The following is a 72089-nucleotide window of genomic DNA, read 5'->3' on the forward strand; positions in this document are numbered from 1 at the left end:
TGAAACAAGGAAGGAGGGTGTCAGTTTCTTTGATCTCTGCTGGGAACGTGAACACTGGGTGACTCACATTTCCCCTGCTCCGCGCATGCCTGTGAATGACCATGAACGTGCCATGAATATTGATTTTGGGGTTACAAATATATTTTAGCATGCAGCAGAATTCACAAATATACTCTGAGAATAATGAGCACTGACTGTACATAGAAAAGTCTTTCCATCTATTTCTTAAAAGTAAGTTTGTTTCTTAAAAACAAACATTGTTTGAACAACTCTTGGATGAAGTTAGGTGCTTTGTGATTCTAATAGCTATTCACAGGGGAGCCTTGACAACAACTCATATTTCAATTTGTCCAATGATCTCATTCCTACCTCAAGGACTTCTAGGCTGGGCGAGGGCAGGGAGGTGTAACCATCTTTAAATGATGGAGTAAAATGGCACTGGGGTTTAAACATGCCTCCACATATCAAATGTGTCTCATAGAACCTGGCAACAGAGAAGGTGGCAATATAGGTGCTTTCTTATTTTCTATCCTCTCCCCTAATTTGATCACCTCTTCTTTTTTCTTTTAAAAGTGATGAGGATAGTTGGTAATGACGAGGGTATGAGTGAACTCTCCAGCTTAGAAATTTCTAAATTTCCAAAGAAGAGTCATCCTGGATTTATTGTATAAGAGCAGATGCTGCGAAGTTCTACAGATGCAAGTCCTTGGCTTCTGACATGTTTTCTGACATTTTTATAGCCTGAAAGTTCTGACAAGTGTGTCCAGTGGGAGGGAATTCAAATAGTTCTGCTTTGACTTCAGTCTCATATAGGCCTTTGATCTCTTTCTGTGGCAAACAGTTCCACCCTGTTGACCTACAAATTAAAGACAGAGATGGAGCCATCACTTGTTGAATAGCTGAGCACATCAGTGCTGTTACTTGGGGTGGAGTTTGCTGTCTGACCGCCTGGGCTCTGCTTAATCCTCCTGCTTTTATTGCCCTCTCTAAACTTGACCACTAGGCTGCGCTGACTGGCAGTATTACTTGTCCCTTTCTGGACCACCTGTTATGTGCCTTCCAAATCAGCCTCAACTTACAGCTGTCCTCAGTAATACACAGGAGAGTAAATACCCAGCTGGAGTCAAGCAATTTGGGGAGTACCAAAGTGCTACTCATTCAGCCTTAAAGAGGGTGACAGAGTTGGTAACTGGGTGAATTAGTTTCCTATTATTGCTATAACAAATCAACACAAATATAATAGCTTAAAACAATACAAATTTATTCTCTCATAGTTCTGGAGGTCAGAAGTCCAAAAAGAGTTTGTGAGGCTAAAATCAAGGTGTCAATGGGATGCATTCCTTCTAGAGACTCTAGGGGCGAGTTTCTTTTGTTACCTTTTTCAGCTTTTACAAGATATCTACATTCTTTGGTTTGTGACTCCTTCCTCCATCGTCAAAGCACATTGTTCCAGTCTCTGCTTTTGTTGTTATACCTCCTTTTTTCTGACTTTGTCCTTGTTTTTCTCTTATAAGGATGCTTATGATTACTTTGGGCTTCCCCCAGACAATACAAATGTATCTCCTAGTCTCAAGATGCTTAATTTAATCACACAAAGTTCCTTTCCCCATAAGATTACATATTGACAGGCCTTAGGAATTAGGATGTGGACATATTTAGGGGGTCATTATTGAGCCTACCATATTGGGGAATACAAGATTCAGTCAGAAGTACTTCACTAGATTTGTAAACCCAAAGTTAAGAAATAAGTTCAGTTCAGTTGCTCAGTCGTGTCCAACTCTTTGCAAGCCCATGAACCGCAGCATGCCAGGCCTCCCTGTCCAACACCAACTGCCAGAGCCTACCCAAACTCATGTCCATTGAGTTGGTGCTGTCATCCAACCATCTCATCCTCTGTCATCCCCTTCTTCTCCTGCCCTCAATCTTTCCCAGCATCAGGGTCTTTTCCAATGAGTCAGCTCTTTGCATCAGGTGGCCAAAGTATTAGAGTTTCAGCTTCAACATCAGTCCTTCCAATGAACACTCAGGACTGATCTCCTTTAGGATGGACTGGTTGGATCCCCTTGCAGTCCAAGGGACTCTCAAGAGTCTTCTCCAACACCACAGTTCAAAAGCATCGATTCTTCGGTGCTCAGCTTTCTTCGTAGTCCAACTCTCACATCCATACATAACTACTGGAAAAACCATAGCTTGACTAGATGGACCTTTGTTGGCAAAGTAATGTCTCTGCTTTTGAATATGCTATCTAGGTTGGTCATAACTTTACTTCCAAGGAGTGTCTTTTAATTTCATGGCTGCAGTCACCATCTGCAGTGATTTTGGAACCCCCCCCCCAAAAATAAAGTCTCTCATTGTTTCCACTGTTTCCCCATCTATTTGCCATGAAGGGATGGGACCAGATGCTGTGATCTTAGTTTTCTGAATGTTGAGCTTTAAGCCAACTTTTTCACTCACCTCCTTCACTTTCATCAAGAGGCTCTTTAAATTCTTCTTCGCTTTCTGCCATAAGGGTGCTGTCATCTGCATATCTGAGGTTATTGTTATTTCTCCTGGCAATCTTGATTTCAGCTTGTGCTTCCTCCAGCCCAGCGTTTCTCATGATGTACTCTGCATATAAGTTAAACAAGCAGGGTGACAATATACAGCCTTGACGTACTCCTTTTCCTATTTGGAACCAGTCTGTTGTTCCATGTCCAGTTCTAACTGTTGCTTCCTGACCTGCATATAGGTTTCTCAAGAGGCAGGTCAGGTGGTCTGGTATTCCCATCTCTTTCAGAATTTTCCACAGTTTATTGTGATCCACACAGTCAAAGGCTTTGGCATAGTCAATAAAGCAGAAATAGATGTTTTTCTGGAACTCTCTTGCTTTTTCAATGATCCAGCGGATGTTGGCAATTTGATCTCTGGTTCCTCTGCCTTTTCTAAAAGCAGCTTGAACATCTAGAAGTTCATGGTTCTCGTATTGCTGAAGCCTGGCTTGGAGAATTTTGAGCATTATTTTACTTGAGTGTGAGATGCGTACAACTGTGCAGTAGTTTGAGCGTTCTTTGGAATTGCCTTTATTTGGTTAAGAGATAGTTTAGCTAAAATCTTGCTTGGAGCAAAGGAGTCAGGCTTAGCTGGAGTAATGTGAGAACCAGAAATATCAGCACTGTGTATTTCTATGATGCTATAATAAGAATAACTGTGGAGTAGAACCATGGGGTTATCCCTTCTTTAAATGAAGCTCAGAGATCAGGAAAGTGATGGCCTAATTGTAAAATAAAAATTCTGCAGTGAAAACTGGGTAGCTGTGGGTGGTAATACTTTTCTGAGTCAGCTATGGGCCCCTCAGTTTTCCCTTTCTCTTGATATTCATACAACTCTCTGCAGATGGTAGAGGGTGATGATATGATGAGGTGGCAGAGCAAGAGGAGAACTAATTCCCAGAGTTCACAGCTGTCTCTATATGATACAATAACCATTTGCTGAAATAAAATAAAAATGCAGAACTTCAGGCATACTGTCTGAGTAAGAATGTGAAATGATGCTTGAAGCCTTTTGTGAAAATTTCTGTTAGCTATTGTAGCTCAAACATCGAACATCAATGAGAAGGAATTCATCTAAGTATTTCCTGTCCATGGAATTCAGGGGTCCAAATCTTTAATAATCTTCCTTCTCTAGGTTCAGTCAAGTAATGGCTAAAATCTTTAGATTGACATAGATGTTTAACTAATCAAAATACCAAAGTATTGAAAGTTTAACTGAGATAAAGAAAATTTAGAGCCTTACCTTTGGAAATCCCTAATTATATCACTAGCATTATGGCATGTAATTTCTTCCTTAAAATACAATTTTTTTTTTTTGCCACAGGCTGCAGCATTTGTGGAAGTATTATGAATCACTTCTTATTTCTCTATAAAACTTATATTTGATTTACTTGTGCCGTGGATTGGAATAAGCAAACATATCACTATATTAATTTATCTGAACTTCTATTCTCTGGCTATGAACTATCATTTTCTTAAAGGATCCTTAACTTCTCACCTACTAATATTTTCATTATTTCTTAATTTTTAACATTAGCACCAGGTTCCATCACTGAAAAAGCTGCTGGCTTTTTTCTAGGGGCATACACATTTTTTAGACTAAGATATATAGTCATTCATTATTTCATAAGAGCAACTGGTTATACAATGTTGAATAAATAGCAAGGAAGCTCCACTGAAATGGACTGCCATGTGATTGGCTAGTCACTATTGACTAGTCAGTATTGACTAGTCACAATAGGTCTAGTCACTATTGTCCAAGATTGAAGCTTTCACCTCCAAAATGGCAAATGATTACATCATGAATTTTTTGATTGCTCATGAATTATGTCACAAATATCAAAGCTGCCATTATCAAGGGCTCCCATATTTGATATCAACTATATTTTCCTGCACTGTCAATGTTGAAGTCATACTGCCTTCTCCTTATTTATGTTTTTTTTGGAGGCATATATGTATTTTTAGTCTTTGAAAGAACCAATTTTTGGTTATATTGAATTTCTCTAACAATTTCCTATTTTTTATATCATTGATTTCTGCTTTAACTTTTTAAAAATTTATTTTTTAATTAAAGGATAATTGCTTTACAGAATTTTGTTGTTTTCTGTCAAACCTCAACATGAATCAGACATCAGTTCAGTTCAGTTGCTCAGTCGTGTCCGACTCTTTGCGACCCCATGAATCGCAGCACACCAGGCCTCCCTGTCCATCATCAACTCCCGGAGTCCACCCAGACTCACATCCATTGAGTCAGTGATGCCATCCAACTATTTCATTCCTCTGTCGTCCCCTTCTCCTCCTGCCCCCAATCCCTCCCAGCATCAGAGTCTTTTCCAATGAATCAACTCTTTGCATGAGGGGGCCAAAGTACTGGAGTTTCAGCTTTAGCATCATTCCTTCCAAAGAAATCCCAGGGCTGATCTCCATCAGAATGGACTGGTTGGATCTCCTTGCAGTCCAAGGGACTCTCAAGAGTCTTCTCCAATACCACAGTTCAAAAGCATCAATTCTTCGGCGTTCAGTTTTCTTCACAGTCCAACTCTCACACCCATACATGACCACAGGAAAAACCATAGCCTTGACTAGATGGACATTTGTTGGCAAAGTAATGTCTCTGCTTTTTAATATGCTATCTAGGTTGGTCATAACTTTCCTTCCAAGGAGTTAGCCTCTTTTAATTTCATGGCTGCAGTCACCATCCACAGTGATTTTGGAGCCCAGAAAAATAAAGTCTGACATAGGTATACATATATCCCCTCACTTTTGAACTTCCCCCCCATCTCCCTCCCCATCCCACCCCTCTAGGTTGATACAGAGCCCCTGTTTGAGTTTCCTGAGACATACAGCAAATTCCCATTGGCTATCTATTTTACATATGGTAACATAAGTTTCTATGTTACTCTCTCCATACATCTCACCCTCTCCTCCCCTCTCTCCATGTCCATAAGTTTATTCTCTGTTTGTTTCTCCATGCTACCTGGCAAATAAATTCTTCAGTACTATTTTTCTAGATTCCATATATATGCATTAGTATATGCTATTTATCTTTCTCTGACTTACTTCACTCTGTTTAATAAGGCTCTAGGTTCATCCACCTCATTAGAACTGACTCAAATGCAATCCTTTTTATGGCTGAGTAATATTCCATTGTGTGTATGTACCACAACTTCTTTATCCATTCATCTGTCTATGGACATCTAGGTTGCTTCCATGTTCTAGCTATTGTAAATAGTGCTGCAGTGAACAATGGGATACATCTATCTTTTTCAATTTTGGTTTCCTCAGGGTATGTGCCTAGGAGTGGGATTGCTGGGTTCTATGGTGGTTTTATTCCTAGTTTTTAAATGAATCTCCATACCATCTTCCATAGTGGCTGTACCAATTTACACCCCTGCAAACAGTGCAAGAGCATTCCCTTTTCTCCACACCCTGTCCAGCATTTACTGTTTGTAGACTTTTTGATGATGGCCATTCTAACCAGAGTGAGGTGATATCACATTGTAGTTTTGATTTGCATTTCTCTAATAATGAGCGATGTTGAGCATCTTTTCATGTGTTTGTTAGCCATCTGGATGTCTTCTTTGGAGAAATGTCTGTTTAGCTTTTTTCCCCACTTTTTGATTAGGTTATTTCTTTTTCTGGCATTGAGTTGTATGAGCTTCTTGTATATTTTGGAATTAATTCTTTGTTAGTTGTTTCATTTGCTATTATTTTCTCTCACTCTGAGGGTTGTCTTTTCACCTTGCTTATAGTTTCCTTTGCTGTGCAAAAGCTTTTAAGTTTAATCAGGTCCCACTTGTTCACTTGATTGAAGGCAGAAGGAGAAGGAAGGAGAAAATTGAAGGCAGGAGGAGAAGGGGACAACAGAGGATGAGATGGTTGGATGGCTTCACTGACTCAGTGGACATGAGTTTGGGTAAACTCCGGGAGTTGGTTGGTGATGGACAGGGAGGCCTGGCATGCTGCAGTCCATGGGGTTGCAAAGAGTTGGACATGACTGAGCAACTGAACTGAATTGAACTGACTTGTTTACTTTTGTTTTTATTTCCATTACTCTAGGAGGTAGGTCATAGAGGATCTTGCTTTGATTTATGTCATCGAGTGTTCTGCCTATGTTTTCATCTAAGAGTTTTGTAGTTTCTTGTCTTCCATTTAGGTCTTTAATCCATTTTAATTTGATCTTTGTGCGTGGTTTTAGGAAGTGTTCTAATTTCATTCTTTTACATGTAGCTGTCCAATTTTCCCAGCACCATTTATTGAAGAGGCTGTCTTTGCCCCATTGTATATGTTTGCCTCCTTTGTCAAAAATAAGGTACCCATAGGTGCATGGGTTTATTTCTGGGTTTTCTATCTTGTTCCATTGGTCTATATTTCTGTTTTGGTGCCAGTACTATATTGTCTTGATGACTGTAGCTTTGTTGTATAACCTGAAGTCAGAAAGGTTGATTCCTCCAGCTGCATTCTTTCTCATGACTGCTTTGGTTATTTGGAGTCTTTTGTGTTTCCATATGAATTGTGAGATTTTTTGTTCTAGTTCTGTGAAAAATGCCTTTGGTAATTTGATAGGGATCACATTGAATCTGGAGATTTTGTTTGTAGTGTAGATTTTCACAATATTGATTCTTCCTACCCAGGAACATGGGCTATCTCTCCATTTGTTTATGTTGCTTTTTATTTCTTTCATTAGTGTCTTATAATTTTCTGTGTACAGTTCTTTTGTCTCCCTAGTGAATTTATTCCTAGATATTTTATTCTTTTTGTTGCAATGGTGAATGTGATTGATTGCTTAATTTCTCTTTATCATTTTTCAGTTAGTAAATAGAAATGCAAGTAATTTCTGTGTATTGATTTAGTATCCTGCAACTTTGCTAAATTCACTGATAAACTCTAGTAATTTTCTGATACCATCTTTAGGGTTTTCTATGTACAGTAACATGTCATCTGCAAACAGTGAAAGATTTATGTCTTTTCCGATGTGAATTCCTTTTATTTCTTTTTCTTCTCTGATTGCTGTTGCTAGGACTTCCAAAACTATGTTTAATAATAGTGGTGAAAGTGGACACCCTTGTCTTGTTCCTGATCGTAGGGGGAATGCTTTCAGTTTTCACCATCAAGAATAATGTTTCCTGTAGGCTTATTATATATGGCCTTTACTATGTTGAGCTAGATTCCTTCTATGCCCATTTTTTGAAGAGTTTTAATCATAAAGTGGTGCTGAATTTTGTCAAAAGCTTTTTCTGCGTCTATTGAGATTATTATGTATTTTTTTCTTTCAATTTGTTAATATAGTGTATCACATTGATCGATTTGCATATACTGAAGAATCCTTGCATCCCTGGAATAAACCCTTATTGATCATGGTGTATGAGCTTTTTAATGTGTTGCTGAATTCTATTTGCTAAAATTTTGTTGAGGATTTTTGCATCTATGTTCATCAGTGATATTTGTCTGTAGTTTTCTTTTTTTGTGTTGTCTTTGTCTGGTTTTGGTATCAGGTGATGGTAGTCTCATAGAATGAATTTAGAAGTGTTTTTTGCAGTTTTTTGAAAGAGTTTTAGAAGGATAGGCATTAGCTCTTCTCTAAATGTTTGATAGAATTCTCCTGTGAAGCAGTCTGGCCCTGGGCTTTTGTTTTTTGGGAGATGTTTGATCACAGCTTCAATTTCAGTGCTTGTAATTGGGTTGTTCATAATTTCTATTTCTTCCCGGTTCAGTATTGGAAGATTGACCTTTTCTAAGCATCTGTCCATTTCTTCCAGGTTATCCATTTTATTGCCATATAGTTGTCCCTAATTGTCTCTTATAACCCTTTGCATTTCTGCCTTGTCAGTTGTAACCTCAACTTCTTCATTTCTAATTTTGTTGATTGGATTCTTCTCTCTTTTTTTTCTTGATGAGTTGGGCTAAGGGTTTGTCAATTTTGTTTATCTTCTCAAAGAACCAAATTTTAGTATTTTTAATCTTTACACTTGTTTCTTTAATTTTTTCCCCATTTATTTCTGCCTGAATTTTATGATTTATTTCCCTCTACTAATTTTGGGGTTTCTTTCTTCTCCTTTTTCCAGTTGTTTTAGGTGTAAAGTTAGGTTGTCTATTCGCTGGTTTTCTTGTTTCTTGAGGTAGGATTGTATTGCTATAAACTTCCCCCTTAGAACTGCTTTTGCTGCATCCCATAGGTTTTGAGTTATATTTTCATTGTCACTTGTTTCTAGATATTTTTTGATTTCCCATTTGATTTCTTCAGTAACCTGTTGGTTATTTAGAAATGAATTGTTTAAACTCCATGTGTTTATGTCAAATCTGTTGTTTACAGTTTTTGTTCTTGCAATTGATATCTAGTCTCATTGTGTTCTGGTCTGAGAAAATGCTTGATTTTATTTCAGTTTTCTTAAATTTACTGAAGCTTGATTTGTGACTCAAGATGTGGTCTATCCTGGATAATGTTCCATGTGCACTTGAGAAGTAGGTGTTTTCTTCTGTATTTGGATGGGATGTCATCGAGATATCAATGAGATCCATCTCATCTACTGTATCATTTAAGACTTGTGTTTCCTTATTGATTTTCTGTTTTGATGATCTGTCCATTGGTGTGAGTGGGGTGTTAAAATCTCCTACTATTATTGTGTCACTGTCAATTTCTCCTTTTATGTCTGTTAGTGTTTGTCTTATGTATTACAGTGCTCCTATTTTGGGTGCATAGATATTTACAATTGTTATGTCTGTCTCTTGGATTGGTCTCTTGATCATTAAGTGGTGTCCTTCCTTATCACTTGTAATCCTCTTTACTTTAAGGTCTATTTTGCCTGATATGAGGATTGCTACTCTAGCTTTCTTTTGCTAGACTATATTTGCATGAAATATATTTTTCCATCCTCTCACTTTCAGTCTATATGTGTCTTGAGGTCTGAAGTGGGTTTCTTGTAGACAGCATATATATGGATCTTTTTTTGTATCCATTCAGCCAGTCTGTGTCTTTTGGTTGGAGCATTTAATCTATTTACATTTAAAGTAATAATCAATATATATGTTCCTATTGCCATTTTCTTTATTGTTTGGGGTTTGCTTTTATAGATCTTTTTCTTCTCTTATATTTCCTGACTATGCTGCTAAGTCGCTTCAGTCGTGTCTGACTCTGTGCAACCCCATAGACGGCAGCCCATCAGGCTCCACTGTCCCTGGGATTCTCCAGGCAAGAACACTGGAGTGGGTTGCCATTTCCTTCTCCAATGCAGGAAAGTGAAAAGTAAAAGTGAAGTCGCTCAGTCGTGTCCAACTCTTAGCGATCCAATGGACTGCAGCCTACCTGGCTCCTTGGTCCATGGGATTTGCCAGGCAAGAGCACTGGAGTGGGTGGCCATTGCCTTCTCCTTCCTGACTATATAAGGCCCTTTAACATTTGTTGTAAAGCTGGTTTGGTGGTACTGAATTCTCTTAACTTTGGCTTGTCTGAAAAGCTTTTTATTTCTTCATCAATTTTGAATGAGATCCTTTCTGGGTACAGTAATCTTGGTTGTAGACTTTTCCCTTTCAGTACTTTAAATATATTCTGCCATTCCCTTCTGGCCTTCAGAGTTTCTGCTGAAATCGGCTTTTAAACGTATAGGGTTTCTCTTGTATGTTACTTGTTGCTTTTCCCTTGCTGCTTTTAATATTCTTTGTTTGTGTTTAATCTTTGCTAGTTTGATTAGTATGTGTCTTGTCATGTTTCTCCTTCGGTTTACCCTGTATGGAGTTCTTTGCACCTCTTGGACTGATTGACTATTTCCTTTTCCATGTTGGGAAATTTTCAACTATAACCTCTTCAAAAATTTTTTCATACCCTTTTTTTCTCTTCTGCATCTGGGACCCCTATAATTTGAATGTGCATTTGATATTGTCCCAGAGGTCCCTGAGACTATCCTCAGTTCTTTTCAATCTTTTCACTTTATTCTGCACTTCAGAAGTTATTTCCACCATTTTGTCTTCCAGCTCACTGATTCATTCTTCTGCTTCAGATATTCTGTTATTGATTCCTTCTAGAGTATTTTTAATTTCAGTAATTGTGTTGTTTGTCTCTGTATGTTTATTCTTTAATTCTTCTAGATCTTTGTTAACTGATTCTTACATTTTCTCCATTCTGCTTTCCAGGCTTTTGATCATCTTTTCTATCATTATTCTGAATTCTTTTTCAGGTAGTTTGCCCATTTCCTCTTCATTAGTTAGACTTGTGTTTTTCTAGTTTGTTCCTTCATTTGTGCAGTATTTCCCTGCCTTTTCATTATTCTTTTTTAAACTTATTGTGGTTGAGGTCTCCTTTTCTCAGGCTTAAAGGTTGAATTCTTTCTTCCTTTTGATTTCTACCCTCCTAAGATTGGTGCAGTGGTTTCTGTAAACTTTGTATAGGGTGAGATTTGTGCTGAGTTTTTGTTTGTTTGTTTTTTTGTTTTGTTTTGTTTTCTTCTGATGTGCAAGGCTGAGTGAGGTGGTACTCCTGTCTGCTGATGGTATGGTTTGTGTTTTTGTTTTATTTTTTTTGTTTGGATGAGGCATCCTGCACAGGGTGCTACTGCTGATGCTGGGTTTTGTATTCAAGTGATTTCCTTTGTGGGAGTTCTCACTATTTTATGGAGAAGGCAATGGCACCCCACTCCAATACTTTGCCTGGAAAATCCCATGGATGGAGGAGCCTGGTAGGCTGCAGTCCATGGGGTTGTGAAGAGTTGGACACGACTGAGCGACTTGACTTTCACTTTTCACTTTCATGCATTGGAGAAGGAAATGGCAACCCACTCCAGTGTTGTTGCCTGGAGAATCCCAGGGACGGGGGAGCCTGGTGGCTGCCATCTGTGGGGTCGCACAGAGTCGGACACGACTGAAGTGACTTAGCAAGGTTATTTCTCTGGTAGTCTAGAGTCTTGGAGTCAGTGCTCCCACTCCAAAGGCTCAGGGCTTGATCTCTCACCACAACAAAGCACATATATGACAAGTCCACAGCTGACATCACACCCAGTGGTGAACAGTTGGAAGTACTGCCTCTCCTTCAGCAGCAGCCACCGTTTCTCTCCACATATGCCTCCCTCATGATGACTCTGGCCTCCTGAGCTCCACTCCTTTCATCACCATCTGTCAAGCATCAGGTGCGAGTCTTTCCTGTCCCTTTTCAGTGCTTACACACTTCTATGCTGGTCCAAGTGAGAATACCATCATATCCTCCTTATTGTTTTGAACCCTATTCCATAAGATTTGGATCTGGATCCTATATAACAACTCCCATTTTTTATCATGTGTTTCCAGTGTGACACCTGCTTTTCCTCTTTTCTCCCCATGCCAGTCCTCAATCTTCTGTTGTTTTTTCATCATTGTTATATGTACAGTGTTGTCTGACACTACACTTGTATGATGGGGAAAACATAGCTTCTTGACTTTTCTATCATTGGTCAAAGCTTTATAAGTCCCTGTCTTACTGGGAGGTAGAGAACAAACTTAAACTTGGCTATTAATAACATATAGTCTTTTTGACTTAAGTATACTCCATTCAGTTTAAATCACCCACTTTCAGATAAATGAAATGTTTGGGATTTCAGCCCCTTCTTCTTACTCTTTCCCAATATGGTAGAGCTCCCATGAAAGCGTGCTGGGGAAGGGTAGAGGGAACACTCAGAATCACATGCTGTTATGTGCATTCTGGATCCTTGCTGGCTGTGCTGCAGAGTGGGTTGTTGAAAAATAATACATTTCAGCTGGTCTTTTGGAGTCTATAATCCTAGCTATTTGTGCTTGATTGCAAAGGCCCCATGTATAATGGCCTCTTTAACTCAACCCCAGGCTTTTGTTCATCCATCTGTGACCCCTAAGTGGGGCACATGGTAATTTATGGATCCCTATGCCTTACTGCTTTCTGTGAGGTGTCAAGGTACCAACCACATCAGACTCCTCTATCTTATAGCTTTTTCTTAGTGAGACTGCTGTCTCACTATCTCTGGGCCTTATGCATGACTTCTCTTAGAGGTCTAGGGCCTACCTCAGTGAACATGGGCAAGCATTTCATTGGTGCTTCCCTGCCCCAAGCATTTCTTAGGCTTCCCTATAACTTAGGTGCTTCTATTGCATCTTCACTTCACCACCTAGATTTATATTCTGAAAGAGAAAGCAGGGACAAATGCATCTGTCTTTAATCAGCTTGTTTTCTTCTTTCCCTTCACCATTGGGACTGGAAGGGGTATGCTCTGTTTCCTTCTTTCTGTATGGAAGGGATTTCCCCTACATTAATGCCAATTTTCTTAGAATCATTAATCTTTCTGGTTCAGCCTTAATGGTGGAAGAGCTTCTTCCTTATACTATGGAAGAAATCCTATGATTTGAGCTGGCCAGATTGAATTGGGAGTCCAAGATAGCTAGAGACTCGGGGCCACAGAAGATGAAAATACTCTGGTGAATAAATCCCAAATAGTATATCCATTATATGTGACACAATACTCTGGATTCCTCTAAGAGAAATTCTGTTCCCAGAATTAATCATTCTAAAAATAATAGCTAATATCTATTGACTGCTTATGATGTGCTACAGAAGAGGAAAGATATACCCATCTGAATGCAGAGTTTCAAAGAATAGCAAGGAGAGATAAAAAAGCCTTTCTCAGTGACCAGTGCAAAGAAATAGAGGAAAACAATAGAATGGGAAAGACTAGAGATTGCGTCAAGAAAATTGGAGATACCAAGGGAATATTTCATGCAAAGATGGGCACAATAAAGGACAGAAAAGGTATGGACCTAAAAGAAGCAGAAGATATTAAGAAAAAGTGGCAAGAACACACAGAAGAACTATACAAAAAAGATGTTCATGACCTAGATAACCATGATGGTGTGATCACTCACCTAGAACCAGACATCCTGGAATCCGAAGTCAAGTGGGCTTTAGGAACCATCACGATGAACAAACCTAGTGGAGGTGATGGAATTCCAGTTGAGCTATTTCAAATCCCAAAAGATGATGCTGTGAAAGTGCTGCTCTCAATATGCAAGCAATTTTGGAAAACTCAGCAGTGGCCAAAGGACTGGAAAAGGTCAGTTTTCGTTCCAATCCCAAAGAAAGGCAATGCCAAAGAATTCTCAAACTACCACACAATTGCACTCATCTCACATGCTAGTAAAGTAATGCTGAAAATTCTCCAAGATAGGCATCAACAGTATGCAAACTGACAACTTCCAGATGTTCAAGCTGTATTTAGAAAAGGCAGAGGAACCAGAGATCAAATTGCCAACATCCATTGGATCACAGAAAAAGAAAAAGAGTTCCAGAAAAGCATCTACTTCTGCTTTATTGACTACACCAAAGCCTTTGACTGTGTGGATCACAACAAACTGTGGAAAATTCTTCAAGAGATGGAAATACCTGACCACCTGACCTGCCTCTTGAGAAACCTGTATGCAGGTCAGGAAGCAACAGTTAGAACTGGACATGGAACAACAGACTGGTTCCAAATCGGGAAAGGAGTATGTCAAGGTTTTATATTGTCACCCTGCTTATTTAACTTGTATGGAGAGTACATCATGTGAAAATGTCAGGCTGGATGAAGCATAAGCTGGAATCCAGATTTCTGGGAGAAATATCAATAACCTCAGATATGCAAATGACACCACTCTTATGGCAGAAGCAAAGAGGAACTGATGAAAGTGAAGGAGAAGAATGAAAAAGCTGGCTTAAAGCTCAACATTACAAAAACTAAGATTGTGGCATTTGGTCCCATCACTTCATGGAAAACAGATAGGGAAAGAATGAAAACAGTTGAGAGACTTTATTTTCTTAGGCTCAAAAATCATGCCAGATGGTGACTGCAGCCATGAAATTAAAAGATTCTTGTTCTTTGGAAGAAAAGCTATGACAAACCTAAACAGCGTATTTAAAAGCAGAGACATTACTTTGCCAACAAAGGTCCGTCTAGTCAAGGCTATGGTTTTTCCAGTAGTCATGTATGGATGTGAGAGTTGGACTATAAAGAAAGCTGAGCAGTGAAGAATTGATGCTTTTGAAGTGTGGTGTTGGAGAAGACTCTTGAGAGTCCCTTGGACTGCAAGGAGATCCAACCAGTCAATCCTAAAGGAAATCAGTCCTGAATATTCATTGGAGGGATTGATGCTGAAGCTGAAGCTTCAGTATTTTGGCCACCTGATGCGAAGAACTGACTCATTTGAAAAGACCCTGATGCTGGGAAAGATGGAAGCGAGGAGGAGAGGGGATTGGCAGAAGATGAGATGGTTGGATGGCATCACTGACTCAATGGACATGAGTTTGAGCAAGCTCCAGGATTTGGTGATGGACAGGGAAGCCTGGCATGCTGGAGTCCATGGGTCTCAAAGAGATGGAGACCACTGACTGACTGAACTGAACTGAGGCATTGTTTAAGATACATATTTAATCCACATATAATCTTATGCTGCAAGTACTATGACCATTCCCATTTTACAAGCAAAGGGGTAAGAGGTAAAGTGAAAGTTGTTAAATAAGGATTACTATTTGAATATGATTCTCATTGTGAATCCAAGTCTCTTTCAGTACACCTCTTTTTTCATCCTGCTCTTTATCCTGCTGCCAGTGTTTGTTCTCCCCTAAACATCTATATTCTGTATGTCTGTCAAATCAAACTATTTGTTGTTCCACTTATATTCTATCTCATTTCCCCTCTTTTATGTCTTTGCTCTTTCTATTCTCTTTGTCTAGAATACCCTCTCTCCACCATTCTCCATCTTCCAGAACTCTGCCTAACAACCTCTGTACTCCAAACCTTTTCTGATTCCCATGGTTGGAAGGAATCTGTCTTCTATATCTTCTCCATTTTTGTGCTTACAGTGTCTCTACTTCAACATAGAGTTAATCGTGTATCATTTTGAGAGTCACTCTCAGATTCAGACTTGCACCCACACCTCTGTTCCTCCACAGCAGTCAGCACAGAGACTAAATAAGTGAGTGGGTGGAAGATCTTCTGCACACAGTGAACCAATCCTGCTGCAGAAGTCAGTCAAAGAATTGTATCAGGAACTTGCCTGGATCCAGAGCTGGAAACCTACAAACAGCATCACCTGAGATCCTGGAGACGACCTCTTTCATCTCAGGCTGTGACTCACATGTGGAAATTCAGTACAAGGAATCAACAAAGGACTGGAAGGACCTTGTATCTATATGACCTTCTGTTCCAAAACTGACCTCCTCACTTCTTGGAGACAAACCTCCTGCCTATTTTCCTCTATCTGATGATTATTCTTTTCAAGTTCCAATGAATCTCTCACCTCCCACCAATTTGTTATAGCTGAAGCAAGTGCCAAACACATTTTCCCCCTATGCCTCTTTATCGCTTAGAAAAATTGTCCTGTATTTGGAGCTCTTTGAGCATCTGTAAAAGAGTAATTTGGTCAAGCAACTCCAGGAGGTGATGTGTGGCCTGGTGGGTGTACCTCAGGAGAGAGGCTGACCTGGTGACCAGAAGGCATTTGGTTCCTGGGAGGCATGAAGAATGACCACTGCTCACCACTTGTGTGATGATTACACACTCTGGCCTTGGACTTGCTTTGTCTTCCAATATGAGAAAGCCCTTTTCCCCACCACCTACTCTTCCTGTGGCCAAGGCCTCTTCTCATCATAATCTGCTTTCCCACATGGCTCCAACATCACATCCAAATAGCTCCATGTGCATTCCAGCTAAATGTGCTCAGACATCTCCCAAAGGGGGCACTTCTCCCATTAGGAGAAATGAAAGGCAGCAGCACTAGAGTCGTCCTGGGGTAATTCTGATTTCTCTGGAACCCTGGAGTCTAGATTATGAAGTCTGTTGGATGGGATGCACTCAGCTTGGCAGAGGGAAGGAAGGTATCTTTTGTGCAGTTTAAGATTCTCTCAGGAGGTGAGGAACCAGTTTAAATGGCCCTCTAAACATTCTTAGAGGAAGTCCTGTCCTTTGGATTCAGAAGGGCAGTTACTGGACCAGACTGAGACCTTGGGGCACTATTTTGGCTCCAGCAAGCGTTAGCTGTGCATCCTTAGGCAAATCACTTCCTCATTTGGAATTCATATCTTCTCATCTAAGACACTAGTGAGTTGAATTACATGCCCAAAAAGGCCTTTTCCTGCTATGGCGTCCTGTTGAGGGGTGTGTGTATGTGTATGTGTGTGTGTGTGTGTGTGTTTGTGTGATCTTGAGTTCAATGGAGAGATAATGGTTAGATTGAGGAGATATGATTCAAAGCCGACACTTGCCCCTAGAGATAGAACTCACTTTAAGTTTTATAATCACGTGCCATGTGTAACTTTTTCCTTCATAAGCCTGGAATTGGTTTTTACCCCTGAAAGGCCTGAAGCTATTTTTTAATTTCTTCAATTTTATTTTTATTTATTTATTTTCACAGATTTGGGTAACTTTATTTGCATTTAATAGTGATTTTTAAGCCCTATATCCAATGAAACCATTTTAAAAAGCTTTATGAGGAATGGAAATTTAGATGTCTATTCCACTTTTCTTTAAAAAAAAAGAAGCTTAAATTTCTGAATGAGCAAGATTCACTTTTGCAGGTAGAGGCCCTGCTTCTTCATAATCTTCAGCTTTAGATCTAACAACCACAAGAGAAGAAGCTGGATATCTGTTTAGCTTTTGTTCATTCATAAATTCCAAGTCACCATAGATACTCAGCTTCTCAGAGGGAACATACTGCTCCACAGCTGTAGCAACAGTTGCACAGCAAATCCAGAGCAACACCATCACAGAGAGGACAAGAGTCACGGTTAAAATCCACCCAGAGTTAAGAGACAGGCATCTTAAAAAGCCGTCACTTTCTCTGTCTTCAAGATAGTTTCTATGTGCTTGTGAACTTCTCATTTGCAGATCTGAGGACATTTTGCTTAGTGATGAGTCTTTCAATTTTGTAGACTCCTGCTCCAACTGTGGTGCATACTGGATTTCTGGCTTAGACTGGAATATAACTATTTTTCCATCATCAGCTTGAAGATAAAAAGTCCACAAAGAGGTTATGAAGCTCTGTGCAGAGTCCACCATATCACTCCAGAATGATCTTACCAGAGTTAGAGGGAAGAGTAGATACATTTTTGGCATCAGGGACATGAGTTGTTCTTGTCTCAATTCTGTGTATGGCAGCTGATTCTGGCAACCAAGATGGCAAGCATATTGCTCATCAGATTGGGAATATGCTTCTGTACATGCAGATTCACATTCCAATTTGGTCCGGTTTAAATCAATTCCATCATCCACAAACTGACAAATTGAAAACAGCCTGCAACCTCTCTGACATGGGTACAGCTCCTCTTCCTTGGGGTAGGTGTGCAAGGGATACATCAACTGACAGGCCCGGTGACAAGACCCCGTATCACCCAAGACCGAGTCAAACGCTTCAGCCGAAGCGGTTCCCGAGCCTCCGGCCAGGGCCATGGCCAGCAGCAGTAGCGGCGGGATCCCCAGTTGGGCCCTGAGCCATAGGCTCCCCTTCGGCACCGCCATTTTGTTTGCCTCTAATTTCTTCAATTTTAGAATCAACTTATTATTGATGTTGAATGCTGAAAGAAAAATCTCTAATAGCTTCATCACAAAGCCATCCTTCTTTTATTCTGGCCAAGGAAATGGATCTGTCTTGCCAAACGAGATTAAATGTTCAATAGCTCCCAATATAAAATTATATATAAATATTTATATATCTCAGCAATTTAAAAGTATCTTAAGCTTAGCATTAATTAGTCTCAAGAAGAAAAGGGTAAACACAAGTGCTATTCATTTATTACTTTAACACCAGTTAGATCAATGAACGGTCTCCATGTAAACAGCGTTATTCATTAAACAAACAAGATGATTTTAAAATGAAGGTTTTTTTTTTTTTTAATTTTTAAAGAATGAAATGAAGGAGGAGCGTGAACGTGAATGTGAATGTGAACATGGGGTAGTGGTTCTCTGATTGATTTGCATGCATGAGTACTCTCTTGGACTGGCAGCTTGAGAGATGTGACCAAGATGAGAGTGGTTGCTGGTGTGAGCTACTATTGTTCTAAAGGTGCCTTTAAGAACTTCCTTCTCTGTTTCAAGGTTTAATTGTTTAAATGGCTATTACTTCACTGATATCTAAATATACTAACACATAGAAGATTAGCAGGGAAGATCCTTTAATAGTGTGGTTAAGATTCCATATGTTAATTATTTCATCTGATAACAATGTAACATTTTCATTCACTGGAAACTTACAAATCACACAGATATTTACAAAACTTGTTTCCATTAAATTTAAATGAAGAGAGGTTCAGTTCAGTTCAGTTCAGCTGCTCAGTCCTGTCTGACTCCTTGTGGCCCCATGAATTGCAGCACGTCGCACAGAGTCAGACACGACTGAAGCGACTTAGCAGCAGCAGCAGCAGCAGCAGGCCTCCCTGTCCATCACCAACTCCCGGAGAGGTTAGTATAATATAAAAAGGAAAAAGGGGATGAATTCTTTTGACAGATACAATGGTAACAGTCTACTCTTAAAGAATCATCTTATTAGGAGAAGAGTCAGGATAGGAGTAATAAATAAAAATGAAGTTATTACATTTGTGAAAATGCAGATAACCCCAAATATTTACTTGCTTGTCTTTAGAATAAATCATATAGTTTTTGAAAATCAGAATTTATAAACAGTTTGGCTAGCCTAATGTTCAAGTGAGTTTACATTTTCTGAGGGTACAATAATTGGGCTGAAAGTGAGTCTGCTGGGTGGTGACATGGGAAAATGTTGGTTGAAACACCACTGTTGGATAAAACACCAGTGATTAATTAAACACACATAAGCAACTAAATAACACTTTAACTACATACAGAAAAGTGGGAATTGTCCAAATGTGAGTCATTTGAGTCAATCCCAAATCAGTTCCCATTTGTATAGTCTCTGCTTCAAAATGAATCCAGAAGAAATGAGGACAAATATACACAATTACCACAGATATGTGATAATACAAACAGAATTAGGCAACTCTGGGGTATGTTGTTTGGCAACGTGCAGGGAAGATTGTCAAAATACTTCTATGATCACAGGGATACTGAAAGTCAGGGGAGGGGGGTTACCGAGATTCTGAGGTCGAATCTTCCTGATTATGACCCAGGACAAGGATTTTTTTTTTTCTCCTAATGTAGAGTTCAGATATCTGCAAAGAGTTCAGGGCTCGTTGGTTCATAGAATAAGGATGAAAAAGTGGGAGTGTTTCTCCATAATAAGCCACAGTGGATGGGGTCCAAACAAATTGCTCAGTGTCACTTATCCATTCTCGTCACTTGTATAGCTGAAAATCACTTTCATAAACTATGACCTCAGTGGTCTCTCCCAACAGTCCTATAAGGTAGTCCTGTTTTATTGGACAAAACTGAGATGCAGAGAGAATAAACATCTAGGTCACATGATTTAGAACTTGAACCCAGGTCTTTGAATTCCAAGTAGAGCTCATCTTTGAAAAAGAGGATGTGTTCTAGAAAAATGGTCCAGGCCTTAGCAAAATGGCCACACAGATTACGTTCATTGCCAGTGGCAAACTCCACTCCTTTCTCCTTGATACTGGAGTTTCTGACATCATTTACTTTAAGGTGTCAGGAACTGGATGTGTTCCTCATTTCAGGATTGCCTGTCTTCACCCAAAAGAATGATGAGCTTTCAAGGATCAGAGGAAAAGAGATTTTTTTGGTTCTTTTCTTTGAAATGACACCATTATAGATAACTAATGACCTGATTATGAGAAAAATTCTTTTCTGGCAACCAGAATCCAAGAGAATGTTCTAATAAAATCATAAGATCTGAGTGGAAAAGCTCATTGTGATGGCGTGAACTGTCTCCCCATGAGGCTGTAAACCCCACACTGTAACTCATGGGGTTACACTGTAACTCATGCTTTTATCTCCATTATTCTATATTCTGTTGGCTTTTGACTTTCCTGCACTGACTGGATACACAATGAGGTAAGATGAAGTATGAATCTAGAAGACCAACAGTGGCCTCTGTCTGACACCTAAATATCTGGATCTAACTCGATGACTCCAATGACTCCTGCCAATTCATTTTGCTATTTAAATATTTTTACACACAGTAGGTAATCAGTAAATGTCAGCTCCTGTTGCTCTTTAATCTCGCTGGTGGTGGTGTGCACAGTACGTTGAGCACGTATCAGTAAATGTTAGCTGCTGTGGTTTGTGTCAAGTCACACTGCATTTTATGACTGCAGAAGCATCCAGCTCCTTGACAGCAGCGAAGTGTGAAAACTGTTGCCCTTTCCCCATGCAGCCTGTGAACTTGGTTATTGATAAACTGTGTGCCAAGTACTGGCTTTTGGGTTTTCCATTGTGAAGTACCAGTGGGTCACTTCAGCCTGATACAATCCACCTCCTCCGTGGCTGGCAGGCGGCTGGTTTTGAGGTCGAGGTCAGCACTGGACTTACTCCCATGGTGGGAGGGCCGCCAGTGGAGCAGCAGCATCTTCTTGAAGTACTTCATGGTGCTGTTCTTCACTGTCACGAAGCACACGGTGTTGATCATGCTGTTGCTCATGGCGATGCACTCCACAACATAAAAGGCTGTGAGGTAATGTTTTTCCTTCACGAACACAGTGGGGAAGAAGTCGCGCACGATTGTGAAGCCATAGAAGGGCGCCCAGCACAGAACATAGGCCGTGAGAATACACATGAGTACCAGTACCGTCTTCCGGCGGCAGCGCAGCCTCTTCCGGATTTGCTCAGTCTGGAAACCCGGGACCGCTTTGAACCAGAGCTCTCGGGAGATCCTGGCATAGCACAGGGTCATGGTGAACACGGGGCCCAGGAACTCGATGCCAAAGACAAAGAGGAAGTAGGATTTATAGTAGAGCTGCTGGTCCACTGGCCAGACCTGGCCGCAGAAGATCTTTTTCTGGTTTTTGACAATGAAGAGGACGGTTTCCTTTGTGAAGTAGGCTGATGGGATGGAGATGAGAATGGATACCATCCAGACCAGAGCGATCAGGAAGGAGGCTGTTTGATAATTCATTCGTGGTTTCAAGGGGTGAACGATAGCGAGATATCTGGTGGGGGAGGGAAGCATCAGTAGCAATGATGTATGCGGATATATACTTGTAATCATTATTAGTTTTTAACTAACCCAAACACCCACAGTAGCAGACAAAATGGCACAATGACTCTCCACGTACCTATTTTCCAGCGTCAACATGCTTCATTTGATTTTAGCAACATCATTTGGCATTTGGAGGAGAAGAGAGGTTTAGTGGGAACAGCACAGGATTTGGGTCAAACAGATAGAATAAATCCTGGCTTTTTACCTGATTGGCTTTGGGAGTCTAGAGTGAATCAGTCTCTCTGAGATTCCTTTCCTTCCTTTCCTCAAATGCAACATCGGATAAAATGACACCTACCTTGCAGGGCTTCTGTGAATATTAAATGTTACAATGTTTGTGAAATGCTTGGCGTGTACTAGATATTCAATAAATACATGAGGTCTATCATGATTATAAATCCTATTGATACCATCTGACTTTCAAGCTTGCCATTCTGTCTAAGAATATAATTCTTTCAAAACTCTTCAATTCACAGATCTCCGGGTGTAGAGGCAAAAGAAGGTCTGTGGACTAGGACTTTCTCTCTGCTACCCTCAGGTGTCATTCTGCATTACAGAGCTGGAGGGTAGGGGTGGTTTAGGGTGGAATCTGAGCAATCTAGTGAGATGTAAATGACTTGCCCAAGCTCACTTGGTACAGGGAATGGAATGTGGGCTCGGATACAAACCTTTTACACCCACCTCCATGGGCTGTCTCAAGCTCAGATGAGAAGGTAAGTAAAGTTGCCCTGATACCATCAAGCAGCATATAGCATAAAGCTTTTATCCTCTTTCTAATCAGCAACACTGCCTGGGAAAAAAGTTGGAGCCCTTAGTGGGAAATGAGCTCATTTGTGTAGGTTGAACACTTCCTTTCTAGAGAAACCTAATAATATCTACTTAGGTAATTTAGTCCCCTGGGCTCATTCTTGTGCATTTTATGGGTCAAGAGGAAGAGGCGGTGGAGGAAGGTGGAGGAAGAAAAGAGGCATGAGGGGTTGGGAAGAAGCAGTTTGGTCTGGAGATGAACATATACCTCATACCTGGAGCTTGAGTCAGGTTATGACCAATAGCAGGAAGACACCCATGGGTTTCTATCTAGCCTTCCCTGGTGGCTCAGATGGTAAAGCGTCTGCCTACAATGCGGGAGACCTGGGTTCGATCCCTGCATAGGGAAGAGCCTCTGGAGAAGGAAATGGCAACTTACTCCAGTATTCTTGCCTGGAAAATCCCATGCATGGAGGAGCGTGGTAGGCTACAGTCCATGGGTCGCAGAGAGTCAGACACGACTGAGCAACTTCACTTTGACTTTCACTTTACACTTTTTGGTAACTAGACCCTTTGGTCACCTATCCAAGTTTCTGACTTGACCAAGAAGGCCTTCTGGAGTGCTATTTCTGTCTGTCCCTGGCAATAATCTGTCTTGGGGTTCTTTTATCTGCTTTTGCCTTCCCCTTGCCCACTGGCAGCTCTGACCCATAGACTTCAATTAGAAGATCTCATGGCAGCCTTGTTCACCCCAGGTTGCAGCTTTCTGAAGACCTGAGATAAAACTGGATCTCATCCCATCCACTGGGTGCACCCTAGCTATATAAATTAATGAGCAGTGCTTGCTAGAGTTCTTTACCCATCCATGGGTCCAAGTTTTTCCAAGTTAACCTGCACGAATTGCCTGGATAACACAAGGCTCACAGGGCTGGAGATCGGGACAAGAGGGTTAGCTCATTCTTCACTGGGGCAGGGACATCTCACAATCATTGTCTCTCTGTGATGCTGAGTGTATCAGTTTCCTGTTGCTGCTATAACAAATTACTACAAATTCAGTGGCTTAAACAAATTATTATCATAGTTTTGAAGTCTGAAGTCTGACATGTATCTTACTGGGCTAACATCAAGGTGTCGGTAGGCCTGTGTTCCTTTCTGGAGGCTTTTAGGGAAAAATCTCATTTGTTTTTCCTTTAGGGCTGCCTGCATTACTTGGCTTATGGCCCCCTTATATGTTCAAAGCCATCAATGATCAGTCAAGCCCTTCCTGCAATACATCACCCTGACACTGACTTTTCTGCCTCCCTCTTGCACATTTAAGGACTGATGTGATTACACTGAGCCCACCCAGATAATTCAGTATAATGTCCTTATATTATGACCAGCTAATTAACAGCCTTAATTCCTCTTAGGCATAACATGTTCTGGGGATTAAGATGTGGATATCTTGGGGGTCATTATTCTGCCTCCCATAGTGAGTCCAAAGTCCTTACATAATGCAGAACTAGTTCAGGACTTAATAACTCTCTCAGTCTGATTCCAGCATGAAAAGTATCTCAGTAACCAATGCTAAAGAGAATTTCTACAGCCCTGCTTACTCTGCTGTCAACTCTTAAATTCTAATTCCTTTTCACTCAGTAACTTCTTCCTTATCCTATAGGATGCTCCAAAATTCAGAGCTTTATTTTATGATTTATTGTCATCAAATAAATCATAAAGAACACTGCCTGGATTTTCAGAAGCCCTGGATTTTAGCTCTGTACCTAAATCCTCAGATAAATCACTTATGCCCCTGGGACTTAGTTTCTTCATCTGTGAAAGGGAGATAAAAATAACTTTACAGACAACCTTTTTGAAAGGTTCCATTTGAGAAGGTAAATGTACATAAAGCATGCTGGAAGCTATAATACTTTGTTTAAACTCATCTTTTCCTATGACTCTTTCATTGGCAAGAGGGACATCTGTAAATTCTTTGTTGCCATCTATCTGCCTGTTTCTTGAGGTCAACACTCTCCTTCTGGGGTCTCTGTGACTTCAAATAGCATCTCTTTTAGGCCCTCTGCACATGAACATTGCTCTTCTCCTGCTGCCGGTGTCAGGGTTTGTTCTGAGTATGATGTAGTCCCCATGCCTACAGATACAAGCCAATTATTTAATATTAATGTCATCTCAACAAAAGTAAGAGTTTTGCCATCATCTATCCTTCTTATCACTTTGCCTTATTTTTCAATTGGTTTGAAACTGAGTAAGAAAGAGGGGTGCTATTTATTAGAGTCATGAATTTTAAAAGCTCCATATGTGCTTTGATATCTACAAAAAGTTTAGCTGTGAGTTCCTCTGTTTTCACCAGATGTATCCCTCCTCCTGGTGGGAAAGGCTCCTGTCCTGCTAGTTTCCCTATCAGAAAACTGCACCCCCAGAATAACTGCACCCCCAACCCACAACTAGTGGGTTTCACTTCCCTGCCAGTTGGCAAAATCATTCAAACAAGCCAATCACATCCTCCCATGGGAGCTAAGGTCACCTCAGTCTCTTGCCACTGTAAAGCCTGCTGTCCACAGCCCCTGCTGGTTCATTCTATTCCTGAGTGCAACTCCCACATGGCACACATGGCCCTGCCTGGTGTGCAATGTTCTCCTCGCTTGGGCTGGGAGTATACGAGACCAACCAACTGCTGTCAGCCTCACTGTTCTAGCTTCAAGTGTTGTGTGCTCAGTCATCTACTACTATTGAAGCTATAGAGTCCTGCCTTGATCAACGGCGTATAGAAGGTGGTCAGAATAGCACACTCAAATTACTGCAACTGCCTCATGAAGTGTTCCCAGACTGCATCACCAACATAATCATCGTGTCTTCCTCTGAGTTACTCTTATCAATAGATTATTCTAGCTTTTGTGTGGAAGTAAAGCTCCCAGAGGTCAAAGACTGTGTCTTCTACTACTTTATGTTTCCACACACATAGGCTGGGCATACAGTAGGATTTAGCAACCTGTGGATCTACCAGTTTGAAGCACATGCAGTTGATATCCCCTTATATCCCTTTGCTTTTATCACTTCAGTGGATACCTGTCCACTCCCACCAGCTAACACCTGCATTTCTTTGTCAGAAGGTCTTCTCTGGCTTCCAGGGTACTCTTGGTAACCTGCACAGAACTTCCAGAGGCCCTCACAAATGACTTATGAGATTTGGTATATAAATAGCTGAGCTCCCTCACCCACCTCCCACTCCTGGGAGAACTCTGAGGTGTGATCCACACCAGGTCCAAGAGTTCTGTGGCAAGAATAAAAATCAGTTTCCCACAGTGGAAATCTGTTCAGTGACACAGCCTTTATTGACTGCCTTCCCTTGCTGCACTTCCCATCTCCCTGAAGGTGCTTCCTGGGTGCTACCTGCACATGAATCCTTGTCTCAGGGTCTATTTTGGGAGTAAACCAAACTAAGGCACAGGTTTGAGGCTCTTTGCTAAGCACAAAGGAAACATAAAGATAGAAGATGTGGTTATTGTGCTTAAAATACAGTGTCCTTTGGAAAAGACTATCTGTGTCCCCATACATGAGACTGAAAGACAGATTGGCATCAGACTACAAAGACTACGAGGTGCCAGACTCAGGATTTGGCATGTGTTCTACAGGCATTGAAACTTTTGGAGGTTTTGTAAGGAATGAAATATATTAGAAAGTCTCTTCAATGGTGATATTCTGATGCTTATTATGGATGAGTATGGATTTCAGGGGGCAGTCAGGATCTCCTATAGGGGGTGAAGAGACAAGTTAGAGGAGCATAGTGATGGTCCAGCCATGACTTGCCAAGAGATGAGGCTGGAGGGACTATTGCCAGGACCCGGTGTAGGGCTGCATCTGGCAAAGGGGTGTGTGGGTGGGGGGAGAACAGGGAGAAAAGCAAAGGATGAGGCAGTATTACCTGCTTGTGTGACTGGGACATGGTGGAACTGCTGACAGAGCTGGAAGCTGACTGAGGCAGAGCTAGTTTGGGGTGGAAAAGGAACCACTCCTGTATTGTAACAGGATGTTTACTTCCTGAGAATCGCCAATATTAAAAAAAAAAAAAGAAAGAAAAGCCCCACAACTACATTATAAAGACAAAGATTTCAGTGGAACAAAGGGGATGAGGACAGTGGTAACTCTCACTTGAGTAGACAACAGAGTCACTCAGGGAACTGGGTAAAATGCAGATGCTTAGGCTCTAGCCAGGGGATTCCCATTCAGTAGGACCCCAAGAATCTGACTTATTGTATCAAACATATTTCCCCTGGGGTATTTTGTGTAGTTGGTTGATAGGTAAGTTTCATAAACACTGGGTTCAGGGCTTGAGAGCCTCACAGTTGTGATAACAAAGTTGTTTTTTTCCTACAGGAATTAAGTTATAAAAAGGAAGATGCCTCTTTTATCTGCATGTGTATTATATTATCATAAATGAAAAATCAATGGGTTGATTAAAAAGGACAATGGACCTAAATAGCACTGAGAACTGGGAAAAACAAGTTGAAAGGTGATAAAAAGGAAAAAGATGATTAAAAATACATCAAAATGAGTTTCAGCATAACTCACAATGATGAACCAAGAAGATGTGACACAAATTGGCTTCTTAAAAAGAGCCACTGGTGGTTCAATGTTGGCCTACTACTGTTTACATAAATAAAAGATGTGTCAAATTTGTCTGAAGCTGTAATTAGAGATTTACAACAGATCAAGGACTTCTAGAACATATCATGCAAATATATGCAAATAAGCAGAGGGATGTATGCAAAAAAGAAAGGCAAGAATGTCCTTCTCTCTTTTTTACAAGCAAACCATGCAATAATCTCATTGTAAAATCAGCTTTGCATCAAAGTCACCAGAAACCAGAGTACATATTGTATTATTCCATTTTTGTGAAGTTAAAAAACAGGTAAAATGAAACTATGATACTAGAAATCAGATTGATGGTTGCCTGGGGTGGGAGGATTGACTGGTAAGGGGCACAAGGAAGCTTTCTAGGGGATGAAAATGTTCTATATCTTGATTTGGGTTGTGGTTACAAGAAAAACTTTGCACATGCTGCCTTGACTGGAAGCTGCCTTGTCTATAATGTAGCTAAGTAGTAACTTGCTTAAACCTGCTGCTTTTGCTTGTGTGTTGGAGAGGCTCATGGTTATACCTGTATCTGAAGCAGATGTGGTATATGGCGGCATGGCCAAGAGCTAGGGGTTTAGGAGACTCACTCTTGCCTACATTTGGAAGAATATGAACCACAACTGAAGAAACCAACCCTCCTTTTGCCTCCATAGATGGGCAAACATTTGAATCTGGAGTAAGGCCAGCTGTTAGAGCTGAAGCGAGGAAAGAGGAGACCTGGGCCACCTCCATCATGTTTCCCGTGCCTGACATCCTCACCTGTCAATAGCAATGGCCAGCAGGGCATTGGTGGAGACGTAGAGTGAGACGGTACGCAGGTAGTTGATACAGGCACAGAGCACATGGCCATGCTCCCAGGAGAGCTGATGCACCACATAGTAGTCCATCTCAAAGGGGCAGCAGATGATGGCTACCAGGAAGTCGGAGATGGCCAGGTTAGCAATGAGCAGGTTGGTGAGGTTGCGCAGCTTTTTATAGCGGGTGAGGGCAGTGATAAAGACAAAGTTGCCAATACCACAAGTCAGCATGATACCCACAAGTGCCACCCCGATAACAATCTTGGCTGCAAAGAAGGTCTGAGTCTTGGTCATATCCTCATCCTCATCCAGAGGGAGGTCATAATCACCATAACTGAAGTTGAAGGGAGGGGGAGGCATGTTCTTGGGGTATACTGAAGTTGGCTGGAAAACTAGCATTTCCATTCTGGGCTGCCATGGTGAAGCTTTCCAGTGAGCGGTGTGTGGGAGATTCCAGGGTCTGCAGACTCTGAGCTAGGGTCCAGACCTTCTGCTCTCATGAGGTCAGAGATCCTAGCACCCTGCCCACATCCTTGGGGAGTCAACAGGCCATCCTCGATCCTGGAAGGAGACACAGCCAGTTGATAAGATACAGGTGAACACCTAATAGCATCTTCTCAGAGTCCCCCCAGGTGTAGGCAAACCAGATCCAGTGTCTACCCTCAGGCAGAACTGCCCATGGTACAGTGGGGAGGACACAAGATATCTGGAAATTGGGAAACCCCCTACTGACTGGCTGTCAGGAGGTATTTGGGCATGGGTTGGTTTGGACTCCCCAGAGACACCCAAGAAGAATGTATATCTTTGCTCTTTGCCCAGGGGCCAAGACCAGTTTGACTGCCCAGTCACCCTCCCCTGCCCCCCAGGAAGCCCCAAGGGGGTCTTCCAGAAGTTTTCCCCAGCTGCTCAGGCAGCTGACTCAGGACTCTATGGGAATCACAATTTTGTGCCAGCTGTGGTCAGGGACAATGAAGCCAGAAGATGTGGATACAGTAGGGTCTTTTCTCCAAAGCAGGGACTGCTTCCTCTCTGGGCCAGTTCACAGACTTGAAAATCACGTTTCACATGAACAGACTGAGTCATCTTGGGCCAGTGATTTATGCTCTCTGAATTCCAGTTTTCCTATAAACCAAAATCCTGATGCCTAGCCCAGGGCCTGGCACAGAGGAGGGTGCTGTTGAAGGAATGAATGAAGATCCCAACCAAGATTCTGCAGGTGGAGAAGCCTGTGGGTGGGAGGGAATTCTCCTGCTGCTTCCTGAGGCCATTTTAGAAAAAACTCCTGTCTGCTTCTCTTTCCTGCCTCCACTCTTTTGATCTGCCCCCTCACCAGGCCCCCTGTTCCCCTTCCAGCCTTGACTGGGAGGCACCACATCTCCTTAACGAGTCTGTGTCCTCTGAAAGTGGTGGCCGCTCCAAGATATTGCTTAACTGAAAACAGCAGCCCAAGGGGGTGGGGAGGTGGGGGTGGGGGGAGTGTCAGTGAGGATCCAGGAGGGCCTGAGGGCTGACGTATCCCTTATGGCTTAAGTTCTCTACATTCTTGGGGCCTCCAGATGCCCATGGGGGAGGAAATGAAGTCTCTGAAGTACTGAGCCCTCAGAAGATAGGGTACCGTTGGGTTCGAGGTGTCCGAGGCACTGGGAAAAGAATCCAGACCCAGCACCCGCGGAATACCACCCCTCACCTACCCCGCCCTCCCCGCGCTCATCTACCTTCCCCCACCTCCTAGCACACTGGGAAGGACTCCCAAGAGTGGGAGCCACGGGATACTGGAAGGAAGAAGCGGAACAAACTGGACAGTAGGTTTGGTTTGATCCAACCGTGTGAGAAGACGGGGATAAAGGACAGAAACTGCTCCCCCCAACCCCACCCCCCACCCCCAGCACGGACAGCAGTCGCAGGATGGCCAGTACACTCCAACCTGCGGCGCGGCAGCCTGCTGTGTACCCGGGGAGGTTCAAGACCGCAGCTAGAGATAACTTCGTTTTGGATCGCCTCTGTCTCACCCAGCCCCGACAGACATTACTAAGCCGGAGATCGAGAAGCTGGAGTCGCGCTCTCTCGGATTCTACTTTCGGCTGCTCTTTGGTTCTGGTCCCGGGACCCGCGAGGAGACGAAGGGCTCCCAGGGTGGAGCTGGTCCACTCCCCATTACCTCGGGATGCTCTCCCTGCCCTTGACCAACCCGCTCCGGGAGCCTGGTCCTTCCTCTCCCTTACTAACCACTGGCACGGCCGCGCAGTCGCCGGAGGCGCTACCCTAGCAGGGGCGGGAATCAAGTCAGAAATTCAGGCTCGAGAAGCAATGCATGTGAGGCCTCCAGGCGGGAAGAAAACTGGGAGTGGAGAGAGAAGCTGCAGAGCGGGGATTTTCCCAGAGACACTTCCCCTTTCCTGCTCACCTTCCCGAAGGGGCTCCCCTGCCCACGCCTTCCTCGAGTTTGGTGCTTGCCCCTCGGCCCAGCTACTCAGTGGCTCCCTCCGTCCGTGGCCGCACTGCCTAGTCCCAGCCTACGGGCCCCTGCCTGGTCATCTCCCGGCACCCACTCCTCTACTGCGAGCCAGCCAGGGCGCATTCGGAAGGCGGCAGCAGGCAAAGCGGCCCGAAACTCCCTAAGGAAGAAGCGGGCGTCTGAGCCCTCAGCCCGAGCGACGCCCCCCACCCCGCCACCGGAGCCCGGGACTGCGCCAAGCTCTGCACTTACCGGCTTCCGCGCTCTCCCCACCAGCGGTCTCGGGAACCCGGACTTGCGCTTCGAAGGAGGTGTCCCTATTCCTTCTCACCCAGCGCCCTTCCCAGGCGCGTCGTGGTCCCCGGGTTCCAGCTAGAGTTCGCGTTCCGCCCTCTCAGCTCTTCCCGGCTTCTGCGGCCAGGCTGGGTGCGCCAGCTCCGCTCTGGGCTCCGCCCCAGGGTCCCCGCCTGTCTCAGCGCGAAGGCGGAGGGTGGCCTCTCGCCTTGCGCACCTGGTGCTCCCAGGATTCGGGACGCACGAAGTTCTACACGCCTTGGCGGGGCTGGTCCCTCGAGAGGGTTTCTGAGCCCTCGTACCCCAGTGTGAATGGGACCTCAGTAGCCGTTTAGATATGATGCAATTCTGAGGAACCCGCGAGGCCTTCTGTACCCCTGCGTGGCGCCCCACAGGGATCCTGTCTTCCTGGAGCCCAGTGACAGCATTCGCTCCTGCTGCATACACTTTGATTACTTCTGGAGGAGCCTAGGGTGCATTCTATCGTTCGTTCAGGAAACTGTGTGCTGGGGACACTCTGTCGAGTGCAGAATGGGGCTTTAGGGTTGTGGGGGAGGCGGTTCCTCTGGAGGAAGCTGGAGACTCTGGGAGTCTTGCCCTGCTCAAAGCACCGACCTGAAGAACTCACTAAAAACTGCGATACCCACAACTGCCAGAGACCTTGGTCATTCAAAACCATCCCAGTTGGGGTCCTCCTGTCTTTAAGGAGTCTCTTGAGTTCCTCACTTTGTTTACAACAGGTTCTGATTTTAGGCAACTCCTATGGTTTCTCTGGTCTTTGGTTTCCTTACACATTGAACGAGGGGATTAAACTCTGAGGATCTGCAACTGATGGCTGGTAGCTGCAAAGCAGAGGTAAGCTCTGGCTTTACAGAATAGGAACTGGAAGCTGTGGCAGGAGACTGAAGGACTGAAGGTATTGCCTGTTGTTAAATCCTAGCCAATGATTATCGACAGTTTGGAATATGGACAGGTCAGGTCTTCCCATCTTTTCACGGAGTCTGGGATTTCAGAACTTTATAAATAGTCTCTTGGGTTAGTTAAAACAAAACAAAAGCCCTGTGTTGTCCAAAGAGAACATATTTCATAATGGATATAGTCCAATGGGATGCCAGTTACAAATTCCTGAATGGATGATTAAGAAAACTTTTGGGTTGTGACATTATGTGATTCTGCCTCTCACCTTATGTAGAACTAACCACACCCTCCTTCTTTTCTTTAATATTTTTTACTTTATTTTTTCAGATTTATTAGATAGAGTTGATATATAACAATGTGTAAGTTTAAGGTATACAATGTGATGGTTTGATACATGTATATGTTGTGAAATGATTACCAAAATAATGTTAATTAACACATCCATCACCTCACATTTCTTTTTTTTTTTTTTTTTTTTTTGGTGGTGAGACAGTTTAAAGTGGTCAACTTTCAACTCATCACCTTTCGAGTATATAATGCAGTACTGTTAACTATAATCACCATGCTGTAATTAGATATTCAGAACTTATATTGATATTATAACTGCAAGTTTGTACCCTTCAACCAACATCTCCCCATTTCCTCTCCAGCCCCTGGCAACCACCATTCTACAGTATTCCATCATATGTATATCTCATTTGTTCATACATTCATGGACACTTAGGTGGAGAAGACAATGGCACCCCACTCCAGTACTCTTGCCTGGAAAATCCCATGGATGGAGGAGCCTGGTAGGCTGCAGTCCATGGGGTCGCTAAGAGTCGGACACGACTGAGCGACTTCCCTTTCACTTTTCACTTTCATGCATTGGAGGAGGAAATGGCAACCCACTCCAGTGTTCTTGCCTGGAGAATCCCAGGGACAGCGGGGCCTGGTGGGCTGCCGTCTATGGGGTCACACAGAGTTGGACACGACTGAAGCGACTTAGCAGCAGCAGCAGCAGGACACTTAGGTTGTTTCCATGTCTAGGCTATTGTGAATAACACTGCAAAGAACATGGGGGTGCAGATATCTCTTTATGGTAGTGGTTTTATATTCTTTTGATATATACCCAAAAGGGGGATTGCTGGATCATATGGTAGTTCTATTTTTAATTTTTTGAGCAACTTTCACAACTTTTTTCATAGTGGCTGCACCAATTTACATTCCAACCAACACTGCACAGGGTTCTCTTTTCTCTATAACCTTGCCAAAACTTGCTATCTTTTGTCTTTTTGATAATAGCCATTCTAACAGGGATGAGGTAATATCTTACTGTGGTTTTGATTTTCATTTCCCTGATGATTAGTGATATTGAAGCATCTTTTCATGTACTTGTTGTCCATTTGTATGTCTTTGAAAAAAAAGCCTAATCAGCCCTCTGACCATTTAAAAATCAGATTATTATTATTGCTATTGAGTTGTATGAATTCCTTATACATTTTGGATATTAACACCTTATTTGTTTTTTTAATTTATTTATTTTAATTAGAGACTAATTACTTTACAATATTGTATTGGTTTTGCCATACATCAACATGAATCCGCCACGGGTGTACACGTGTTCCCAATCCTGAACCCCTCTCCTACCTCCCTCCCCATACCATCCCTCTGGGTTATCCCAGTGCTGGAAGATGGTTTGCAAATATTTTCTCCTATCCCATTAGGATGCCTCTTCATCTGTTGATTGTTTCTGTTGATGTGCAGAAGCTTTTTAGTTTGATATAATCCCACTTGTTTATTTTTGTTTTTCTTGAGCATGCTTTTAGGGTTATAGTTAAAAAATGGTCACCAAGACCAATGTCATGGAACATTTTCCCTGTTTTCCTCTAGGAGTTTGACAAATTCAGGCCTTACATTCAAGTGTTTAATATATTTCAAGTTAATTTTTGTGAGTGATGTATCTAGGGATCCAATTTCATCCTTTTGTTTGTGCACATCCAATTTTCCCAACAACATTTATTGAAATGACTATCTTTTCCCCAGTGAGTATTATTGGCTACCTTGTCAAATATGAGTTAAGTGTATGTACATGGGTTTAATTATGGGCTCTGCATTCTGTTCCATTAGACTGTGTGTCTGCTTTTATGCTGCTGCTGCTGCTGCTAAGTTGATTCAGTCGGGTCCAACTCTGTGCGACCCCATAGACAGCAGCCTACCAGGCTCCCCGTCCCTGGGATTCTCCAGGCAAGAACACTGGAGTGGGTTGCCATTTCCTTCTCCAATGCATGAAAGTGAAAAGTCAAAGTGAAGTTGCTCAGTCGTGTCCGACTCCTAGCGATCTCATGGACTGCAGCCTACCAGGCTCCTCTGTCCATGGGATTCTCCAGGCAAGAGTACTGGAGTGGCGTGCCATTGCCTTCTCCAGCTTTTATGCTAGTACTATACTATTTGTTTATTATGCTATGCTAAATCACTTCATTGTGTCTGACTCTTTGCGACCCCTTGGACTGCAGCCCACCAGGCTCCTCTGTCCATGGGATTCTCCAGACAAGAATACTGGCATGGGTTGCCATTTCCTTCTGCATGTTTATTATAGCTTTGCAGTATAGTTCAAAACCAAGAAGTATCATGCCTCCAGCTTTTTACTTCTTTTTTCAGGATTTATTTGGCTATTCCAGGTCTTTTGTGATTCCATATGAATTTGAGGATTTAAAAAAAATTCTTCTTTAAATTTGTAGTAGAATTCACCAGCGAAAGCATCCTGTCCTGAGCTTTTCTTTGGTGGAAGGCTTTTGATTATGATTTCAATCTCCTTAATCACTATTGATCTGCTCAGTTTGTCTATTTCTTTATGATTCAATCTTGGTAGATTGTATATATGTTTCTAGAAATTTATCAGTTCCTTTTATTAATGGGTTATCCAGTTCATTGTTATAGTAACCTTAGGGTTCTTTGTATTTTCATAGTACCAGTTGTAATGTCTCTTCTGTCATTTACACTTTTATGAGTCCTTTCTTTTTTTCCTTGCTTAGACTAGCTAAAGTTTTCTCAGTTTTTTTATCTTTTCAAAAAGCCAACTCTTAGTTTTATTGATTTTATTTGTCTTTCTAGTCTTTATTAATTCCTTGAGGTATAAATTCAAGTTGCTTATCTGAAATCTTTCTTTTTCTTAATGTTTCTTAATTATTGTTATAATTATTGTTTCTTAATGTTTCTTAATTATTGTTATAATCTTCCATCTTAAGACTGCTTTTGATACATCCCATAAGTTTTGATAGTTGTGACTTCATTTTTGCTTGTCTCAAAGAATTTTATGATTTTTCCTTTGATTTCTTCTTCAACTCGTTGGTTATTTAGGAGTGTGTTGTTTAATTTCCACATAATTGTAAATTTTGCAGTTTTTTCCTGTTGCTGATTTCTGGTTTCATACCATTGAAGTTGGAATAGACACTAAATGTGATTTCAATCTCCTTAAATCATTGAAGCTTTCTTTGTGACCCAATGTACAATGTCCTGGAGAATATTTTGTGTGTGCTTGAGAAAAATGTGTATTTTTTTGCTGCTGTATGGAATGTTCTGTATGTATCTGTTAGGTCCATTTGATCTATAGTGTTATTCAGGTATGCTTCTTATTAATTTTCTGTCTGGATGATGTGTTCAATGTTAAATGTCGGGTATTGATGTCTCCTACTACTATTGTATTGCTGTCTCTCTCTCTCTTCAGTTCTATTAATATTTGCTTGAAATACTTAGGTGCTCCCGTGTTGGGTGCATATGTATTTACAATTGTTGTATACTCTTGATGAACTGACCCCTTTACCACTATATAGTATCTTTTTCTCTGGTGACCAATTTTGACTGAAAGTTCATTTTATCTGATACTCCATTTCTATCACTCATTTTCAAGCTATGTGTATTTTTAAAGCTAAAGTGAGGGTCTTATAGGTAGCATACTGTTGGATCTTATCTTTTTTAACCCATTCAACCACTTTGTGCCTTTTGATTAGAGAATTTAGTCCATTTACATTTAAGCAAGAAAGTGTGTTAGTCACTCAGTCGTGTCCGACCCTTTGTGACCCCATGGACTGTAATCTGCCAGGCTCCAAGTAATTATTAATGGGTAATAATAGTAAGGACTAGTAAGCAATGTATGTTACTATATAATAGTAAGGACTATTACTAGTTAACAGTAAGTAATAGTAAGTAAGTAATGTATGTTACTATATAATAGTAAGGACTATTACTAGTTAACAGTAAGTAATAGTAAGTAAGTAATGTATGTTACTATATAATAGTAAGGACTATTACTAGTTAACAGTAAGTAATAGTAAGTAAGTAATGTATGTTACTATATAATAGTAAGGACTATTACTAGTAGTAAGGACATACTATTGCCATTTTGTTCATTGTTTTTTAGTTTTTTTAGTTCCTTAGTTGCTTTTTCCCTGCCTTTCTTGTCTTTATTTATGATTTTTATTTATTTTTTGGTAGTAATATGCTTTAATTTCTTTCCCTTTGACTTTTGGATAACTATGATAGGTTTTTTTCTTTATGGCTACTGTGAGTTTTACATAAAGCCTCATGGAGTCTCACATAAAGTTTTCTAGATATAACATTTTTTAAAAAGCTGATAATAGCTTACCATAAACTGCATATAAAAATGCTATACTTTTACTTCTCCCCACATATTTTATGCTACTGATGTCATACTTCATACATTTTTATATTGCACATTCACTAACATGCTATTGTAGCTATGGTTACTTTTAATATTATTTACAATTTTTCTACTTGAGATAAAAGTGATCTATACACCACCATTACAGTATTGACTCCCCTGGTGGCTCAGACAGTAAAGAATCTGCCTGTAGTGCAGGAGAAGTGGGTTAAATCCCTGGGTCAGGAAGATCCCCTGGAATAGGAAATGGCAACTCACTCCAGTATTCTTGCCTGGAGAATCCCATGGACAGAGGAGCCTGGCAGGCTACAATCCATGGGGTCTCAAAGAGTCAGACAGGACTGAGTAACTAACACTTTTGCTTTCACTTTCATTACAGTATTAGAGTATTCTGAACTTGAGTATATTTACTGTTCAGTTCAGTTGCTCAGTCATGTCCGAGTTTTATATGTTTATATGTTTTCATGTCATTAGCATCCTTTTGTTTCAATTTGAAGAAATTTCTTTAGTATTTCTTGTAAGGCAGGTCTAGTGATGATGAGCTTGTATACATTAAGCAATTAAAAAAAAAGAGAAATCATGTAATGTCTACTCTCAGATCACAATGATATTAAACTAGAAATCAATATCAGAAAGATAGTTGGAAAATCTCAAAATATTTGGAAATAAAACAGCACACTTCTAAATAATACATGAGTCAAAGGAAAAATCTCGAGAAAATTTAAAATATTTCAACTAAATGAAAATGCAACTCATAAAAATTTGTAGGATACAATAAAAACAGAGGTTTGAAGAAAATTGAGTAACATAGAATGTATACATTAGAAAAGAGGAAAGATCTAAAATAAATCATTTAACCTCTACTTTAGGAAACTAGAATAAGAACAAATTAATCCAAAGTAAGCAGAAGAAAATAAATAAGAGAAATTAGAACAGAAATGAAAGAAATTAAAAACAGAAAATTAATAGAGAAAAATCAATGAGACCAAAAACTGGTTTTTTGAAAAGATTAATAAAATTGATGGGCTTTTAGTCAGGCTAAGAAAAAAAAAAAGAGAGGACACAAATTGCTAACAGCAAAAATGAAAGTGGGGATGTTACTGCCAATATATTAAAAGAATAATTAAGGAATACTTTGAACAACTCTATGCCCAAAATTAGATAACCTAGATTAAAAATGATTTTTTTAAAGACACAATCTGCCAAAGCTCACATAAGAAGAAATAATCTAAATAGGTATCCCTATATTAAAGAAATTGAATCAATAATTAATAACCTTCCAAAACAGAAAACACGCTCAGATGAGTTCACTGGTGAATTCTAACAGACATTTAAGGAAAAAGTTACACCAGTTCCCTGCAATTTCTTTCAGAAGATAAAAGCAGAAGCAGTAACTCCTCACTCATTCTATGAGGCCAGTATTATCCTAATCCCCAAATCAGACGATGACATTATAAGGGAATTACAGACCAATATCTCTCATAAACATAGATGTGAAAATATTCACCAAAATATTATCAAGATGAATCCAACAAAATAGAAAAAAGAATTATATACTGCAACAATGTGGGATTTATCCCAGGTATAAAAGGCTGGTCCAACATTTGAATATCAATTAATGTTACATCAATAGGCTAAAGAAACATGATCATATTAATAGATACAGAAAAAGCATTTAACAAAATTCAACACTTATTCAGGCGGAAAAAAAAAAAACCTCAGTAAACTAAGAAGAGTTGAACTTCCTCAGCCTGATAAAGAATATCTACAGAAGACCTAACCGAAAGCTTTCCCACTAAGACCAAGAACAAGGCAAGGATGTCCTCTTTCATCACTGCTTTCAATATCATACTGAAAGTCCTAACTAATGCAATAATAAAGGAAAGGAAATAAAAGGAATACAGATTAGAAACAGAGAAATAAAACAATCTGAGTTGCAGATGGCATGATTGAATCAATAAAAAACTTTCTCCAACTAAAGGTTGCAAGATACAAGGTTAATATATAAAAGTCAAATGCTTTCCTACATGCTAACAAGGAACAAGTGGAATTTGAAATAAAAAAATGCAATATCATTTACATTAGCTTCCCCACAAAACAGAATACTAACAAAATAGGACAAGATTTATATGAGAAAAACTACAAAACTCTAGTGATAGAAATCAAAACATAACTAAATAAATGAGCTATCCTATATTCACAGATAGGAAGATTTAATATTGTCAAGATGTCAGTTTTTCCCAACTTGACCTGTAGATTTAACACAATCCCTGTCAAAATACAGCAAGGTACTTTGTGTCTATCGATAAACGGATTTTAAAGTTTGTATGGGGAGGCAAAAGACTCAGAATAGCCAACATGATACTGAAGGAGAAAAACAAATTGGAGCGCTGACACGACCAATTTCAAGCTTTAGTATAAAGCTATAGCAATCAATACAGTGTCGTATTGGTGAGAGAACAGACAAATAGATCAATGGAATGGAATAGAGAGCCCAGAAATAGATCCACATAAATATAGCCAGTTGATATTTGACAAAGGAGAAAAAGCAGAACTATGGAGAAAAATTCCAACAGATGGTGATGAAGCAACTGGGCATCCACATTAAAAAAAAAAAGAATCTAAATAAGGCTTTACAGCTTCACAAAAATTAACTCAAAATGGATCACAGATCAGATCAGATTAGATCAGTCCCTCAGTCGTGTCCAACTCTCTGCGACCCCATTAATCGCAGCACGCCAGGCCTCCCTGTCCATCACCAACTCCTGGAGTTCACTCAGACTCACGTCCTTCGACTCAGTGATGCCATCCAGCCATCTCATCCTCTGTCGTCCCCTTCTCCTCTTGCCCCCAATCCCTCCCAGCATCAGAGTCTTTTCCAATGAGTCAACTCTTCGCATGAGGTGGCCAAAGTATTGGAGTTTCAGCTTTAGCATCATTCCTTCCAAAGAAATCCCAGGGCTGATCTCCTTCAGAATGGACTGGTTGGATCTCCTTGCAGTCCAGGGGACTCTCAAGAGTCTTCTCCCAATACCACAGTTCAACAGCATCAATTCTTCGGCGCTCAGCCTTCTTCACAGTCCAACTCTCACATCCATACATGACCACAGGAAAAACCATAGCCTTGACTAGATGGACCTTTGTTGGCAAAGTAATGTCTCTGCTTTTGAATATGCTGTCTAGGTTGGTCATAACTTTCCTTCCAAGGAGTAAGCATCTTAATTTCATGGCTGCAGTCACCATCTGCAGTGATTTTGGAGCCCAGAAAAATAAAGTCTGACACTGTTTCCACTGTTTCCCCATCTATTTCCCATGAAGTGGTGGGACTGGATGCCATGATCTTCGTTTTCTGAATGTTGAGCTTTAAGCCAACTTCTTCACTCTCCTCTTTCACTTTCATCAAGAGGCTTTTTAGTTCCTCTTCACTTTCTGCCATAAGGGTGGTGTCATCTGCATATCTGAGGTTATTGTTATTTCTCCTGGCAATCTTGATTCCAGCTTGTGTTTCTTCCAGTCCAGCATTTCTCATGATGTACTCTGCATATAAGTTAAATAAACAGGGTGACAATATACAGCCTTGACGAACTCCTTTTCCTATTTGGAACCAGTCTGTTGTTCCATGTCCAGTTCTAACTGTTGCTTCCTGATCTTCATACAAATTTCTCAAGAGGCAGATCAGGTGGTCTGGTATTCCCATCTCTTTCAGAATTTTCCACAGTTTATTGTGATCCACATAGTCAAAGGCTTTGGCATAGTCAATAAAGCAGAAATAGATGTTTTTCTGGAATTCTCTTGCTTTTTCCATGATCCAGTGGATGTTGGCAATTTGATCTCTGGTTCCTCTGCCTTTTCTAAAACCAGCTTGAACATCAGGAAGTTCACGGTTCATATATTGCTGAAGCCTGGCTTGGAGAATTTTGAGCATTACTTTACTAGTGTGTGAGATGAGTGCAATTGTGCAGTAGTTTGAGCATTCTTTGGCATTGCCTTTCTTTGGGATTGGAATGAAAACTGACCTTTTCCAGTCCTGTGGCCACTGCTGAGTTTTCCAAATTGTAAGGGGAGGCCTTACAAATAGCTGTGAAAAGAAGAGAAGCTAAAAGCAAAGGAGAAAAGGAAAGATATAAACATCTGAATGCAGAGTTCCAAAGAATAGCAAGAAGAGATAAGAAAGCCTTCTTCAGCGATCAATGCAAAGAAATAGAGGAAAACAACAGAATGGGAAAGACAAGAGATCTCTTCAAGAAAATCAGAGATACCAAAGGAACATTTCATGCAAAGATGGGCTCGATAAAGGACAGAAATGGTATGGACCTAACAGAAGCAGAAGATATTAAGAAGAGATGGCAAGAATACACAGAAGAACTGTACAAAAAAGATCTTCACGACCCAGATAATCATGATGGTGTGATCACTGACCTAGAGCCAGACATCCTGGAATGTGAAGTCAAGTGTGCCTTAGAAAGCATCACTACGAACAAAGCTAGTGGAGGTGATGGAATTCCAGTTGAGCTATTCCAAATCCTGAAATGGATCACATACCCTCCTTATAGAGAACAAACTAGTGGTTACCAGTAGTGGAGAGAGGGAAGAAGGGAGGGGAAGTAAAAAGGTAGAGGATTAAGAGGTTCAAACTATGACATATAAAATAAGCAGCAAGGATATATTGTACAACATGGGGAGTATAGCCAATATTTTATAATAACTACAAATGAAGTATAACATTTAAAATTGTGAATCACTATATTTTACATCTGTAACTTATATAATATTGTATATCAACTATACTTCAATAAAAATAAAGAAAAATTAAAAACCCAAACCCGAGAAAAATGGATCACAAACCCAAATGTAAAGTACAAACTTGTAAAATTCCTAGAAGACAGCATAAGAGAAAATTTAGATAACCTTGAGTTTGGTGATGACTTTTCAGATACAATACCAAAGGCATGATCTTTGAAAGAAAGAATTAATAAGCCAAATTTCATTAAAATTAAAAACTTCTCTGCAAAAGATACTGTCAATAGAATGAAAAGATAAACTACTAGCTTGGGGAGAAAATATTTGCAAAAGATATATCTGAATATTTCCTAAAATATGCAAAGAACTCTTAAAACTCTTAAATATAAAAACAAATAGTTCAATTAAAAAGTAGACCAAAGACCTTAACAGATACCTCACTGAAGAAGGGGCTTCCCTGGTGGCTCAGATGGTAAAGAATCTGCCTGCAATGCAGGAGACCTGGGTTCAGTCCCTGGGTTGGGAAGATCCCCTGGAGAAGGGAATGGCAATCCACCCCAGTACCCCGGCTGGGGAACTCCATGGACAGAAGAGCCTGGGGACTACAGTCCATGGGGTCACAAAGAGTCGAACAAGACTGAGAGACTAACACTTTCACTTTCACCAAAAAAGATTATACAGATGGCAAATAGCAAATGAAAAGATGCTCCACATCAGATGTCATCAGGGAAATGCAAATTAAAACAACTATGAGATACCATTAGTAAGAATGGCCAAGACCCAGAACGCTGACAACACCAAATGTTGGTGAGGGTGTAGAGCAATAGGAACTCTCATCCATTTCTAGTGGGAATGCAAGATGGTATAGCCACTTTGGAAGCCACTTAGTGGTTGCTTCGAAAGTAAACATATACTTACCTTAAGATCCAGCAATCATGCTTCTTGGTATCTACTCAAAGGGGTTGAAAACTTATGTCCACAGAAGAACCTTCACATGGATATTTACAGCAGTTTTATTCATAACTACCCAAATTTGGAAGGAACAAAGATGTGCTTCAGTAGGTAAATGGATAATAAACAAGTACATCCAGACAGTGGAATATTATTCAGTGCTAAAAAGAAACGAGCTGTCTAATCAAGCTATGAAAAGACCTAGAAGAATCCTAAATGCTTATTATTGAGTAAAAGAGACCAATCCAAAAAGTCTACATAAGTATATCTCCAACTATATGACATTCTGGAAAAGGCAAAACTATGGAGTCAGTAAAAAGATCAGTGCTTGCCAGAGGTTAGCAAGGAGATGGGGATGAAAAAGTGGAACACAGAGAATTTTTAGGGCAGTGAAACTACTCTGTGTGTGTGTGTGTGTGTGTGTGCTCAGTCATGTTCAAATCCTTGTGATCCCTGTGGACTCAGCCCAACAGGCTCCTTGGTCCATGGAATTTTCCAGGCAAGAATATTGGAACGGATTGGCATTTCCTACACCAGGGGATCTTCCTGATTCAGGGATCTAACCTGAGTCTCCTGCATCTCCTGCACTGGCAGGTGGATTCTTTATCATTGAGCCACCTGAGATACAGGTTTTTATACATTTGTCCAAACCCATAGAATGTTCAATATCATGAATGGACACTAATGTAAACTATGAGCTTTGGGTGATAATGATGTGTCAATGTAGGTTTACCAGTTGCAACAAATGTATCACTCTGGTGAGAGATGTTGATAATAGGAGAGGGTTTTTCCAGTAGTCATGTATGGATGTGAGAGTTGGACTATAAAGAAAGCTGAGCGCCAAAGTATTGATGCTTCTGAACTGTGGTGTTGGAGAAGACTCTTGAGAGTCCCTTGGACTGCAAGGAGATCCAACCAGTCCATTCTAAAGGAGATCAGTCCTGAATGTTCACTGGAAGGACTGATGCTGAAGCTGAAACTCCAATACTTTGGCCACCTGACGAGAAGAACTTCAGTTGCTCAGTCGTGTCCAACTCTTTGCAACCCCATGAACCGCAGCACGCCACCAGGCCTCCCTGTCCATCACCAACTCCCGGAGTCTACCCAAACCCATGTCCACTGAATCCATGATGCCATCTAACCATCTCACCCTCTGTCGTCCCCTTCTCCTCCCGCCCTCAATCTTTCCCAGCATCAGGGTCTTTTCAAGTGAGTCAACTCTTCACATCAGGTGGCCAAAGTACTGGAGTTTCAGCTTCAACATCAGTCCTTCCAATGAACACCCAAGGCCGATCTCCTTTAGAATGGACTGGTTGGATCTCCTTGCAGTCCAAAGGACTCTCAAGAGTCTTCTCCAACACTACAGTTCAGAGGCATCAATTCTTTGGAGCTCAGCTTTCTTTATAGTCCAACTCCCACATCCGTATATGACCAATGGAAAAACCATAGCCTTCACTAGACAGACCTTTGTCGACAAAGTAATGTCTCTGCTTTTTAATATGCTGTCTAGGTTGGTCATAACTTTCCTTCCAAGGAGTAAGCATCTTTTAATTTCATGGCTGTAATCACCATCTGCAGTGATTTTGGAGTCCCCCAAAATAAAGTCTGTTATTTATTAGTCTGTTGTTTCTGTTATTTGGAAACAAAGCAACTGTTTCCACTGTTTCCCTTTGTATTTGCCATGAAGTGATGGGACCAGATACCATGATCTTAGCTTTCTGAATGTTGAGCTTTAAGCCAACTTTTTCACTCTCCTCTTTCACTTTCATCAAGAGGCTCTTTAGTTCTTCTTCACTTTCTGCCATAAGGATGGTGTCATCTGCATATCTGAGGTTATTGATATTTCTCCCTGCAATCTTGAAACATTAGGGAAAGTTATACTGACTGGGCACAGGAATCAGATGATTTATCTCAAAGGCACTTGGGGAGCAGTTTTTCACAAGGTCTTTGCCTCAACCAAGCAACACTAGTTGCAACTACCAGAAGTGCACCTGAACCAGCCCATGTCTAGGAGTGAAATCTAGGTGAGAGAGCCGGGCATATCTCATGGAACCCAAGTTAGAACTCTTGGGTCCAGAAACCCAGCTGGAGATCATTATGAAGCTTGTATCTCCACATTCTGTGAGGTCTCTGCCTGGTTTTCCATACCTTCTCCTCTCTGTGTGTTTGCTCTCTCTCCATGTTTTCAGACCCAGTTTCATCTACGTCTGCATTTATAGTTTTAAAGCCCAGGAATCCTATTTGCCTGGGAGAAAAAGAATTTAATTCACCTAGCTTGGATAACGGAGAAGGCGATGGCACCCCACTCTAGCACTCTTGCATGGAAAATCCAATGGACGGGGGAGCCTGGTAGGCTGCAGTCCATGGGTTGCTAGGAGTCAGACACGACTGAGCGACTTCACTTTCACTTTTCACTTTCATGCATTGGAGAAGGAAATGGCAACCCACTCCAGTATTCTTGCCTGGAGAATCCCAGAGACGGGGGAGCCTGGTGGGCTGCCGTCCATGGGCTCGCACAGAGTCAGACACGACTGAAGCGACTTAGCAGCAGCAGCAGCTTGGATGAGTCATCTGGGGTGCATTAGTGTTACTTGGAAAATGCATCCTTCCTTCAGGCAGGCAGATACAACCCTGAGCCAGGGCTTCACTTGAGCCCAGCCACTCCCTTTCTTTGTGCAGGGTACAACACAGACAACTGCATGGAAGCCCTTATCCACCTCTGGTCCAGTCATTTATGGCTGGGGAGGGGCAAGCAGAATTGTATGGATACCCCCAAGCAGGTGAGGGGGGAGATAGCACTCCTCCCCTCTACCCTCCACTTCCATAACAAAAACAGCTCTAGAATTTTCTACTCAACCTCTTTCAGGCAGATCATGTTACAGTGGGGCTGAAGGTACTTTGTGCTGGCATATTCCACAAAGGAACTATAAACCTTTGTTTATATGTATAAAGAATTTGATTAAATCCAAGTTGATATATGCGTCACTATGTATAACTAAAGAAAAGAAAAAAAATTACCTGGGCTCACTCTCTACCATCAAATAACTGAGTAAAATACACGATAGCTTCTGAGCCTCACCACCAAGAAACAAATAATTTACTAAAGAAAGTAACAGTTCTCCTTTAGGAGGCTTTCATTCTAGAGACTGAAAGCATCTGGGATAGTAAGGAAGTGGTGAGGCAGAGTCTAGAGTGCTTCTCCTGGCCCTGCTGAATGGACTAAGATACCAGGCTCAGAGAAAGCAATCAGTTCTTTCCTTTTAAAACTCTGTTTGAAGCCACTCCTATAACAAACTCAGTTTCATGAAATCTGTTTGTAATTGTCAACCTTTTTCCCATACTCGACATAAAAACCCATCTGTATTTCAGGAAAGCCGCTGACTTTCTGCATCTGTTTTCCCTTCCCATTCTCCACCCTCTCCCATGTTTGACAAGACTCAGGCTATGTTAGGAGTCCCTTCTTCCCTTTTCTCCCTGTAGAGCCCGCTCTCCTGATCAGTCGCTCAGGCTTCATTTCTAGGCTTTTCTGATGACATGGAATTTCCCAGTTTCCTTTGAATGCAACAGCCCCTGATCCTTGCTCATCATACTTTTAGACCCATACATCTTGGCACGTATTTCAAAATGTCATTCTCTTGTGAAATGACAAGTCATCAACCACATTTTGTAGTTGGAGGTCAGTATATTTATAGTTGACCTTAGAATATTCTTTGAGACTTTGGGACTGTTTGTAGTTTCTCTGTTTCAGATTTTATTGTCTATTTCTGCCACACAGTAACCCTAACTTGATTCAAGGTGTTCAATACCAACTCTGAGTTGAGTGGGGAAGTCATGACAGGAGATACTGATGATTGTATTTACAACTTAATTGGTTGAATTGGCTATGTCTGGGAAAGGGAGTTTGTGTAATCTCTGAATCTCTCCTAGCCCATCATCTGGTGTGTTATCTTTTTGTTCAGAGAATATTGTTATACAACATGTCTTATGTTGTAGGTGTGACGAAATTTAGACAACTAACTGTCCAGTGAGGTCTTGGAGGATTAAAAAAATCTAGGAAGAAAATCAGTTTGGCTCATTTTAGAGATCTGTGGCTAAACAAGCTGCAGAGGATTTATAGGAGCCAGGTTGTAAAATGTAGACAAAATCCCTGAGCAGCAAAAGACCCTTATGGAAAGTTCACAATGTAGATGCAATGACTTACCATGCACACAGTTTAGGAGTCCTGGGGTTGAGTCATAAAGCAGTTAGGATATAATGGCTAAGGAACTCAGAATAGCAAGCCAAGAATAGTTTTCAAAAGAAATTTAAAAGTATTTTCTGCCAGGCAAGTAGTTAGAGAATAGGGAATCCTCAGAGGGCAGAGGTCTATTGAGACAATTGTTACATTATTTAATTCTAAAATTAAGCAGTTGAATTATTTTGGTAAGTTTCCAGGGATCAGGATACACTCTGGAAGAGAAAAAAAAGAAAGTATTATTGGATAATTGTGAAGTTTTGTTATCAGATCTTTTTACATTACCTAAAATATGAAATTGTTATGGGTATAGATTAGAGATGAACACATCTTTTGATGCTTTTGTGAAGGGTTACTGTAACATGTATATTAGTGAGTAGATCACATGCTGTATTTTTGCTTCTCAATTACTCAAACGCAGAATGAATGACTTACATCTGTTGATACATTTATATACAGGCACATTTGGTGGGTCTGGTTCTCAGGCTTAGCTCTGCATTAGAATGGCCCAAGGAGCTATCAAAAAGTACTGATACCTGGGGACTACTCCCAGGGATTCTGACATAACTGGTTTGGAGTGTGGCCTGGGTATTGGGATTTTTAAAAGCTTCTCCAGATGATTCTAATGCACAGGAAAGTTTGAGCATTCCTCTATGGGATTTTCATACTACTTTAAACTCTTTGCAACAAAGTTATGATTTGAGGTCAAATTGATTTGCCTTCATTGAGGCTTGGTGTTTCTATTGAACAGTGTGTTTATGTTAATAACCCAACTAAAGAACATTGAATGTTTCAATATATTCTGTACATAGCTATCTTGTACTAAAATAAGCATATATGTAGAAAGTCATAAGACATTGGTTTTGAGTTCAGTTGAATTTAGAATTTGCTGAAACCATGTTAAGTTTTTTTGAAAACCCTCATAAAGTTTCGGTACAAGTCTTATTTTGAAAAAGAACATGTGTACACCTGTGGCGGATTCATGTTGATGTATGGCAAAACCAGTACAATATTGTAAAGTAATTAACCTCCAATTAAAATAAATTTATATTTAAAAAAAAGAAGAAAAAGATTATAACCTATGAAGAGAGATATTGTTTTTTAAAAACCAGGTTACAGTTTATATCTTGAATTGAAGTTTGTGAATGAGAGTAGTTCCTAAGTGTATCAGTTTGTTTTTGCTGCATAATATTAATTAGATCTTTCCCAAACTTAGTAACTTAAGAATTATTCATCATTTCTCATGAGTTTATGGGTCAGCTGGGCTGTTCTGCCAATTGGGCCAGGCTTGGCTGATTTCAGTGGTGTTTGCTCAAGTGTCTGAGGTCAGCTTGTAAGGTGTATGTGGACTAGTTGGTCTTAGATGGCTTCACTCATTTGTCTACTGGCTTTTTGTCATAGACTGTGGTGAGAGGAATGCCGAGGCCCTGTGGTCTCCCACTGCCCAGCAGGCTAGCTGGGTCACTCAAATGGTAGCCTCAAGGTCCAAGAGCAGAAAGAGAGCAAATCCTAATGTGCACTTTTTTTGATCTCTGCTGCTGCTGCTGCTAAGTCGCTTCAGTCGTGTCCGACTCTCTGCAAACTCATAGACGGCAGCCCACCAGGCTCCCCCGTCCCTGGGATTCTCCAGGCAAGAACACTGGAGTGGGTTGCCATTTCCTTCTCCAATGCATAAAAGTGAAAAGTGAAAGTGAAGTCACTCAGCCATGTCCAACACTTAGTGACCCCATGGACTGCAGACCACCAGGCTCCTCCGTCCATGGGATTTTCCAGGCAAAAATACTGGAGTGGGCTGCCATTGCCTTTTCCGTTTTGATCTCTGCTTGTGTCATTTGCTACTGTCCCATTGACAAAAGCAAGTCATATGACCAGGTTCAGAGGTCATGTGAGAAGGTACTATCAAAGAACATGAATAGAGGGGCATGGACAAATTGGGTTCATTACTGCAAACAATCTACAAGAGTGCCTGCCACCTCACTGGCTACCAATTCTTCCAACAGCCCGGGTTACTTTTCCTTTAGTTTGAAATGGAACAGCTCAAACTCTCATCCCGTACATGTTGGGTTTACCATTATCTTCCTCCCAGCATCTCCAGGGATCCTTAGACTGTGTCAGTGTGTGTGCATGAAAGGAAAGTGGTGTGGGAGGGAGCACTTACTTTCCTTTCTAATATTCTTGCATTTTCTTCTTTCACAGAATTATTGATGGATCATGGTTTTTACTCCACTTCCAGTAATTGATCTTTCAGACCTCAGCCTTGAAGCATTAGCCCTGAGATTACCTGTTAATTATAAAAGAGGAAGAGTAGTTTTACAAGGGAATTATCTAGAGGCTTTCACTTTAGGGAAGGGGTCAAACTTAACATTCCAAGTCATGGGACAAAATGATATCATGTGACCTCTGATGTGATGTTGCACTGAGAAGGGCACAACCTCACATTTGCAGTGTTCCTAATAAAAATACACAAGCCATATCTTTTTATAAGGCAAATAGCCTCACTAATAACTGGTTTGGACACTTCAGAAAGCCAATATTATATGCAAAAATTAGCAGAATAGCTATTCTAGATGAAAAAAGATTAAAGAGCCATGAAAATCAAATGTAGTAAGTGATCCTAGAGTGGATCTTCAATTGAAAGAGAAACTATTAATATAAGGATATTATTGGAATGATCTGGAAAAATTTGAGTATGAACTGTATGTTTGAAATTATTTCATTGATATTAACCTTCTAAGGTGTACTAATAATATTGTCGCTGTGTAGGAGAATACTCTTAGAAGACACATACTTAAATATTTCAACGTTAACTGTCATGATGTGCGAAACTTTCTTTTTTTAATTGTATTTTTAAATTGAAGTGTAGTTGATTTACAATGTGCCAATCTCTGCTGTATGGCAAAGTGACTCAGTTATACACATATAGACATTCTTTAAAAAAAAAACAAAACTTTTATTTTGTATTGAGGTATAGCTGATTAACAATGTTGTGATGGTTTCAGGTGAATGGTGAAGGAAGTCAGCCATACATATTCATGTATCCATTCTCCCAAACTCCCCTCCCATCGAGGCTGCCACATAATACTGAGCAGAGTTCCATCTGCTATATACCATACAATAGGTCCGTATTGGTTATCCATTTTAAGTATAGCAGTGTATACGTGTCCATCCCAAACTCCCCAACTATCCCTTCCCTCCATCCTTCCCCACCGGCAACCGTAAGTTCATTCTCTAAGTCTGTGAATCTCTTTATGTTTTGTAAGTTCATTTGTCTCCCATTCCCTTACTTTCAGTTTGTAAGTGTCTGTAGGTCTGATGTGGGTCTCTTGTCTTGTTTTTGTATCCACCCAGTCAGTCTATGTCTTTTGGTTGATGCATTCAATCTATTTACATTTAAGGTAATTAGTGATATGTACGGAGAAGGCAATGGACCCCACTCCAGTACTCTTGCCTGGAAAATGCCATGGATGGAGGAGCCTGGTGGGCTGCCGTCTATGGTGTCGCACAGAGTCGGACACGACTGAAGCGACTTAGCAGCAGCAGCAGCAGATCTCTTATAAGGAGCATACTGTAGTCTCTTGTTTTTCTGGCTAGTCTGCCACTCTATGCCTTTTGATTGGAGCATTCAGTCCATTGACATTTGAGGTAATTATTGATACATATGTATTTATTGCCATTTCAAACCTTGTTTTCTGGTTTATTTTTTGCTTTTTCCTTGTTATGCTTGTGTTCTCTTCTTTTTGGTTTTGGGAATCTATTTAATGGTTTTTATTTCTGGTTGCCTTGTTATTCAAGTATGTTAAATGGCACCCCACTCCAGTACTTTTGCCTAGAAAATCCCATGGAGGGAGGAGCCTGGTAGGCTGCAGTCCATGGGGTCACTAAATGTTGGACATGGCTGAGTGACTTCACTTTCACTTTTCACTTTCATGCATTGGAGAAGGAAATGGCAACCCACTCCAGTGTTCTTGCCTGGAGAATCCCAGGGACGGGGGAGCCTGGTGGGCTGCCGTCTATGGGATCACACAGAGTTGGACACGACTGAAGCGACGCAGCAGCTGCAGCAACAGCAACCTCTTTCTTTATCTGCTTGCTTTAGATTGATAGTCATGTAGGCTCAAATGCATTCTAAAAGAAAGAAAAGGAAAGAATCTGCATTTTCTTAGTCTCCTTCCCCACATTTTATGATTTTGATGTCCCCTTTTAACATCATGTTTATCCTTTTTCTGTTCCTTGTGTTTATCATTGCTTTCACAAATAGATTTCTTTTTTTGGATCCAATCTCCCTTTCTCTTTCTTTTCCTTCTGGAATCCCTATTATGAATAGATTGGCCTACTTTATTTTGTCCCATATGTCTTTTAGTAATATATTGCCTCCGTTTTTAAAATTTAGATTTCTTTCTAATGTTTTGACTGAGTAATTTCCGTTTTCCTATCTTTCAGTCACTTATTCTTTCTTTTGCACTATTCATTCTGCTATTCATTGCTTTGAGCTCAGCTTTTATCTTGGAAAATAAATTTTTAAGTTTTCCTGGCTCATTCTTATAGTTTCTAGTTAAGTAATCTGCAATTCTGTTGATAGCCTTTCTTAACTCCTTCAATATTTTTATTATTTTCTTTTTGAACTTGGTGTCTGTTAGATGAAGAGATCTGCTTCATTGTTTGCTCCTTCAGGGAAATCCTCTTGGTCTTTTAACTGAGAGTGATCCCTCTACTTTTTCATTTTGCTTATATTTCTCTTGCTCTGTGAGTTTAGGAGAAACAAGTATCTACCGTAGTGTTGGAGGGCTATTTGTATGCTGGAGTGTCCAAGCATAGCTTCTGCGGGTTTGATGTTTTTAATGTGAGGGTTGTTTTTGGTTCAGATGCTTGCTGTTTCTTTCCTCAGTGTGTGCCGGCTGTTTTCCCTTTGGTAGTGGGTATGCAGGTGCATGGCCCGTGTGCACGCTTCCAGGAGGATGGGGGCAGAAGTTGGATCCCAGTTGTGGGTCTCTTGGCAGGGGTGGCTGGCTGCATGTACTCCCAGGGTGGGGGGTAGTGTGCAACTTACTTTCAATTAATTTTAGTAAAGAAAATGGTGCGCAAATGTGAGTAAATGATTACAAATGGTGATTCTGGGCAAGTGGTATAAGGATGTTCTTTGTCTATCAAATTCTAAGTTTGAACTTTTGAGATAAAAAGCTGGAGAAAATGCTCTGAATATTTGTACTAAAACTGAAATGATAAATTTTCATTCTCTATCATGGTATGAATTTTCTGAGTTTGATTTTAGGCAAAAATCAAGAACAAGAGCAAACCCCTCAGTTTCTGAGCTTTTCTCATACTACATGCCAGGGAGTCTTTGGACACAAGTCCCCCAGGAGCAAGAGTCCCAGGACGCCATCTTTCTGCTTAAAATCTTGACTTCTCTGCCAAGTGTGGACCACCAGTTCTAAGAGCTCACTTTGGCTTTTGAAATTGATTGGTACAGAAAGTGTCCTGCTCTATCTTCTACTGCCCTTTCTGGGAAAAATCCTAGCATCATGATGCTTTGGTGCTTTGTGCCTTCCTCCAAAAAAGTCACAGGGAACATGGGGACTGTCATTATCACTCATCAATCCCTCCACTTCTCAAATCACTCATCCTAGTTTCATCTGGAAAACAGACACTAGTCCATGAAACTGCAGTCAGTTCCATATCAGATTGACTCTAGGCTCATGAATCCCATGTTGGCCAGGCATGCATTGCTTTTAAAAATTATTCCTAAAAAGACCTGACATTTAGAGTTAAAAAATTTTTTCTCTCCTATGGTTTCTTCCAATGGCAGACCCAGCTAAGCTTCTGAGTCCCAGATGGTGAATTATTTCTCTCCCTATAAAGTCTCTTGGTAGTTTTCCAAAACTGAGCAGCCACTGCACATTGGTGTCCACTGCACAACACAGCAGCTGCTGGTCTGAGCCCCAGTGGCCCTGAGCTGAGAGAGCCCAGTTTTGAATTCGGTTTCAGACTATTCATATTCTAGTGTAACATTTGGATGTAGTTTTAAAATATGAATAATACTATGCTATTGATTTCTTCTGTGACAAGAAAAGAAAATCAGTAGGTTTTGCATGTTAGCAAAACTAGGTAGGGGAGCTGACTCTGAAGTGGTTTTGGATGGGAATTTGGCAGCTTAAGAGAGGGAAAGAAATGGGAATGAGAGGGAAAGATGTTTCAGGCTGGTGACCATTGGTATGGAGATGTGAGGTAGCATGGCACACTCTGGAAACCATAAGCCATTTGGTGAGGCTGGAGAGTAGAGTTAGAGATGGATAGATGAAAAGGTGGCTGAGGGAATGACCACAGGCAGGCTTACTTCCTGGGGTTTAGACTTTGTTTTTAGGTGAGTAGCTTTCCATTTTTGTCATTTATGAATCATTTACTGGATGTCAAAAAGAGATTAATGATTATAGGTAAACTAGGAAGAAAGAATTCAACACAATCTTGTAACACAATAAGTGTATGCTTTTTCAAAGAAAAGAAAATAATTATTTCATATCAATGAGATGGTATTTTCTGTGTCTTTGTCAAAGCTCAAGGAGAGAAAAGTTGTGCCATCATATTCCATCAATTTCCTCTCTTAGTCCTTCTAAAATTAGAAATTCCTAATTCACAATATATACTGAGCATGGCAGCAAACATTCGATTGCTCACTTAGATGGTTCTGCATATTTAGATTGAATAGAGTAAAAAAATTATGGAGGATTCTCCTGGAAGACCACATTTTTCACTCTCTCAGATGCAGTCAACAGGACACTGCACTCAAAAGCTGGGGAGTCAAGTGTTTCAACCTGGAAGAGAACCATGAATGAATTCATATACACTCTTTGCTTAAATTCAGTTCCAGAGTATTCTTCATATTCTATTGTAGCATTTGAATATGTTTCTAAAATACAAATTAAGGTATGCTATTGATTTGTTTCTCTGACAAGAAAAGAAAATCATCAAGAATTTGCAAAGAAGCAAATGCTCAAGAACTGAGCCATTTGTAATATTGTATACTAAGCTGAAACTCCAATACTTTGGCCACCTGATGCGAAGAGCTGACTCATTTGAAAAGACCCTGATGCTGGGAAAGATTGAGGGCAGGAGGAGAAGGGGACGACAGAGGATGACAGTTGGATGGCATCACCGACTCGATGGACATGGGTTTGGGTAGACTCCGGGAGTTGGTGATGGACAGGGAGGCCTGGCGTGCTGCAGTTCATGGGGTTGCAAAGAGTCGGATACGGATGAGAAACTGAACTGAAATGAACTGAACACATGTATGTGAAATTGGAAAAATGGTAGATAAACTTATTTGCAAAGCAGAAACAGAGACACAGACTAGAGAACAAATGTATGGATACCAAGAGAGGAGGAGGGGTGGGTTGGACTGGGAGATTGAGGTTGACATATATACACTACTATGTATAATACAGACAACTAATGAGAACCTACAGTACAGTACAGGGAACTGTACTCGATTCTCTGTGGTGACCTAAATAGGAAGGAAATCCAAAAATGAGGGGAGATATATACGTACGGGTGATTCACTTTGTTGTACAGCAGAAAGTAACATACACATTGTAAAGTAACTATACTCCCATAAAAAAGTAACTAATCCATTTGTAGAACATCTCAGCTTGCTTTTTCAGCATTCAAGATACTCATTACTCATGTGCATTACTTTGCAGCAAAGTTGCTAAAGACAAAGCTGAATCAATCTGATTCTTGGTCCTTTGTAGCTGATCTGCTTTCCACTCTGATTGCTTTTGGGTTTTATCTTTTATTTTTTTCTTTTTATGTTTCATAAGTCCTGAGAGGAGCCTGGGGCTTCAGATGCCTTCGAAGTGTCCATGATAAACTACTGCTGCTGCTACTGCTGCTAAGTCGCTTCAGTCGTGTCCGACTCTGTGCGACCCCATAGATGGTAGCCCACTAGGCTCCTCTGTCCCTGGGATTCTCCAGGCAAGAATACTGGAGTGGGTTGCCATTTCCTTCTCCAATGCATGAAAGTGAAAAGTGAAAGTGAAGTCACTCAGTCGTGTCCGACTCTTAATGACCCCATGGACTGCAGCCTACCAGGCTCCTCTGTCCATGGGATTTTCCAGGCAAGAGTACTGGAGTGGGGTGCCATTGCCTTCTCTGTGATAAACTACAGTGCATGTTAATTTCATAGCTGCTTCATGCTCCATCCTTTACTGACAGACAAGCCAAGTGACCGATCACTAACATATCATTTTAAGTTTCACCATGAGATGTGAATGTAAAGTTTAAAAAATCCTCCCTGCCTCCAGAAAGCTAGACTTATTTTAATGAGTTCTTGTTAGAATATTTTAATCTGTGAATCCCAGTCTTTATTCAATGCCAAAAATGGTATTCTCTCTTCAGTAACACTTTTGCACTATTTTCTCTATTTTTTACTGTCTCTTCTTTGGTTTCTTTGGGTTTGTATTGTTGTTTCTATGTTCCTTAATACAGGCCTTTTGTCTGGAATGCTCTTTTCACCAAACTCTCTCTTCTTTTCCTCCAAGGTTTAACTCAAATAAGTTTTCCCTTGAAACCTCTTTTGATCCCCAATTGGATATACCTGGTTCTCGTAGCATATAAAATTGTAAACCCCCTGAGGACAGGAAGATGTATTCTGTTTCTTTGTATTTTTCAAAATCCTAGCACAGTGCAGAACACAGGTAATACATGACATGTTGGTTGGCTGATTTTGATACATGAAAAAGTTAGGAGGTCATCAAAGAGTTGGAAAACAGAACTCAGGTTCAGGGGGAAAGGATGGTGAATATGGGGCACTTTCCTTGGATAATACACTGCCTGTATGCAGACATAAATTATATGAGCAAATGGCAACCACAATTTCAGAAACAATAGCTAATAGTTTCCATTGTGTAACAGCCACTATGCAAAGCACTTTAATTTGTTGTTTTGATTCATGCTTGCCAAAAATTGTTGCTGCCATCTGGTTCTGGAAGCCAGAAGTGTCAAGGTCAGGGTGGACAGAATGAGGGGTTTTCTCAAAACTAGGTGGGAAAACTGAGACTACTAATTTCCAGGTTAGCTTTATTTTTGGGTGAGTGGGAGGGAATGTGGGAAGGACAGGCCATGCAAGATGGCAGTCACCTATACTACCCCTCCAGAACTGTCTTAACATGTCAACCTAAGCTGGTACCCCCTTCTAAGAGGTTCTTATATAAAGGTCAATATTATACCTTGATTACATTCTCCTGAAAGATATGTTGAAATCTTAACCCCTAGTACCTGTAAAAATAATCATATTTAGAATCAGATATAGGACCTTTGCAGATGTAATCAAGATAAGATGAGGCTATTAGAGTGCATTCTAAGCCAATATAGCTGTTGTTATAATAAGAGGGAAATTTGGACACAGAAACACACACAGATGGTGGATGGTCATGTGAAGATGCAGTGATGCTGCCACAAGCCAAGGAACACCTGGGGCTACTAGGAGCTTGAAGAGGCAGGGAAGGATCCCCCTCTAGAGCCTTTCAAGGGATCATGGTGTTGTTTCAGACTTCTAGCCTCCAGAAATGTGAGAGAACAAATTTCCATGTTTTAAGCTATCTAGTTTGTGGTACTTTGTTACAGCAGCCTTAGTAACATAATATAGTTAAGTGACTCTCAGCATTGACTGGTATTTAGAAATACCTGGAGAGCTCATAGATAGCACAAATGCCTGCCCATACCCTGGCCAATAAAATTTCCATGATTTTAGCTTTGCCCTGGGTATTTTCAAAATGCCCTCCTCCCTTCTCTTCTTCCTCCAGGTAATTCTAAAGTGCAGTCAAGGCCAAGAATCACTGATAAGGTCATCATTCTTTGTACCCCACATCCTTGTTTCTCATGTGTGGGCATTTCTGACCCACATGTATGTATGATCTGGTCTTTGAAGTACAAGGATTCTGTACTATAATAACATCCTATACAGGGAAGATTATGTTCTGATGTAATCAAATCTTCTGTTGGGGAATTTAAATGTAAGGTATAAAAACAGGAGAGAGGAGCACACAGCAGGAGAAGCCTCACTAAGCAGAAGACACAAGGAAGCAGAAGGTATGGGGCAGAGTGGTATGGGGAGAGTAGGGGAGAAGGTAAATAGAAAAGCAGAGAAGGAGGTGTTGAGCCCAAGCTGGGAAGAGCTCCTGAGCTCCTGTAGGGTTCTCAGAGTTGCCAGCAGATAACCAGCTGCAACGATGGCACCGAGAGTAGAGAATGCTCCACTCTCAACCACCTTGTTATTCTGTGGCTCTGCAGACCAGCATCAGCATCACCTGCGAGCTCCTTAGAAATGCAGGATATTGAATCCTTACCTGGACTTCCTGACTCAGGAACTTCACTTTACCAGAATACTCAGGTGATTTATTTGCTCATCTCTATCAAGTACGGCTATTATATCAGGCCTGGCTGCATGGCTCTGATGTTTTCTGGGCTGTTTTTTTTTTTTTTTTTCACTCCCTGCTTCTCTTTTTAAAAAACCAAATCCCCAGAAGGAACCTGAGTGGGACTCCACTTCTTGCAGCATGAAAGATCTCCCATGGAAGGGAAAAATAATTTTCTGTGTAAGAGCTCTGTAAAGTTGGAGAGATTTTGAAGATGTGTCTGGGCTTAGAAATTGCTGCAGACTGCCTTTGTTTAGCTCTATGGATATCTTTAGTTCACTGGCTCTCAAAGTATAATCCCTGGACCAGCAGCTTCAGTATCATTTGAGAATGTGTTATAAATGCAAATTCTCAAGTCCCACCACAGACCTACTGAAGCAGACACAGGAGGTGGGGCCCAGCCATCTGGGCTTTAAGAAACCTCCAGGGGATGCTGGTCACACTGGCCATTGAGAACAGTCACTTGAGTGCCCTGGTTTTATAACACTCAGTCACTCATCTTCAAAACTACTGGGCAAAGATCACATCCAATCCATTGATAAAAATACTGGTGAGATAGCTCTGTTTGTGATAATCCCAAACTAAAAGTGACTCAAATGCCCCACAATGCAGAATGAGCTACAGATGAAATACTGAATGAAAGCAGCCAGACACAAAATAGTACATCATTATTAAGAGCTATCTTAATGTCTATCTTCCTTTCTATATTTGTTTCTTCACGTAGAATTTATTAAACATCTTCTAAGTGTCAGATACTACGCTAGAGAATCCATGATAAGATATCCGATCACAAAAGCAGATAATTAAACATGAATGTTTTGTTATGACAGAAGATTAAGAGGTGATATGAGAGTGACATCAGGATATCTGACCCTAATCAAAGGATCAGAAAAGATCTTCCTAAGGAAATACTATAAACACTGAGAAGATGTGGAACAGATCATATTCAAGGAATGCTAAATACAGTATGGTTAGACCATAAAGTATGACAGAGGGAAGAGATGAGGACAAAAGGGTAAGCCAAGATCCAATCACAGGACTGTTAAGAAGCCGTTTAAAGAATATGGGCTTAATTTTCAGGGGAATGGGAGTCCATCAACACAATCATTGTTGTAGTTTAAGATTATTCTGCCTATGGTAGAGAATCCATTGAGTAAAATAAAACTGGAGCAAGAGAGACAAATTATATAATTTGGGTGGGGATAATGCTGGCCTGAACTAAAGTGGTGACAGTAGGAATGGAGAGGATAGATCCCAGGTACACTTTTTAGTTGGAAGAAATAGGATTTGGGGACTAAATGTGAAGAACGAGGTGGAGAGAAATGTCAAGATTTATTCATAACCTCCTAAATTATTACAGATTTCATTTTGACAATCAATATACTTTCATCACATGCTCTGTTGTATTGTCATGAATCCACTTCACATGTATATGTTTAGTTTTTATAACACACCCCAAAAATTATGAGAAGGGAGACTCATCTAACATTCATTCTGTGTCCTCTCATAATATGCTTAACTTTGAATCGTTATAATAAATGAGTAAACAAATGAAAAATAAACTGAAAAAATAAAAGAGTACATATTGTATGATTCCATTTATGTAAAATACAAGCACAGGCCCAAGAAATCTCTGTTGTGATGCTTTGCACATGATGCTTCACCTCCCTGGGAAACTGTCCCCAACCCAGTCTGCCAGCCTGCTCTTCTCTGTCTAAATCCTACTCATCCTGTTGTTCTTGGCTTAACCATACCTTCTTAGTTGCCTTTCTCTGTCACCTCATTCAGAAGTCATCTTGGAAGGAGAAGTGCCTGGAAGGAGGCATGAGGAGGACTTTTGGGGGAACGGGTAATGTTCTGTTTCTTGCTGTAAGGGCTCATGATGTTGGTGCATTCATTTTGTAAAAGATGTACACTTAGCATTTGTGCACTTTTCTGTATCTATGTTATTATATATTTTCATAAAATATTTTTAAAATACTGGGGGGTTGTTGTACTTGAGGTGCTTGAGTCCTAACATGATTTTCCTATAGCCTATTTTTTATAGTCTATAATTTGGTGTTTTGGTCCAATCTATTGTTTTCAATGCATGGACTCAGGAACGTTAGTAGCCCACATGGTTGTATGAATTAATCTCCAAAACTGTGCTTGGAACAGAGTATTAACACTTGAAAATGATCAGAAGTTTGTGAAAGTATTCCAAAATGCAGCTTGCTAATGTTTCTGAGTAAAGTTCTGTGATACAATTTATTTTTTGATCCATAAACATCACCCAATTGTTTTTACTGAAATAGTGATTTTATTTTTTCTGCTGATCAGGGGGCTTTAAAATCATTTTTGGAATTCTATGAAAGAGGAAATATTTGTGTGATTGTTTATTCTCCACAAGTCCATTCAGTAAACACGTGGGCAGAGCTTCTGAGGAAGTAATTTTACCGAGTAAGGTGACTATCTAGGAAATGTTATAAACTCATAACAAAGACATTTACAAATCATTGCACCTTCTTTCCAAAGAGTACAAATACTTGTTAAGTATGCACAGCCTAACCTGCATTTTAGATAAGTATTAATAATCAGAAAGAGGGAGGAACAGAAAAACATATCAACATAATCAGTGTTTATTTAAACTCAAGATGACATGGTGCAGCCCGACTGCTGTTATAATATACAAGGTAGTTGAATAAAGGATAATAATAAAGCTAACCCTTTCGATAGTTGCAGGACTTGGTTTTATTTTCATTACTCAGATTGAGGTTTAATGGAAAAGCCTGTCACAACTCTATCCAAATGAGATTCTGGGGTTTGAAGTAGAAGGAACATTCCACTTTCTCTTGGAATCTGCTTCTTTGCCATGTATATGAGATGAATCCCAGAGGGGCTGAGTGGCCTGCCCAATGCCACACACTTGCTTATTGCGTCGTTAGCTGAACTCAGACTATGGAGTTGTTTTTCTGGCCTTTTCCCATGGATAAGCTGAAAGCCCTGCAGAGACCTGGTCCTGGTGGAGAGGGAAGAGAAGTGATGGGAGCCCCAAGAGCCTAAGGCAGGGTACCTCATGAGAAACGCTGGGCTGGAAGAAGCACAAGCTGGAATAAAGATTGCTGGAAGAAATGTCAATAACCTCAGATATGCAGATGACACCACCCTTACGGCAGAAAGTGAAGAGGAACTAAAAAGCCTCTTGATGAAAGTGAAAGAGGAGAGTGAAAAAGTTGGCTTAAAGCTCAACATTCAGAAAACTAAGATCATGGCATCTGGTCCCATCACTTCATGGCAAATAGATGGGGAAACAGTGGAAACAGTGTCAGACTTTATTTTTTGGGGCTCCAAAATCACTGCACATGGTAACTGCAGCCATGAAATTAAAAGACGCTTACTCCTTGGAAGGAAAGTTATGACCAACCTAGATAGCATATTCAAAAGCAGAGACATTACTTTGCCAACAAAGGTCCATCTAGTCAAGGCTATGGTTTTTCCAGTGGTCATGTATGAATGTGAGAGTTGGACTGTGAAGAAGGCTGAGTGCCAAAGAATTGATGCTTTTGAACTGTGGTGTTGGAGAAGACTCTTGAGAGTCCCCTGGACTGCAAGGAGATCCAACCAGTCCATTCTGAAGGAGATCAGCCCTGGGATTTCTTTGGAAGGAATGATGCTAAAGCTGAAACTCCAGTACTTTGGCCACCTCATGCGAAGAGTTGACTCATTGAAAAAGACTCTGATGCTGGGAGGGATTGGGGGCAGGAGGAGAAGGGGACGACAGAGGATGAGATGGCTGGATGGCATCACTGAGTCGAAGGACGTGAGTCTGAGTGAACTCCAGGAGTTGGTGATGGACAGGGAGGCCTGGTGTGCTGCGATTCATGGGGTCGCAAAGAGTCGGATATGACTGAGTGACTGAACTGAACTGAACTGAATGGTTAGTGATGTCAAGAACATTTTCATGTATCTGCTGGCTATTTGTATGATTTTTTCGGGGGGGGGGGGAAATGTCTATTCATGTCCTCTACCCATTTTTAAATTGTATTTTGTTTCTTGCTATTGAGTTGTGAACCTCTTTTTTTCTAATGTTTTATCAAAAAGATAAAATGCAGAACTCTCAAAAGAAAAACAATTGACTATAAAAGGCAGAAGGAAGCTTTCTGAGATGACAGAAATGTTCTAAGTCTAAATGATCTGGGCAGTAGTGACGCAGGTGCAACTTACACGTACTAAGTCATTGAGCTGTATGCTTAAGATGTATACAATTTACTGTATGTAAATTATACCTCAATACACCACAGTTAAGAACAGGCATGTTGGGGAGATTGTCATGTACCCAATATTTTCAAAGCAGGGTATTGGTGAAGTCATAGAGGTAGTATGGAGTGTCACACTCAGACAGGGTCCAGTTTGTTACCATGAGATTGTTACCATGATGTGCATTTATTCCCCAAGCATCCCAATTATCTGAAACCATTCTGTTTCATCTTGAATGGGGGATTGGTAGATGTATCTTCCTTTGCAAAGTCCTCCTGCCCTGAAGGAAGAGGTACTTTGCAGATAAAAACAAATAAATAAAGAGTATTGGGAAAGTGCTTAGATGCTGGGAGCAAACAAATGAAACATAAAACATACCTCTGCTGAGTAATGCAGACTCAGAACAGATACAGAATCATTTAAATCATATTGTGTGTACCGAAAATGAGTGGTCACCTTACTGCATAACAATTTCTTTGGCTTTGGGGTTCAACATTTTGAACAAGTGTCAAGGTATTAAGAATGCATCATCCTCTGGGAAGCTTCTAATATTTTTAAAACTCTCTTTGCATGCCCACCAGACCTTTAGTGCTAAGGCTCTCGGAGCCATTGCTCACCATAAATAAACTTGTTTTAGAGCAGCCCCAGGACATGACTTCTTATTTTGAAAAAGTTGTTAGCCCCTGACACCAGCTTGTTGGACTTTTCAATTTGGTGCCTGTAGTGTAAAGAACCTGCCTGCCGATGCAGGAGATGTAAGAGATTCAGGTTTGATGCCTGGGTCAGAAAGATCCCCTGGAGGAGGGCATGGCAACCCACTCCATATTCTTGCCTGGAGAATCCCATGGACAAATGGGCCTGGTGGGCTACAGTCCATAGGGTTGCAAAGAGTTAAACATAACTGAACATCTTGGTACCTAGCAAACACACAGAACACCTATTGTTAATCCTCTTCTGTTTACATGGATTTGGGGATAATTTTCTCCCTGTGTCACCCATCTCCAATATTCTTTATTTTGGGAAATTATTTTTACTGTTAATATTCACCAAGTTCCAGTAACTAACAAAAGCAGCAAGGTTGTGAAAAAAAATCTGATAATAAGAAATAAGTCAGGCTCTTTCTACCCAACTGTGGGCTTTCCACATGTGGATATGGCTAATTTTAATCTTTTCAAACCTTATTATAGCAGCAAAGAATAGCCATCAGAACTTAGCCCGCTATAGTGACTGCACTTTGCCCTAAATAATGGAGAAGAGGGAGACTTATGAGCCATTCACAATTTAGGATGGGGGAGAAGGAAAGCAATGAACAACATCCACAGGCTGGTCATTTAATGGCATTTCAGCATAAGTACTTTCAAGAGTACCTACCATCCTTCCCCCCATTTTTAGGCTATTTTATAATTTACTGGTTTTGGCTCACTTAGTTGAGGTAGTTAACCAGGGATGCTAGTAAGGTCAAGATTATATGGTTTTTATGAAGTATTGTTCAATATTGACCAGTTGAGAGACAAATAGAAATAATGGCAGAAAGGTGGGTTCTAGAAGCAGAAGATCCAGGTGTGAAATCCATGTCCCACTACATACTAAGATCTTGAACTGGTCAATTAATTTCTATGAGCCAGTTATGAATGACAAAATATAAATGATATCTCATTTTCAGAATTGTTGAGGGAGATTAAATTAGATGGTGTATATACCTGCCTGTCATTTATTAGGCCTTATATGCTTAGATATGCTTCTATTAGATTAAAAAAATGTTTCTAAAATCACAAACAGTATCATACTCCTTCTGACCAGTTATCTTAACAAAGATTGAATCTCTAATGCGTAGGCAGTGCTGGGCACATAGTATGATTTCAATACACATTTAAATAAATAAATTGTGTTTCACTGCCTTTAAGGACATGTCCATTTGTGGTATGTTCTGTGTATAGCAGAAGAGCCCCCTTACCCACCTTTTCTTCTCTGTGAAAGGAAAGAGGGAAGACTGCTCTAATGAGAGGAAAAGGTGGGGACTATGCCTACCAGATGATCTCAGTCATCCAATACACATTGGAACATTCTGTCCTGTCTGCCCTGAGCCTCTAGAACAAGGGTCTGTCACTCTACTGGGTTGTCTGTCTCCACGTGGGATATGGCCCTTTCTTCTCCTCCCCCCACATATACTGTGAGGCTCTTGCCAGCTGGATGCCTGCTTTGCCCTAGTTTTCCACCATCCTGCACCCACTTTTCAACTCTCTGCAAGACAGATTCTTAGGATTAATGCTTTCTTCAGACTATCTCTGTGAGGGAAATTTTGTACTGAGAAAACACACTGAAAATAGAATCCAAAAGGACAATGGGGGCAAAAAAAGAGAAAGTCTAGATAAAAGTGGGGAGAATGAGTCAGTGGCATCTCTGAGATCATGTTCATGATCATGTCCCAAAAACAACAGAAGAGGGAGCTTGAGAGTTGTGATGTGACAAATATCAGGCCCAACTTTTCCTAAAAGTATAGACAACTTAATTATCCTTGATTAAGGGTGATTAAGAAATAGATTGAATTTGACTCCTATGCAAAGTTACTGCAAAGAAAAGAGAATATGGAGCAGAATAATTCTTTTACAAGCAATGAAGGCATACAAGAAAGACATGCTCATAAAGAAGATAAAGACTATAACCCTTGCATTTTAAACAAGCTAGAAGAAGTTAATGAATGGATAAAAACAATAAAAGCATAAATCAAAGTTAGAAAGATTGGGACTTTCCTGGTATTCCAGTGTTTAAGACTTTACCTTCCAATGCAAGGGGGTTCCTGGTCGAGGAACTAAGATCCCACATGCTTCGTGGCCAAAAAACCCCACATAAAATAGAAGCAAATATTATAGCAAATTCAATAAAGACTTTAAAAATGGTCTACATTAAAAAAAAAAACAACAACCTTGAAAAAAGTTAGAAAATTCAGAAAGTGATATAACAAAAGGAAATTTTGAGAAGGAACAAAACACAGCTATCTAAAATTTAGATATTTAAAAAATTATTTCATAAGCTTTCATCAAAAAAGCAAGAGAGTTCCAGAAAAACATCTACTTCTGCTTTATTGACTATGCCAAAGCCTTTGACTGTGTGGATCACAACAAACTGTGGACAATTCTTAAAGAGATGGGAATACCAAGGGCAGTCCTAAGATGGCAGAGGAATAGGATGGGGAGACCACTTTCTCCCCTACAAATTAATCAAAAGATCATTTGAATGCTGAACCACTTCCACAAAACAACTTCTGAACGCTGGCAGAGGACACCAGGCACCCAGAAAGGAAGCCCATTCTCTTCAAAAGGAGGTAGGAAAAAAATATATAAGACAAAAAGAGAGACAAAAGAGTTAGGGATGGAGACCCATCCTGGGGAGAGAGTCATGGAAGAGGAGAAGTTTCCAAACACCAGGAAACCCTCTCACTGGCAGGTCTGTGGGGAGTTTTGAAATCTCAGAGGGCAACATAACCAGGAGGGGAAAAAAAGCCCTCAGAATACACACATAACCACAAGTCCCTGTGGAGAATTAGCCCAGATGCTTGCGTCCACCACCTGCGAGCGGGGGCTGAACAGGGAGGCGCAGGTTGCATGCTTAGGGCAAAGATGGGCCTGAATGCCCTGAGGACAATCTGAGGGAGCTAACGTGAGATAGAAATGCAAACTGTGGGATAGCCAGGGAGAGAGGAAAAAAAAAAGAGAGAGAACTTTCTGGTGAAAAGCTCTAACCTAAGGCACAGCCTGGCCTGCTCACAGAACAAAGGATTGAGCAAATACCAAAGGAGACCTAGCTGGCTGTGGACCGGCCCACCCCTCTGCCAGAGGCAAAGAGGCAGGCAGATGACAGCCAGAGCTGGAAGGCAAGGGGCAATCTCAGCCCCAGAGGTGGCATCCTCCACCAAACTGTGAGCAGGCTCCCAGTTGCTAACCAAGTCTTCCTTGGATCCTGGATGGTTGACATCTGCCAGAAGGGTCACAGCCAGAGATCAGCTCCCCAAAGGAGACACATGGCACACCTGAGACTCTTGCAGCACATCCAGGAAACTGAGCAGCTGGGACTGGGGAGGTGATTAAGACGCACAGCCTGGGACAGTGTGCTCACAAAACACCTGGTCGCCTGAGCTCCTAGGACCTGGGAAGGGCACAAAACGCATGCCCAACTGAGTCTGTGCCTTTGTGGAGTACCTGAGAGCCAGAACCTGAGCATCTTAGACCTGGGAAATACACGAAACCCAGGGCCCACTTTGGACAGTTCCCCTGCAGAGCAACCTGGAGCCTGACCAGTGTAGACTGGGAAAGCACACATGCCGTAAGCTAGGACAAACCCAGTGTGGTCCATACACTGCGAGCACTCCCCACACATGCCAGTGATGTTTATTTGCAGTGTTCCTCCCTCCCCATAGCACAACTGAACAAGTGAGCCTAAATAAGTAACCACCTTCGCCCCCTTGTGTCAGGGCAGAAATTAGACACTGAAGAGACTTGCAAACAGTGGAAGACAAAATAAACAAAGAAGAGGGAACCACTCTGAAAGTGACAGATGCAACAGATTAAAACCCTGTAGTTAACATTGACTAAGCATTGGAAGGGGCCTATAGACCTTGAGAAGTATAAGCTGAAACAAGGAACTATCTGAAACTGAACTGACCCCACATTGCTCTCAATGGCTCCAGAGAAATTCCTAGATATATTACTACTATTATCATTTTTTAATTAAAAAAATTTTAAATTTTTATGTTATTTATTACTCCTTTAATTTTCATTTTTATAACCTACTATTACCTTGCAAAAAAAGACCTTATTTTTTAAAGCAAATTTCATATATATATATTTTATAATTTTTGTGATTGATATTGTTTTGTGTTTTTAATATTGTATTTTTGAGAGTCTAACCTCTACTCTAAAATTTTAATCTTTGCTTTTTGGTATTTGTTATCAATTTTGTACCTTTAAGAATCTACTCTTCAGAACCCATTTTTACTTAGGGGTGTGATTACTGGCTTGTTTGCTCTCTCCCCTTTTGACTCTCCCCTTTCTCCCCCACGTCACCTCTATCTCCTCCCTTCCCCTTCTCTTCTCTGCTTAACTCTGTGACTCTCTCTGGGTGTTCCAGGCTATGGAGAACACTTAGGGAACTGATTACTGGCTAGATTGGTCTCTCCCCTTTTGACTCCCCCTCTTCTCCTCCTGGTCACCTCTATCTCCCTCTTCCCTCTTCTCTTCTCTATGTAACTCCATGAGCCTCTCTGGGTGTTCCAGACTGTGGAGAGCACATAGGGAACTGATTACTGGCTAGATTGCTCTCTCCCCTTTTGATTCCCTCTCTTCTCCTCCTGGCCACCTCTATCTCCCCCTCCTTCTTCTCTTCTCCATGTAACTCTGTGAACCTCTCTGGGTGTCCCTCACTGTGGAGAATCTTTTTACCATTAACCTAGGTGTTTTATCATCTGTGCTGTATGGATGGAGGTCTTGAGGCTACTGTAAGAATAAGACTGAAAGCCAGAGGCAGGAAGCTTAAATCCAAAACTTGAGAACACCAGAAAACTCCTGAATCCAGGGAACATTAATTGACAAGAGCTCATCCAAAAACCTCCATACCTACCCTGAAACCAAGCTCCACTCAAGAGTCAACAAGTTCCAGAGCAAGACATACCATGCTAATTCTCCAACAACTCAGGAACATAGCCCTGAGCATTAAAATACAGGCTCCCCAAAGTCACACCAAACCCACAGACACCTCAAAACTCACTACTGGACACTTCATTGCACTCCAGAGAGAAGAGATCCAGCTCCACCCACCAGAACACTGACACAAGTTTCCCTAACCAGGAAACCTTGACAAGCCACTCATCCAACCCCATGCACAGGGAGCAACCCCCACAATAAAAAGGGACCACAAACTTACAATACACAGAAAGTCCACCCCAAACACAGCAATCTAAACAAAATGAAAAGGCAGAGAACTATTCATCAGGTAAAGGAACATGATAAATGTCTACCAAACCAAACAAAAGAGGAGGAGATAGGGAGTCTGTCTGAAAAAGAATTCAGAATAATGATAGTAAAGATGATCCAAAATCTTGAAAACAAAATGGAGCTACAGATAAATAGACTAGAGACAAGGATTGCAAGAAATGTTTAACAAGGACCTAGAAGAAATAAAAAAGAGTCAATCAATAATGAATAATGCAATAACTGAGATCAAAACCACTCTGGATGGAAACAACAATAGAATAACTGAGGCAGAAGATAGGATAACTGAAGTGGAAGATAGAATAGTGGAAATAAATGAAGCAGAGAGGAAAAAAGAAAAAAGAATTAAAAGAAATGAGGACAACTTCAGAGACCTCTGGAACAATGTTAAATGCCTCAACATTTGAATCATAGGAGTCTCAGAAGAAGAAGACAATAAGAAAGGCCATGAGAAAATACTTGCGGAGATAATAGTTGAAAACTTCCCTAAAATGGAGAAGGAAATAGCCACTCAAGTTCAAGAAACCCAGAGAGTCCCAAACAGGAAAAACCCAAGGTGAAACACCCCAAGATACATATTAGTCAAATTAATGAAGATCAAACACAAAGAGCAAATATTAAAAGCAGCAAGGGAAAAGCAACAAATAACACACAAGGGGATCCCCATAAGGGTAACAGCTGATCTTTCAATTGAAACTCTTCAGGCCAGAAGGGAATGGCAGGACATACTTAAAGTGATGAATCAGAAAAACCTACAACCCAGAGTATTATACCCAGAAAGGATCTCATTCAAATATGAAGGAGAAATCAAGAGCTTTCAGTTCAGTTCAGTTCAGTCGCTCAGTCGTGTCCAACTCTTTGCGACCCCATGAATTGCAGCACGAAAAGCTGAGAGAATTCAGCACCACCAAACCAGCTCTCCATTAAATGCTAAAGGATCTTCTTTAGACAGGAAACACAGAAAAGGTTTATAAACTCTAACCCAAAACAACAAAGTAAATGGCAACGGGAGCATACTTATCAATAATTACCTTAAATGTAAATGAGTTGAATGTCCCAACCAAAAGGCAAAGACTGGCTGAATGGATATAAAAACAAGACCCCTATATATGCTGTCTACAAGAGGCCCACCTCAAAACAAGGGCCATGTACAGACTGAAAGTGAAGGGCTGAAAAAAGATATTTCATGCAAATGGAGACCAAAAGAAAGCAGGAGTAGTATTACTCATATCAGATAAAATAGACCTTGAAATAAAGGCCATGAAAAGAGGCAAAGAAGGACACTACATAATGATCAAAGGATTAATCCAAGAAGAAGATATAACAATTATAAATATATATGCATCCAACATAGGAGCATGAAATATGTAAGGCAAATGCTAACAAGTATGAAAGGGGAAATTCACAGTAACACAATAATAGTGGGAGACTTTAATACCCCACTCACACCTATGGATAGATCAACTAAACAGAAAATTAGCAAGGAAACACAAACTTTAAATGATGCAATGGATCAGTTAGACCTAATTGATATCTATAGGACATTTCACCCCAAAACAATGAATTTCACATTTTTCTCAAATGCACATGGAACCTTCTCCAGGATAGATCACATCCTGGGCCATAAATCTAGACTTGTAATTCAAAAAAAACTGAAATCATTTCAAGCATCTTTTCTGATCACAATGCAGTAAGATTAGGGACTGTGAAGAAGGCTGAGCACTGAAGAATTGATGCTTTTGAACTGTGGTGTTGGAGAAGACTCTTGAGAGTCCCTTGGACTGCAAGGAGATCCAACCAGTCCATTCTGAAGGAGATTAGCCCTGGGATTTCTTTGGAGGGAATGATGCTGAAGCTGAAACTCCAGTACTTTGGCCACCTCATACGAAGAATTGACTCATTGGAAAAGACTCTGATGCTGGGAGGTATTGGGGGCAGGAGGAGAAGGGGATGACAGAGGATGAGATGGTTGGATGGCATCACTGATTTGATGGACGTGAGTCTGAGTTCTGAACTCCGGGAGTTGGTGATGGACAGGGAGGCCTGGTGTGCTGCGATTCATGGGGTCACGAAGAGTCGGACACGACTGAGTGACTGAACTGAACTGACAGGAAAAAAACTATTAAAAATACAAACATATGGAGGCTAAACAACACGCTTCTGAATAACCAACAAATCACAGAAGAAATAAAAAAAGAAATCAAAATATGCATAGAAACGAATGAAAATGAAAACACGACAACCCAAAATCTATGGGACACTGTAAAAGCAGTGCTAAGGGGGAGATTCATAGCAGTACAAACTTACTTCAAGAAACAAGAGAAAAATCAAATAAATAACCTAACTTTACACCTAACTTCAGTTCAGTTCAGTTCAGTTCAGCCACTCAGTCGTGTCCGACTCTTTGCGACCCCATGAATCTCAGCACACCAGGCCTCCCTGTCCATCACCAACTCCCAGAGTTCACTCAGACTCATGCCCATTGAGTCAGTGATGCCATCCAGCCATCTCATCCTCTGTCGTCCCCTTTTCCTCCTGCCCCCAATACCTCCCAGCACCAGAGTCTTTTCTAGTGAGTCAACTCTTCGCATGAGGTGGCCAAAGTACTGGAGTTTCAGCTTTAGCATCATTCCTTCCAAAGAAATCCCAGGGCTGATCTCCTTCAGAATGGACTGGTTGGATCTCCTTGCAGCCCAAGGGACTCTCAAGAGTCTTCTCCAATACCACAGTTCAAAAGCATCAATTCTTTGGCACTCAGCCTTCTTCACAGTCCAACTCTCGCATCCATACATGACCACTGGAAAAACCATAGCCTTGACTAATCGGACCTTTGTTGGCAAAGTAATGTCTCTGCTTTTGAATATGCTGTCTAGGTTGGTCATAACTTTCCTTCCAAGGAGTAAGCGTCTTTTAATTTCATGGCTGCAGTCACCATCTGCAGTGATTTTGGAGCCCCAAAAGATAAAATCTGACACTGTTTCCTCATCTATTTCCCATGAGTTAACAGAAGGAAATAAATCATAAAAATTAGGGCTGAAATAAAAAGAAACAAAGGAGACTGTAGCAAAAATCAACAAAACTAAGAGCTGGCTCTGTAAGAAGATAAATAAAATAGACAAATCATTAGCCAGACTCATCAAGAAAAAAGGGAGAAGAATCAAATCAACAAAATTAGAAGTGAAAATGGAGCGATCACAACAGACAACACAGAAATACAAAGGATCATAAGAGACTACTATCAGCTACTATATGCTAATAAAATGGACAACTTGGAAGAAATGGATGAATTCTTAGAAAAGTAAAACCTTCCAAAACTGAACCAGGAAGAAATAGAAAATCCCAACAGGCCCATCACAAGCACGGAAATTGAAACTGTAATCAAAAATGTTCCAACAAACAAAAGCCCAGGACCAGATGGCTTCACAGCTAAATTCTACCAAAAATTTAGAGAAGAGCTAACACCTATCCTACTCAAACTCTTTCAGAAAATTGCATAGGAAGGTAAACTTCCAAAGTCATGCTATGAGGCCACCATCACCCTAATACCAAAACAAGACAAGATGCCACAAAAAAAGAAAACTACAGGCCAATATCACTGATGAACAAAATGCAAAAATCCTAAAAAATTCTAGCAAACAGAATCCAACAATGTATTAAAAAGATCGTACATCATGACCAAGTGGGCTTTATCCCAGTGATGAAAGGATTCTTCAATATTTACGAATCAATCAATGTGATACACCCTATTAACAAATTGAAAGATAAAAACCATATGATTATCTCAATAGATGCAGAGAAAGCCTTTGACAAACTCCAACACCGATTTATGATAAAAACTCTCCAGAAAGCAGGCATAGAAGGAATATGCCTCAACATAATAAAAGCCATATATGATAAACCCACAGGAAACATTATCCTCAATAGTGAAAAACTGAAAGCATTTGCTCTAAAGTCAGAAACAAGACAAGGGTGCCCACTCTCACCACTACTACTCAACATAGTTTTGGAAGTTTTAGCCACAGCTATCAGAGAAGAAAAAGAAATAAAGAGAATTCAGATTGGAAAAGAAGAATCAAAACTCTTACTGTTTGCAGATGACATGATCCTGTATAATGGAAAAACCCTAAAGACAGTACCAGAAAATTACTAGAGTTAATCAGTGAGTATAGTAAAGTTGTAGGATATAAAATTAAGACACAGAAGTTCCTTGCATTCCTATACACTAACAATGAAAAAACAGAAAGAGAAATTAAGAAAAAAAATTCCATTCACCATTGCAATGAAAAGAATAAAATACCTAAGAATAAATATACCTAAAGAAACAAAAGACCTATATACAGAAAACATTAAGACTCTGATGAAAGAAATCAAAGATGACACAAATAGATGAAGAATATACCATGTTCATGGATCGGAAGAATCAATAGAGTGAAAATGAGTATACTACCCAAAGCAATCTATAGATTCAATGCAATCCCTACCAAGCTACCAACAGTATTTTTTCAGAGAACTAGAACAAATAATTTCACAATTTGTATGGAAATACAAAAAAAAAAAAAAAGAATAGTCACAGCAATCTTGAGAAATAAGAATGGAACTGAGGAATCAACCTGCCTGACTTCAGGCTCTACTACAAAGCTACAGTCATCAAGACAGTATGGTACTGGCACAAAGAAATATAGATCAATGGAACAAAACAGAAAGTCCAGAGATAAACTCATGCACCTGTGGACACCTTATCTTTGACAAAAGAGGCAAGAATATTCAATGGAAAAAAGACAATCTCTTTAATAAGTGGTGCTGGGAAAACTGGTCAACTACTTGTAAAAGAATGAAACTAGAACACTTTCTAACACCATATACAAAAATAAACTCAAAAGGGATTAAAGATCTAAATGTAAGACCAGAAAGTATAAAACTCCTAGAGGAAAACATAGGCAAAACACTCTCCAACATAAATCACAGCAGGATCCTCTATGACCCACCTCCCAGAGTAATGGAAATAAAAACAAAAATAAACAAATAGGATCTAATTAAACTTAAAAGCTTTTGCACAATGAAGGAAACTATAAGCAAGGTGAAAAGAGAATCTTCAGAATGGGAGAAAAAAAATAGCAAACAAAGCAACTGACAAAGAATTAATCTCAAAAATATACAAGCAGTTCATGCAGCTCAATTCCAGAAAAATAAACAACCCAATCAAAAATGGGCCAAAGAGCTAAACAGACATTTCTCCAAAGAAGACATACAGATGGCTAACAAACACATGAAAAGATGTTCAACATCACTTATTATCAGAGAAATACAAATCAAAAACAATGAGGTACCATCTCATGCTAGTCAGAATGGCTGCTATCTAAAAGTCTACAATCAATAAATACTGGAGAGGGTGCAGAGAAAGGAAACCCTCTTACACTG

General features: G+C 40.6%; 2 protein-coding genes across 2 annotated transcripts; both read right to left on the reverse strand.

Moving 5' to 3' along the window:
- Positions 1 to 16911: 16911 nt before the first annotated feature.
- LOC102277058 (transmembrane protein 59-like) lies at positions 16912 to 18035 on the reverse strand. Its single transcript, XM_014481735.2, has one exon. It carries the CDS (start codon positions 18005 to 18007, stop codon positions 17033 to 17035), a length of 975 nt encoding a protein of 324 aa, XP_014337221.2. The 5' UTR covers positions 18008 to 18035; the 3' UTR covers positions 16912 to 17032.
- A 382-nt stretch (positions 18036 to 18417) lies between these two features.
- On the reverse strand, positions 18418 to 30817 carry PROKR2 (prokineticin receptor 2). Its single transcript, XM_005906527.2, is given in 4 exon segments — positions 18418 to 21567; positions 27756 to 28142; positions 28144 to 28354; positions 30501 to 30817. Coding segments are annotated over 3 exon segments (1152 nt in total). The 5' UTR covers positions 28212 to 28354; positions 30501 to 30817; the 3' UTR covers positions 18418 to 20870.
- Positions 30818 to 72089: the final 41272 nt, after the last annotated feature.

This window comes from Bos mutus, chromosome 13, assembly GCF_027580195.1.
Source record: "Bos mutus isolate GX-2022 chromosome 13, NWIPB_WYAK_1.1, whole genome shotgun sequence".
NCBI lineage: Eukaryota > Metazoa > Chordata > Mammalia > Artiodactyla > Bovidae > Bos > Bos mutus.

Excerpts from the sequence above, each read along its gene's own strand:
- LOC102277058 (XM_014481735.2), bottom strand. The coding sequence starts at position 18,007 with ATGGCGGTGCCGAAGGGGAGCCTATGGCTCAGGGCCCAACTGGGGATC.